Source organism: Furipterus horrens, unplaced genomic scaffold, assembly GCF_987537825.1.
Source record: "Furipterus horrens unplaced genomic scaffold, mFurHor1.1.pri manual_scaffold_1, whole genome shotgun sequence".
NCBI lineage: Eukaryota > Metazoa > Chordata > Mammalia > Chiroptera > Furipteridae > Furipterus > Furipterus horrens.
In genome coordinates this window covers 110,621,118-110,692,398 of record NW_028327171.1, presented here as the reverse complement: position 1 = coordinate 110,692,398, position 71,281 = coordinate 110,621,118, and the positions used below count along the sequence as shown (strand labels likewise).

Sequence of the window (71,281 nt, the reverse complement as noted above, 5' to 3'; positions counted from 1 at the left end):
CAAAGGAATGAATAGCAAAAACCTACAACCACGATTACGCTATCCAGTGAAGCTGTCATTTAGAATGGAAGGGCAGAAAAAGTGCTTCCAGGACAAAGTAAAACTGAAGGAGTTCATCAGATCTAAATCACTGTTATATGAAATGTTAAAGGGACTTGTTTAGGAGAAAGAGGATCAAAACTGAACATTAAAATGAAAACTATATCACAACAACCAACAACAGAAGCTTGGGAATCGAAACTAAGGCAAACTAAGTAGGCAATGAGAGTGGGAAAAGAATTATAGGTATAGGGAACATTTTGTGGGGAGGTCAGCAGGGAGGGGGAAGGGAAGAAAGGGAGGGAGATGGTACAGGAATTAAGAAACATAGTAGGATGGAGTGGAGTAGACAGGAAGATGTTGAGAAGAACTATATATATGCACAACCAATGGGCATGGACTAAGATGGGAGCGGAGACAGCTGTAGGGAAGGGGGTTACTGGGTGTAGGGGAACATAGGGAAAAGAAATTGGGACAACTGTAATAGTATAATCAATAAGGCATATTAAAAAAAAAAAAACAATGTCAGTAGTTAAGAAATACAATTTGGACTGTGTCTCCTTCCTAAAATCAGAGAAAGACTATTTGACAACACCTATGTCTGTAAATGTTGGGATACTTGATGGTATTCTATGTATGGATCTTTGTAACATCTTTAATGCCAAAACAATAAATGAGAACCATGACCTATATCTTAATCTAATTTTGATGAATATTATTATTATTAATCTATGAGATTTTATTATAATTTTTAGAACCTATCTTTGTAAAAATAAAATACCTTACGGATATTTAAACAGGGTTATAACTTAGTATCATCTATGGATCTAAAAAATATATTATGTCCTTCCATGACTGGTGTAGCTCAGTTGGTTATGCATCATTGTGCAAAGCAAAAGGTTGCTGATTCGATTCCAAGTTAGGACATAGGCTCTAGTGGTGGGCCTAGTCCTGGTCAGGGCAAGTGTTAGAGGCAACTGTTTGATGATATTTCTCTCACACATTGATGTTTCTTTCCATGTCTTTCTCCCTGCCCTCCTTTCTCTCTAAGAGTAAGTAAATAAAATCTTTTTTAAAAAGTATATTATGTCCTGAAATAAATAGAAAGATTATCAGAACAAACAGAAAGAAAAAATGTTTCTCTGGACCAGAAAATACAAGTAACAATAATTTTGTGTTGATGAGGAATTTTCGCTTTTAGTTTTTAATCAAATTAATTTCCTCAAAATGTTCCAGTTCATTTAGTCGAATTCAAAAGTAGGAATCTTGAAATTATAAATTTTATCCATGTTTAAGAGTAATGTAATCTATTGAAATTAAAGTGACATGCAAAATGGCCGTTACACTTCAACATGCAGGTGCCCTGACAACATGTGGAGCTGCTGCATTGCAGCAGACTCTGTGAGAGACATTCTGAGACACCTGGGTCACAGGCCTGTGTTCTAACTGTGAGGGAGGCTTTGAATGTGAGTGTCTGGCATTTTTAGCTCCAAATGGGACAGGGAAATGGTCTTTGCCTTTAATCAGGGCTTACACTGTGGGGAATCCTCCCAACACACAAGGATTCAGATGCTCAATGGCTAAAACAAATGACAAATGGCCATAGCAGGTCATGGAAAACCCAGTTATTTTCTTACATAACAAGCAGCTCAAAGGTAGGCAATTCAAGGCTGGGGCAGCAGTTCAACAATGTCATCAAGATCATTCTGTCTGTGTAGCATGTTGACTTATGGCCTCATGGGTGGCACCCCCATCCAGCATGTCTAGGTTCAACACAGGAAGGGAGGAACAGAGCTGTGCCAACCATGTCTTTTCCCGTGTTTGTCAGGAAGGCAAAAACTTTTCTAGAAACCCTCAACAGACATTCACTTACGTCTCATTGGCCAGAATTGTGTCATGAAGCCAACCATGGAAATGAGGAAAGCTGGAAAATTATTTAGCTGCCCCTCCCCAAAGTGAAAATTTGTAATAACAAAATGGAAATAGAGTGAGCACTAAGCACTGCTTCAATTAGCACTGGCCCTTAAAAGGTGACTAAAATCACTCACCTTCTCCCCATATGTTTCTTTAACCTCATGGAGTCTTGAAGCTGACCTCCCTGGGGGAGCAGGACCTTTCAGTCCCCAGCACAAGTAGGAGTGGGGTGGGTTTGATATTGCAAGTGACAGTCACAGGCCGCAGACAGTTCTGCTGAAGAGCCCCCTGCCCCCATTCTCCTCAGCCTTTGTGATGTCATATTGGGACTTCTTTCCGTCCAACCAGATCTGTGGCTTGGGGGAGGGGGGTGCTGTGGCCATGGGGCTCCTGGAGCCAACAGGGGAGAGGGAGCCTGGTGGCTCTGATCTCTGCTGGGGGCACGAGAGGCCCAGCCGTGTGGCTCCTGAAGGAGCCCCACCCCCCACCTCAGGCCGCATCTCCCTGGGTCCTCCCCAGATTGTTTGCTGCCTTCAATGTTGTGCTGCTGCTGGTTTTCAGTGCCCTCTTCTTTGCATTCCTGTGAGTCTACCACACAAGCTGGCAGGTTTCTTACAGAGAGAGAAAGGAAAACAGATACTGATAGTACAAATGCAGGGGAAGTTCAGAAGAAGGGCTCAGAGAAGGGAGGATATTCTAGGCAGAGGGAATCCAATGTGCAAAGGCACAGATGTACAGTATCCTTGGTGCATTTGGGAGCTGCAGGTGGCTGGTAACCCTGGGGGACATCTGGTGAAGCCTCTATGGTTCTGTCACTAGCCTGGGTATTTAGAGCAGGCTTTCAGGTCTGTGGGTCCTGAGAAGTGAACTGGGTCCTGGTGGGAGCTCCAGGCCCACCCCAGATCAGGGCTGAGTCCTGCTCTGGTCTCAGTTGCAGGTGGCTGGCCCAGAACAGGGAGTGGGTCTTTCCCATTGTCACTGGTCCCCTCTTTGTCCTCTCCTTCTTCAGTCTTGTTTCACTCAACTTCTCAGACCCTGGCATCTTGCATCGAGGTGAGACCTGGGCCCCCTGGGAGAAGGAGGCAGCACCCTAAGGGCTCTTGCCTATAGGAATGATTCCTAAAGTGCCCCTCCCATTTCTTCTGCTATGGCCTCAGGACCTGTCCACCCCAAGTCCTCATTTGCTTGGGCCCTATTTCTGGCACTTCATTTCTCAGGGCCTGAGATGTGGAAAAACAGAATTCTGGAGGTTTTCCAATAGCCTTGGGTGGGGTGGGCCAGGTTGGGGAGAGAAGCCAGCTCTTTGCACTCAGTTCTCTCTTCCTCCTTCCTACTGCACAAAATCCTTAAAGCATTAGTCATGATTCCAAAGCCTGAGTTCTCACATGAGGCCTCTGGAGGAAACCAGGCTTCCCTTTGACAGCCAGCCTCTCTAAGTTTGGTCAGCTTGGTCTGTAGCAACTAGGAATTCTCCTGCCCACCTCCTCCCTACCCTTCCTGGGGCCAAGTAATACTGCAGGGCTCCCCCCACCAGCAAGAGACAAACAGAAGAGCCTCCTGATACTGCCCAATCCTCTTCCCATGCCAGGCTCCAACGAACAGGGTCCCATGACGGTGCTCGTGGTATGGGTGAACCACAGAGCCTTCCGTCTGCAGTGGTGCCAGAAGTGCTGCTTCCATCGCCCACCCCGGACCTACCACTGCCCCTTGTGCAATGTCTGTGTGGAGGTGCGGGCCCCTCTCACTTGCCCACTGTGCCCCACCTCCCAGCCCATTACCTGGTAGCGACCAGGAAGCTCACTCATGTAGGGGCCAGTGGTGGCTATGAAATCACTTCAGGGACCGCTAAAGGCCAAGGGTGGCAGTAACTCCCAGCCACTCTTGGTCACTCATGCAGTCACGGCCTCTGTGCCCTCGCCTGCACCTTTCCTGGGAAGTTGGCCCTTACCTGCACAGGTGCTGACATACAAGGGGCATCCACATCTCTGCTGGCCTGGTCAGGCCAGGAGAAGGAAAAGTACCCCTGCCCTACCTCACCCCTCCACACCGCACCCCCCACCCCCACCCCCAGCTTGCTGGCAGCAGATACCCAGGACCCTCGGACTTAGACTGGCTCAAACCCTGACTTGAGTGCTTGTCTTTCTCACTTGCATTGTAGGGGCACCCAATATTCCCTGTAAAAAGTTTCAATATGTAAGTATGTAAGGGCTTTAAATGTTCTTTGTAAGAAGTAGCAAGGACTTGCTAAAAGGCCTTGGAAAAAGGAATGTAAGAAGGAGTGTTATAGCAATTAGTGATTTACAAGCTAAAAGGACTTCAGCCTCTATCACCTCCCATTTGCTTGCTTGTTGTGTCTGGTTTATAGCATTTGTGAAGGTTGTGCTTTGCAGAATGTCTAGCCCTTTGAAAATAAATTGCCTCACAGGGAGTTCGTCCCTGGCTGAAGAGCTGTGTTGCTGTCGAAGATAACCTTTAGCCTTGCGAATTTCTGTTCCTGTTACTGCCAAGACATTCCTGCAGTCCAGCCCAGCCCCCTCTTCCTAAGGCTGTTTCCCGCCAAAGAAGAAACAAAGAGACTGCACCAGTATAAAAACCCAGCGTTTAGACTCCATTGTAGGTTGGAGCATGTTAGAGACCTGCTCAGGGTCTGCCCAACTCCTGGCCAATATTAAAAATCCTTTGCTTAACTTTATACACCGCTTCAGAGTGTTCAATCTCGCCTATGTAGCCGTAACAGCATAGCCCACAGAGGTTTACAAATGTGCTATCTTGTGTAGTCCTTCCAACCCTAAAAGGCCGGTTGGGCAAGGTGTTCTTGTTCTCCTCATCCCATGGATGAGAAAACAGATGCCCAGAGATCCACTATATCCTGCCTAAAGCTAACAGTATGTCTTCTACAGAAGACCAGGCAGGCTTTGTCTCTAAAGGCCCCCACGGGCCACCCTGTGATCCACAGAGCCCTAATAGCGCTCTAACCACTGAAATGCCACCGTTAGGGACTTTGTGGCTCAGTTGGGGCTAGAGGGTAGGGGCCATGGGCAGGTGGCTCCATGTGAGAAGGTAAGGCCTCAGATTTAGGGGTAAAGGAGGCTGGGCCAGAGGTCGGATCCTACAGGCCTGTCCTGTCTCCCTCTGGCCCAGGATTTTGACCATCACTGCAAGTGGGTCAATAACTGCATCAGTCACCGCAACTTCCGAATCTTTCTGCTGCTCGTCCTGTCCCTATGCCTCTACTCGGGCGCCACGCTGGTCACCTGCTTGATCTTGCTGCGCACGACTCAACAGCTCCTTTACATCGACAAGGTTGTCGCGTATCCGCTTGGCCGCTGGGCCGACGCAGGGATCAGCAGGGAGCTCAGGAACAGCGGAGGGCCAGGATTCCGGGAGCAGAGTTAGCGATGGGAGGGGTTAGAGAGACAAGCAGGGACTAGGTGAAGGCGGGTGGGGCCAGGGAGGGGCGGGCCTAGGAGCAACTGCAAAGAGGTGAGAATCCAGCAGGGTTAAGAATAGGGGTAGCCAAAGGTGGCGCGCGCTCGGATAGCAGGGTCGGGTGAGGTTTACGCGGGGTTGGAGTGCGGGGAGCAGATAGACAGGGTGGTTGTGGACCGGGCTGCTTGGTCAGAGTCGGGGATGAGGGGTGAGGCCCGGGAGGACCGTCGGGAGGCGCCGATCCTTAGCTGGTGCGCAGCATCCGCGTGGCTGTAGCTGTCTCGGGCTTCCTGGTGCCGCTCTTCCTGCTGCTGCTGATCAAGGCCTTGTCCGTGAGCGCGGCCCAGCGCTCCTGCAAGGGCAAGGTATGCGGGGCCCAGCAGGCGCCACTATATCGGCTGTGGGTGGTCGCCTTGCCCCTCCGGCCCCTCAGCACTTTCCGCTCTTTCTCCACTGCCCTGGTTCTTGATGGCCTGATTTTCCTCGAAGGTGCTTCATTAGCCCTTACAGACCCAGACTGAGCTCAACTCTCGCCTCCTCCGCCGCTCAGTGGTAACTCCCCCTCCTGCATACACTGAGCCACATGTGCATTGTTTTGGTGTGTGTGCGGGGTTGTGTACAGATAAGTCCCCATCTTGTGCTTGCGTTGATAAAGAACCTGAAATCAGAATAACACCTGCCAGACACCTGTGAACACTCTGAGGGGCCTGTCCTACATTGTGTAGCACAGATTCAGAGGGAACTGACAGTTCAGGCACAACCACAGCGGAGGGTAGGACTACCACTTAGTAATTTTGGATGGGCAGAAGACAGGGGAGAGCACTGCCGGTGAGGGGCCAGCTTGCAAAAAGGCAGGTCGCTGGGATGAGGATAGGGTGGAGAAGAAATAGTCTTAAGTGGAGCAGAAGATGGCATAGAAGTCAAGTGGACTGCGTGGAGTTGGCCAGATTTACAAGGCCCAGAAAGTGAGGTGGAGAATTTGATCTTGGTGCAGTGGAATCCTAGGAGCCATGATAGGGTTCTTTTCTTAACATACCCTAAAATTCACGCTCTTTAAGTTTACAATTATATGAGTTTTGACTAACCATACAGTCCTCTAACCACCACCATAACCAAAATTTAGAACATTTCCATCACCCCCCAACATTCCATCATGGCCTTTTGCAGTCAGTTTCTTTCCCTGCCAACCTGGCAACCACTGATATGTTTTCTAGCCCTATAGTTTTTTCTTTTCCAGAGTCCCATATAAATGGAATCAAAACCTTTTGAGTCTGGCTTTTTTTACTTAGCATAACGCATTTGATATCCATCTATGTTATTGTCTGTATCAGTAGTTTCTTTGATTTTGTTGTTGTGTAGTATTTTATCATATAGGTGTACCACAGCTTGTGTATCCATTCAGCAAGTGCCAGAACGCCTTCCAAATGACTGTTCCATTTTGCATTCCCAAAGCAATGAATGAGAATTTCAGTTGTTCTGCATCCTCACTAACATTTGGCATTGTCAGTTGCTTTTTGTATTTTAATCTTTGCTAGACTAATAAATGTGTAGAAGTATTTCATTGTAGTTTTAGTTTTCATTTTTATGATGACTAATTATGTTGAGCATCTTTTCATATTCTTCTTTGTCATATAAATGGGTTTGATTAAAAGTCTGTTCCAATCTTTTGCACATTAAGAAAGTTAGATTGTTTTTGTACTATTGAGTTTTAAAAGTTCTTTATATATTCTGGATTCAGATATTTTCTCCCAGCCTGGAGCTTGTCATCTCATTTTTTAAACAGTGTTTTAAGTTTTTATGAAGAACATGACCAGGTTTTCTTTTATGGATAGTGCTTCTGGTGTTGTAATTAAAAAATCTTTGCCTAACTCAAAGTAAAAAAGACTTAAAAATGTGTTTTCATCTAGATTTTATAGCTAGGCCTGTAATTTATTTTGGGTTAATTTTTGAGACTCTGGAAAAGGAAAAACTATAGGGCTAGAAAACACATCAGTGGTTGCCAGGTTGGCAGGGAGAAAAACTGACTGCAGTTAATTAATTTCTATAAATGATGCAAGGATGGGTTAAGATTTTTTTTTTTTTGCATATGGGTTTTTCCGGCATCATTTGTTGAAAAGATTATCTTTCTACTTTTGCACATTGGCCAAAAATCAACTGACTATATAGGTGTGGGTGTACTTGGGGCTCTGTATTCTTTCACCAAAAGCATACTATTTTAATTAGTAGTTTTATATTAAGTTTTGGAATCATGCAATGTGAGTTCTTCAAATTTGTTCTTTTCCAAAGTTCTTTTGGCCATCCTAGTTCCTTTCATTTTCCACATAAATTTTAGAATCTGTTTGTCAATTTCTAGAACAAAGTTTACTGAGATTTTCATTTGGATTGTGTTGAACCTATATATGAATTTGGAAAATTGTTATGAACATGTTATACTTCTCCATTTATTTAGTGTTTTGCAGTTTTCCACATATAAATCTTGCATATATTATGCTACATTTTTTTCTGAGTGTTTCATTTTTTTGTGCAATTATAATTTTTTAAATTTCATTTCCATTTGTTTATTATTAGAGTCATGCATCACTTAACTGTGGGGATACATAATGAGAAGTGCATCATTAGGTAATTTTGTTGTTCTATAAACATCACAGAGTGCGCTCACACAAATCTAGGTGGTATAGCCCACTACACACCTAGGCTGTATGGTATTGCTTATTACTCCTGGGCTTCAAGCCTGTACAGTATGTTATTGTACTGAATAGTGTAGGTAGTTGTAATGTGTTGCATTATGATGTTAGAATGGCTACAACATCACTAGATGATAGAAAATTTTCAACTCTATTATAACCTAATTGGGACCACCATTATATATGCAGTCTGCTGTTATGTGTTGCATGACCATAAAAGAAAATACAGTGGATTTTTATATATACATCTTGAATCTTGTAATTTTGCTGTACTCATGTATTCTAATAACTTTTTTTTTTTGATTCTACATAGAAAACTGTGTCATCTGTGAATAAGAACAGTTTTATTTCTTCCTTTCCAACATTATGGCTTTATTTCTTTTTCTTTTCCTACTGCAATGTCTTGAACTTCCAGTATAGTGTTAAGGAGTGGTTAAAGTAGACATTCTTGCCATGAGATTTCCTCAGTAAGACAATGACTTCAAAAGGCTGTTTTAGGAAGATTGTAGTGTGCCACTTTGATGAGGGAGTGGCTGGAGTCACTGAGACACCTGAAAGAACAGAGGAGTCCTCTTTGCCCACCATCTCCCACCCTCTTGTCACCAATCATGCCACTCCACCTGTATTTGGTTCTCAGCCCACCTGTGACTCCTTTGCACAGCCCTTACTCATTAGCCCCACGTGGTCTACCTCTCTTTTCTCTCAGTCCATTGTTTCAGCTTCTCTTGAGCAGCATTTTCCGTTCCCACATCCTCTGGTTCTTCCAACCCCAGGCAGGTCATAGGCCTGCCCTCCCTCCACTGCTCAGAATGGGGCCCTCCCAACCCAGGATCTTTAGCCTAAGAAACCTAAATGTGGTCTGCACTCCATGATTCACCAGGCAAGGCTCTTTCCCATTACCTGCAGTCCCCATTTTAGGTCCCCTCATCCTATCTCCATCCCCTGACAGTAACTTACTTGGTGGTTGATAACAAGGGCTCTGGATCCAGACCACATAAACTCAAATCACAGCTCCACAACACATCAGCAGGGAGATCTTGAGTATGTTACTTAGCTACCTGGTGCCTCCTTTTTCCCATCTGTAAAGGAGGTGCAGTATGGATTAATATAGATAAGACACAGAACTGTGGCTGGCACAAGTAAGTGCTGTATATGCTGTTATTATTGTTGCCACTCCATCCCATCATCATTTATACATGTTCATGCCTCTCTTATCTTGAAAGTGAAGCAGCTCTGGCTGGTGTGGCTCAGTGGATTGAGTACTAGCCTGAGAACCGAAAGTTTACTGGTTCGATTCCCAGTCAGGGCAAATACCTGGGTTGTGGGCCAGGTCCCCAGTTAGGGGTGTGCAAGAGGCAACCACACATCCATGTTTTCTCTCCTTTCCCCCCTCTCTCTAAAAATAAATAAATGACGTCTTAAAAAAAAAAAAAAGGCAAAGCAAAACCCTCCCTTAATGCCACAAGTGTATACTCCACCTGCTGTACTCTCCCCTCCAGCTCAGCCATATTTCCTTTAAGAGTTGGCTGAGCTCACTAGTGCCATTCTTTGCCTTCCTCAGCCCATGTCAGTCCAGACTCTTTCCTCAATGTCATACTGATGCTGCACTCTCCAGGGGGCCGAAGTTGGCAGGCATCCCTCAGACTCATCTTTCCCTACTGCACACAGCAGCATCTAAAACTGAATGCAGCTGTATCTGAAACTGGACACATCTGCAGTGGTCCTTCCCCAGCCTCTTCGGGCCCAGTTGCTGCTCTGCCTGTACCTTGCCATCCTGGCCTGTGCCCACTTTTCCACTAGGACAGTGCCCGGAACATTGTTGAGGTTCCCAAATACTTATGAGTAAATGAGCAAACCTACAAAGGAGTCAATAATGCTTTGGAAGAGAAGGAAAGGGAGGGAACGAGAAAGAAACCTGATGTCCAGATCCGACGGGGAAGGGTAGAGCAGCCAGGCAGCAGGGAGTTGGGCAAGAGAGAGGGTGAGAAGATGCCCACTTTGGTTTCGGTCTGTGGACTGTAAGGACATCTGAAACAGTGGATTGGGCCAGGAGATCCAGGTCTGGAGCCATTAAGAGGGACAGTTTGGAAACTTCAGAGCTGTTAGATTCCATTCATGTCTCAGAGGGACCCATGTGGGAAGAGAGAGGAAGGCAGTCTGCTTCATTAGTCAGTTTTATGAATTTATTAAATAATTATCAATCCTTTAAACATTGATCCATTAACATTTTCCTGTACTTCATATACATCTAATCAACATTTCTCTAAAATTCTAATTGTAAATTTAATCAAGCTTTTCAAACAATTTAATTAAAATTGTGAATAGAATGTAACTTTCTCTTAAATGCTTTGAACACCTTTAAGTAGGCACAACTCGAAATGTCTCAATGGTTAGTGTTGCTTTTTGGAGCCATCTGGACTTTCCTTCCCCCGGATGTCAGCTGCCCTGTATACAATCCTGGTTCCTTTTGGTGGAGAATACTGTTGAGGATCAAAGTCTTAGTAACAGGGGCAGGGAGTACAGGAATGCTGGTGGCGGGAGAAGGTCCTACTGCACCATTTTTGGTTATGACAAACCAAAAGGTCACTGGTTCAATTTCCAGTCAGGGCACATGCCTGGTTGCAGGCCAGGTCTCTGGTTGGGGGTGTGCGAGAGGGGACTGATCAATGTTTCTCTAGCACATCCACATTGATGTTTCTCTCCCTCTCTTTCTCCCTCCCTTCCCCTCTCTCTAAAAATAAATAAATAAAATCTTTTAAAAAGAGAGTACCCAGGGGCTTGACCTTACTGCATTGGGTGCCCAGCACCTTCAGTCCAGATTTTCCAGGGCCATGTGATTTTGGTTGGGGAAATAGGATAGGGCTCCATACAACTGCTCTTCCAGATAGTGAGGTTTATGAAGGCACAAGTTTAGGAAGAAAGTAGAAGAGTAGGATGTGTGTATGTGGAATTGTCTTTGGAGCAGTTTGTCAGCAAAAGGAAGATCTGACTGTTTACCTGGAATGACATAGCAGGAGGATGTGCGTGGCCAAAGGATGTGTGTGAGATGGGGAAGATGCTGCAGAAGGCCGTACGGAGAGATAGGGAGGATTCCTGAGAAAGCAGGAGAGGCGGGTGCAGTGCCAGGGTTGCCTGGAGAGAGAAAATTAGAAGTGGGTTGCGGGAGGCCTCAGCTCACTCTTGGGTCTCCCTGCTCTCCAAGTTTGCTGCAGCCTTGGGCTAGGCTGGGCTGACTGGCTCAGGAAGGGAGGGCCAGTGGGGGTGGTCTGTCCAATTGTCCTGGCTCTGAGCTCCTCTACCCCCCCGCCACCCCCCCCACTAGGGCCAATACCTGCAGGGACACAATCCCTTTGACCCTGGCTGTGCCAGCAACTGGTATTTAACAATTTGTGCACCACCGGGACCCAAGTGAGTTGGCAAACCGGAGGTCTGAACCATGGTCACTGGGGCTGGTGGGGTCGAGTGAAGCTGGGTCATCTCTCCTGGACTCTTCGCATAGCTCCCAGGCCTTCACACCCACCGCTCCCATTCCTCTGAGGTTTCCTTGCCTCCGTGCATTCTTGCCCCAATAAATGGAGTAGAGGGTCACTGCAGCCTGGATGAGACTGGCCCCAGCTCCCTGCAGAGCAAGTCCTGGGCTGTGTGCTCCCCAAGTTGAGGTGGCATGGGAACTAGGCTGGGGGGTGGGCACTACCCCTTCCATCTGGTTTATTGCTCACCAGGTACATGGCCAAAGCTGTCTGGCTGCAGAGAGTGGTGGAGCCAGACTGGGTGCCCATGCAGACCCTGCACTTCCCAGTGTGCTCCTCTGTGCTCAGTCGCCCAGTCCACCCTGGGCCTGCGTCTGGCCACCAGCCCCAGCCTCTAGCTCTCCACAAACCAGGAAAAGCTTCCCCAGGGAGTGGAGCAGCTGAAGCTGTCCAGGAGGTGAGTAGTGTGTGTGTGTGTGTGTGTGTGCGCGCGCGCACGTGTGCGTGTGTGTGTGTGTGTGTGTTGGGAGAGGGACACCTGTGGATTGTACAGGTGTTGGGAGAGTTTTCCCCAACCATGTTGGGCTGGTTCTGAAACTAGAGCACTCAGAGCTCAAGGACGGGGGGATTACAGACCTGAGGAGTGTTAGGAGTGGAGTCACAGCCCTCCAGAATACACCAGGGTTGCTGGAGACACAAAGATGACACCGCTCACTTGCTGGCTAGTCTTGGGCCAGTCACCTACCCTTTCTGGGCTTCAGTTTCCTCAGCCATAATGACAAATTGGCCCAGTGATTTATAATTTTGGGGGTGGGCCTGATTCCTTTATTTAAAGGCAATTTTTACTCTAAAGTCCAATAATGAAACATATGGAGGTGAAGCATTAGGAATGAATTGGAGGTGCAGTGACATTCTGTGGTGCCAGCCCACTCCCTGTGCTCTGCCTGGGGATGGTGTGTCAGCTTGGATAGTTTCTTGTTCCCCAGCAGGTGGGCCCTGAGTTGTGAAGCAGGGGCTTGGAAAGAGCCCCCACACTCCCACCGCATGTTTAGTTCCACGCAGGCCCAGTGCTGCCTCTGCCTCGGGAGGCCCGCAGATGAGGATTGCCTCTTCACACCCGGTGATGCCAGGAACCCCTGCACTGGAACTTAACCTTCTGAGCCCTCCTCTTGGCCACCCCGCTCGTGGGGAGTGTCAACCCTCTACTCCCCCCGACCCCCCTCTCCCCGCCAAAAAGTCCATTAAAGACCCTTTACGTGCCCCCTACGATTGTCCTGCTGTGTGTGTCTGTCTTGAGTGTGAGGGAGTTTGGGGATGGAGGGTGATCTAAGGGGCTGGGACAGACTCTGGGGAGGGCCCAACACTAGCTGGCTCGGCGACCTTGGGCAAGGCACTCAGAATTTCTCTCATCCTTAAAGTGGGGCAACCGTAAAAACCATAATGGCTGTCCTGGCCACCTCCCTGCAGGGGCTGGAGACCTTGGGAGAGAAAACCCATCAGCCTCAGGAAAGATCCTGCCCTCGCCTGCCGCACCCCAGTCTGGCTGCAGGGGGCGCCTGTGGCCCGGGAATCCATCAAGTCTGACCCGGTCCTGCCCGAGGCACCTGAGCCTCCTGGGGGCTGGTGCTAGCCCTCCTCAGTCTGGGAGGGGGCTTTCCCGCTGCCTCATCCTGGGAGGTGGAGGGTGGGGGTCTCCATCATAGTCCAGCCCTGCTTCTTTCCTGCTAGCGGGTCTCACCTTGGTCGCTCCCTCCCATTGGGAAGTCAGGTCCTGTCCCTGTGGTGGGTCCCAGGCCCTGGGAGTCTGCAGGAAAGGGGCCAGCGGCACTGGGGACTGGGCACATGAAAATGTGGCTCCCTTAGGGGCCAGTGTGTGGCTGTGGGAATGGAAATAATGGCACCTTCCCGGAAGGTCGTCAGAGGATGAAGTGAGTGAAGTGGTTCATGCAAAACACCTGGTATACACAGTCGGCACACATTGAATACAGCAGCATGATTATAACTATTTTCTCCACTCCACAGCTAACAGAGCACCCAGTGTTTCTCCAAAGACCACCTTCTCAGAATTACCTGGGCCCCTAGAACACCAACTCAGAATTACATACAGGGTGGAATTTGAATCAGAATTTTTATGATGTGCCTCCTGTGATCCAGCCACCCTGAAGTTTCAGAACTGCCGCCTTAGGAGATGAGGTTGGGTACCAAGCACACTGCTTCCCTCATATCCATGTGAAACCTGGGTGTGGTGAAGGCAAGGAGGTCAAATGAACACCCTAGGGGCCTATGGAGGTGTGTGTGCCTGTGTGGGCACTCAGGTGCTTGTGTGTTGGGGGCAGGAACTCATTCTCCAGAGTTGCCAGCCCAGCCCAGCCCTGGGAGATAGGTGACCCACAGCACAGGATGTGGCTCAAGTTCTATGCTGAGCCCCAAAAGGCTGCATCCCGCCCCATCCCCCACCCCTTCCTCGCACCACCACGTGCTGTGGTAGCCTCAGGCCCTTCCGTGTCCAGCCCAGCCTCATGGGCTGCACTGGCTCTGGCTCTCTGAGCTCCTGGCCAGCCTTGCTCAGCCCCAGGGACTCCAGCTCTTTCTCATCCCCTTTGCCGTGGTCCCAGTGTCTGCCGAAGTCCCAATCCCCTTTGGGGTTCATGCCTTTTCTCAGCTCTCATTCCTGCTTAACTGAGCATTGCCTATGGGTCCACAGGAGGGGTGCAGAGCATACAAAAAGGCACCTAGGTTTGAGCCTTGCTGTAAGTGGCTCACGTGGCCACATTTAAAATTCTTAGGGCCCACATTTACAGGTAAAGCTGGAGCAGCCTCGTGTAGCCTGGGAAGCCCGCTGTATATGGTCACATGGCAAAGGAAGGAAGATATGAAGCCTTTTCAGCCTTTGAGCCTAGGTGTGCATGTGGAACATGAATCTGTGTGAGTCTCTTGTCTGTGTTCAAAGGGTACAGCTCAGCCCAGGCTGGTGAAAGAAGGCACCACAGGGCTCTCAGGCCCTCTCCCAGATGGGAGTCCTTGGGGCAGCCAGGGCCTGGGCCAGAGTGGAAGAGATCCAGGGGCCTGGGCCCAGGCCTGGGTGGGGAAATAGTCATGGGCCTGGCTGGCAGGAGTGGTGGCTGCCCGGACTCCCAGCCTACAGGGAGCTGGGAGGCCTAGTCCCGTCCTGCCCTGCCCAGCTGTCCATCCCTCCTGCCCTGACTGGTACAGAGCCAGGTGGCTGGTTGTTAGGACTGCACTTACTGGTGTTAAAAACAAAATTCAGCTGAGTACATTTGGAGATGTGATTCACTTTATTAAATGATGCGTGAATTGGGCTGCATCCCCTCTAGCAACTAGAAGGGTACTCCGAGGAGTAGCACAAAACAGAAGGTTTTTATAGGAAGAAGGGTGGGGCTATTAGCAAAAAAAAAAAATGGAAAAGGATTATTTGGGGTCCATATGTCTTTTGGGGGGAAGAGTTTTGTCATTCAAATTGCCTGTTTTCTTTATGGGAGATGGAGAGGGTCTGCATGACAGATTACATTATTGGTGCTTGGCCAGAAAATTTCAGACTGGTTAAGATTACATTTCTAGGAGAGGTTGAAACTGCAGGTAGATCAAGTATGAAACCTAGGTTTGGTGTCACGAGCTTTTAGCACGAGTGACTCCATTTTGAGTCTGTGGTTTTCTCTTTAATACCAGGTCCTTGCCTCCAGCTACATAGGGGATTCACCCAGTCCCAGGCAAGTTCTTCCAAGCCCTGAGCAATTGCGAGCATCTCCTCTGACAGCCTGGGCACAGACATAACTTTCCTCAGATTCTGCTCTGAGATGTGTAGGTCTCTCTAGTGCCTACCAGCCTGAATTTTCTAGGATTTCTGCTCTTCTAGGGGTAAGTGGGACCTAGCCCACCTCTTCTTTTGACTCTCTCCCCTATCCTCTCCCTCTTAAGTACTGACCACCCCCCACCCCCGAGATCCTTTCCTGCCAGGCTGGAGGCCTCAGTTGAGCTGTGCCCACCTTCCTTTCTACCCCCTCCCCATCTGCTGAACTTGCCCTTGATTCTCTGACACACCTCAAAGTCCTTGGCCCGCTGACAAAAGGAGGGGCGTTGTCAGGACCCAGTGACAGAACCTACTCTCCACACATCAGGAGGCCATGTTATCCCTGACTTCCCTTGGGCTGCAGCTGAAGAGTGACCCCTAGCCCACAGGGCCACAGGAGCCCACATGTCTGGAGCCCTTCTGAGAGGTTCCCAGCCCACTCCTGGAACCTGCTGGAGGTGGTGGGACCCTGGGATGGGGAGCCTGCAAGCAGCCACCCCTCATCACCTCTAGTCCTTTCCTCATGGGCATTCTAGAAGGAAGGCTGGGGCATGTGGCGTGAGCAGAGCCCTGAGCTGTGAGTCAGGTATCACTCAGCTCTGCTCTCAGCCAGAGCTGTGGGGGCAAGTGTCTGTCCTCTGCTTGGGCTCAGGTTCGCCATCTATAAACAAGGTGATCACGGCACCTCACAGGTGGTCATGCAATCCTAACTCTTTAGAGCTGGCAGGGACTTGGGGGCCACATCATCCAACTGCCCGTCCACCCCCAATTTGACAGATGAGAACTAGAGGGCAAAGGATGACACAGTCTCCAAGGCAGGTGGTACTCTCCCTGTTTCCCAGGCTGCCTCTCTCATTCCTGCTCAAGGGACCGTTCCAGAGTGGGGAGGATTCGGGCAGTGACTACAGGGCCCTGCCTTCCAGCCCCCATGCCTCAGAGCCAGGGCCTGCATTTCAGCACAAGGCTTGGGAAGCTGATAAGAAGGCCGAGCTTAACTCTGTCTCCAGCCCTGTACTGGGAGCGATAATGATGCCCTGCCCTGAGCTGCCTCCTGCTCCACCCTGCCCTGTCCTGCTCTGCCCTGCCTGCCTCACCCAAGGGGCCCTGCAGGTGGCTGAGGGTGGAGCAGGGCAGGGGCTGATGGGGTGGGGGTGAGGTGGCGGGGTTTGTAGCAGTGTCCTGAGATCAGGGGCCAGAATCCTAATACCTCACAGGGCACAAGCCCCTTGTTGGCTGACTCCTGGGCACCTGGGCCTGGTGCCTGGCACCAGGTGATGCTCCATCAGCCCCGTGTCCTCCTCTTTAGCTCCCACATGCAGAGTGTGGCTGGAGGGGGTGTGGCCCTGCACTGGAGGTTTGCCAGGGCCCCACACTGGGGAACAAAACTTTTATTGAGCACTGCCAGGGCCTGTGCTAAGTGGTTCATAAAACCTGCTTTAATCCTCATAACCACCCTCTGAAGCTGTTATTCTCATTTTAGAGATGAGAAAACTAGCCCTGAGCAAACAAGCCACTTCTTCAAGGTCACACTACTTCTACATGGCAGAGCCAAAGGCAGTTCTATTTTATCTCAATTTAGAGCCCTGGTTAAGACATGGGCTCTGAAGCCAGACTGCCCGGTATTCCTGCCATAGACGAATAATTGTGTCTCATAGCGCCATTATGTGAAGAGCTTGGCACCTGCACTGACCCATGTCAGGTGCTTGATTGATGGTACACTGTGACCCAGGGGGCCTAGGATGCCAGGCACACGGCAGCAGCAGCCCGCTCCTGCCCAGTTTGGTGTGGCTTTCCTTGTAGCTAGGCAGCAAAGGTGAAGGATGCTGCTTCATCGGGTTTTGTGGTGGTGTTTTACAGAGAAGCAACCAACATTGCTGTGTCCAGGCCAAAGGGGAATAAGGGTGTGGGCTGAGAGTCTTCGAGGGAACAGCAAGATGACCATCCAAGGGCTCTGCCCTCCCACATGGGTGAGGGGATTCCTGTCATGAAAGCCCCCGCTGCTTCAGTTTGGTGGTGGGGCAGAGTGTCAGGGCTGAAGGAAGTCATAGGCTATAGTGTTCTGAGCCTTGGTCTAGGCCACACTGAGAGCCACTGCCCACAGCTCCTGCCCAGTCTGCCCTCTCCCCATTGTCTCTGTGCACGCTCCACTGCCTCTTTTGTGCCTGGCTGCCTCACCTCTTCTCACCTTCCCACTCTGCCCCCTTTCTCTCCCTTGCTCCTCCTCCTCCTCTTTTCTCTGCCTTTCATGCTCTTCCTACTCTCTCACTGCCTCTCTCCCCTCACCCTCCCCAGACTGCAGCTTCCAGGAACACAAAGTAAACTGACAACTTTCAAGTATAACTTTTAACTGTGGTTCCTGGAAGCCCCTGGGCCTGGTTATGGAAATCCACAGAAGTGCTGGCCAGGCCTGCACAGGGTGCCTTTGTCTCTGATCGGGGCTTCCTCACCTGAGCTTTCCCAGCAGCTTCCTGGTTGGGCCATTTTGCTGCTGACATTGAGGATTCCCAAACTGGCAGGGGGCCATACAGCTTATTTCTCAGTGAGAAGAAAACCGGGGTTCTGGGGTAGGGGTTCCAGGCTTCCCACAAATCACTCATCTAGGGAGACACCTGGCAGGGCTGTGTCCCCAATCTTTTGCTTCTCAGCCTCACCATCACCCCATGGTAAGAAGCCAGATGGGTCAGAGGCCTGGACTGACTCCTTCCTCTCTTGGGTAAAATCGCAACAGCGGGGACAAGAATAACAATGTCAGTTTGAATGCTAACTGTGGGCTAAGTGCTTTGCTTGCATTATCTCGTGTAATCCTCAAAACAACTTGTGAGGAAGGTGCTGCTGTTACTTTTGTGGACAGTCTTCAGCCTCCATCTCCTTCTCTGCAAGCGCAGAGTTTTCTGGAAAATCCTCGGGGCGCCTCCTGCCCTGACTACCTGGGAGTGCATGATGCTGTGACCAGAGAGGAAGAAGGTTCCTGTTCTGGGGACAAGCCCTGAGGTGGACAAGGCCCTGGGCAGGGCTTTTCCCATGGCCCATTGGGAGCCTTTACCTGAATCTCGTCTGTCTGCTATTAGTGGAGGTGGGGTGCATTAGGTCACCAAGCAAGCCCCCTGCCCATTAGTTGCCAGATACGTGCTCTTCAGGCACTACAGAAATGTTCCTGCCGGCCTTTTTCCTGGCCAGGGCAGAGGAATGCTGTGCAGGGAGCAGACTGGGCGTCAGAAGACCTGGGTTGAAAAAGCAGGCTCTGCGGTTTCCTGGCAGCTGTAGCTCTGGAAAAGCCCCTAGCCTCTCAGAGCCGCTGTTACCACATCTGCGAAGGAACATGGAAGCCCAGGTCTGCCTACTTCCCAGATCTGCAGGCTCACACGGTGCTCAGTGGGAAGACACTCTGTGGACTCCAACTTCCCGGTGCAGGCCGGCACTGGGTGGGCGTGGGGCTGCCGTAAAGGGAGCAGTCAGTCAGGGACCGGGCTCGGGCTCGGGAGCCTGGCAGGAGTAACTGCCTTTCCCTTTGGCCTCCATCTCCCCTCCTTGGGGCTCTGTTTGCAGACTCAGGATTTGAATCATTTGAAAGTGGCCATGGCCGAGGATGGGCCATCTTATTTTAAATCCCAGAGAGACTAAGCCTGGGTCACCTTCCTTGGGTGACTTCTCAGCTCCCTCTCTTCCCTACCAAGTATGTGTCCCAAGGGAGGAATTGGCTGGACTTGGGTTTGGGGCAGGGATGTGGCCTTTTCTGCTTCCAGCTGGCACCACCATCTGTTAGTCACCCGAGCCGCCTGGCCTCAGGGTGCAGGGGGTGGAAGCCTCTGAAAGGCCTCAGGGTCTGATCGTGCCTGACTCACTCCGAATCCTCAGCAGGGACTTGGGCTGCACCCATCTTGGCCAAGAGTCTCTATCTGCCTTGGACTCAGCCCAGACCGAAGAGTAAAAGAGGTTTGTTCTTGAAGCTGAGGCCAGAAGTAGGTGCACAGAAGGCTCTTTGCTTTGGAGTTGAAGCTTAAAAGGATTTGTTTTCTTTAAATATCCTGCTGCAGGAAAGAGAAGCCAAAAATCAAACATTCCTGAAATGTGAATTTCAGGGGGCTTTAAAGGAACAATTTGTTTGGTTTCCGTCCCACCCTGTTTCTGCTCTGTGGGGTCTTGGGCACTTGTCCCTGGGGTTTGGTGGAGGGTCCACACCCATCCAACCTCACTGGGAGGTTTCCTTAGCACCAGCCTGAGGGTCAATGGTCACAGCCGGGCCTGAGTTCCAGGAGAGGGTCTGTGAGCATCTGCCGCAGGAAGTGGAGGCCTCTTTTCTTTCATCCTTAGTGGCATTGCCACCATTGATCACACCGTCTTTCTTGAAAACCCTTTACTCTGACCTCAGAGATCAGATACTCACCTTACTCTCCTCCTGACCTTTAGATGCTCCTTCTCACCTCCTACCAGGAAATCTTTCAGGTCCTACCCTCAGGGCATCCCCCCCCCCCCCCAAGAACTCTCTCATCCCCTTGCCCTCAGCAGTGCTGAGCCTAGCCAAGCCTCATCTTCAGGCCCTCAGGCCCTGCTCTGGCCTTAATTTTTTTTTTTTCAGCTTTACTGAGATATAAGTGACAAATTTTTAAGGCATTTAAAGTATGCAATGGGATGATTTGATATACGTATACACCATGAAAGGATTCCCTTCATCAGGTTGGCCTTAATTTTCCATGACTGAATTATTCACCTGGAGCCCCCCCAGACGCTTGGGGTCTTTCCAAGTCCCTGCACTGAGAGGAAAAGAGAGGGAAAGCAGTGGCAAAAGCAGCGGCTGAGTAAGAGGAACACCTATTAGTGTGGGGAAGCAGCTGAGCAGGACGCTAGGGCCTGGATCCAAGGAGAGGGCATCTGGGTATCTCACACATATCCCAGGCTCAGTTCAAAGGGTGTCCCAGAGCTAACCTTGACCAAGAAAGGAGCAGGATTAGAGGACTCTTCTGAGCAGCCTTGCTTGCCTTTCTTGCTCCCTGGGTCCCTGCTGTGGGGGCCGTGGTAGAACTGGGTGGGGTTGGGAGGAAGGGCACTGGGTAAAGGGGCATCTAGAGTGGGGAACCAGACAAGGGCTTATTGTTGTCATCCATGGGAGAGCTGATAAAAAACCTGAGGCTTGAAGTGGGATAGTGGGAATGAGAATTCATTCATTCATTCATTCACTCATTCAACAAAGACTAAATTACCACAATGTATCCAGGAGGTACTAAAATCAACTTTTAAAAAGAATATGTTTATGTATAACATAATTGTTAGTTTAAAACTACATATATGTATTTTTAAAAGACTGAAAGCAATGTCATCAAATGCTCATGGTCATGAGCAAGTATTCCTAATTAGGGGGATTCTGGCCACCTGTTTGCAGGTTAAGACACTTGCTTTCTAGGCCCAGCTCTTCCTGTGCCTGCCTATATGACTACAAAGCCCTTCCCCTCTCCGGGCCCTTCCCTCCCCTGTGGAATGAGAGCCTCTTTCCAACTCCGATGTGACCTGAGAACATTCAGGATAGTTATGGCAGTTTCAGTGGCCTGGCTGGGGCTGCTCTGCTTTGCTTTGGGAGATGTGCCCACCCCCCTGGAGGGCTCTACAGATGGGAGGGAGAGGCCACCTTCGGCCTGGCCAGCAGTCCAGGCTCTGATCTCAAATTAGAATCATGCCTCTCATCTCTTTACACTTGTTTAGTCAAAATATTGCAGCCTGGTGACCGCGAACGGAGGGGGCTATGGCCAGAGCTGCTGCATCAGTCCCCGTTGGGAAGTGAGAGAGCTGGTGAGGCGGGGAGGCAACATGTATTGGTTACATGTCCCCCCTGTTACCATACATGTGAGGGGGCAATGAGGCTCAGAGAGGGGAAGAACCACACCCAGTCACGCAGCTAGGCAGTGGGGCTCCAGGACTGGAATCAGCTGTCTGGTCATGAGTCAAAAGATCCAGAACCCTCGACTGCTCTTCCGAGGACTGAGGGGAGTTTCCAGCAGCTATAGACCCCACTCTTGCCCCCTCTGCCAGAATTTTGGATGTGGTGATGGGAGTTTGTTTGTTTGTTTGTTTATTTAATTTCTCACCCAAGAATATGTTTATTGATTTTTAGAAGAGAGGAAGGGATGGGGGTGGGGCAGAGAGAAAGAGAGAGAGGGGAGAAACATCTATGTGAGGGAGAAATGTATTGGTTGCCTCCTGTATGCAACCCAACCCGGGTTTGAATGTGCAGCCTAGGTATATGCCCTGACTGGAATTGAACCCACAACCTTTTGGTGCACAGGACGACATTCCAAGCAACTGAGCCACCTGACCAAGGAAGTGGTTGGCAGGAGTTTAAACCCATATCTGGTTCTATCCATTGGAAACACATTTCTCTTCCCTAGAAAATACCCCCAGCAGAATTGCTCCTCCCCTTCTTGTTCTCGTGTCTCTAAGTCACCCTGACTTACTAGTACATTCTGTCATCTCTTTGTGGAGGCTGGTGCTGTCCTCCTCATGGGGAAGCAGCCTCTGGAACAGGAGGAAATGTAGGGTCCTTCATACTGAGCTGGCTCCAGGCACCTGCTTCTTCCTTTTACAACTTCCCAGTTGGTTGACTGTCTTCTTCCTAGCCTGCTGTCTACTGGGTGCCCTCTCCGACTCCACCTCCCATCCTTAAACACACACACACCCCACCTTTTTCCCCCCTCTTCTTTAAATTTTAAATTAGGAGGGCAGGGGAAACTATGCTCCTTCTCCTACCTGTCTCAGAGTTTCAAGCAGGCATTCAAGACAAAAAGTAATTTTCTTGTCAAATGCTATTGCTTTTCTGTTTTGAGTACTGGATTATAATATTTTTCTAATGTTTATAGTGCATAAAACAAACAAAAAAAACATTTTAGAAAAGTATTGTGGGTTAATTGACCCTCTTTGTACTAGCCTGAAAACCCAAATACCATAGTAACATTTCAGTGGGAAAATGCCTTTGACCACATCTTGGAATACAACCTGGTGGGAAGTTGAGAGTTGCCTGCAATTCTTAGTACATTCAAGTCTGCTACATCTTGGGTAGGATTGTTAACCTTGCTTATTTGGCTAATAGTTCATACTTTACAGGACTTTCCCAAGAACCAAATGAGGTAAGGCATGGGAATGTGCCAACACATAATAGGTGTTCAGTAAATATCCACACTGCCTCCCACTCCATACTGTCCTGGGGGTTTGTGTCTTACTCTCTGGACACCTATTTTCTCACCTGTGAACTGGGGTTATAGTCCTGGAGGTGCTCTGCCTACGGTTGGCCCTTTTTTATCTGTGGGTTTCACATCAGTGGATTCAACTAACCTTGGATTGAAAATATTTGGGAAAAAAAGTTACACTGCTGTTGTGTACTATGTAGTTTGGTCTAAGATGGTTGCATCTATACTGAACATGTACAGAATTTTTTTCTTGTCATTATTCCCTAAATAATATAGTATAACAACTATTTACATACCAATCACGTTGCATTAGGTATTTTAAGTAATCTAGAGATGGCTTAAAGTATATGGGAGAGTGGCATAGGTTATATGCAAATACTATACCATTTTATGTAAGGGACTTGAGCATTCGAGGATTTAGGTATTTGCAGGGGTCCTGAAATCCCCCACCCCCCACCCAGTAGATGCCGAGGCACAGACATACTTCATAGGGTGGCTGCGAGGTACCAAATAGAGAGTGTGAAAGTGCCTTCCTTCTGTGCTGAAGATTCAGAGCACAGTTAAGGACTGTTATGTGCAGGCCCCATTGCACTGCTTGACTGACTTGTTTTTGAAGAGATAAAGTTCCATTTCTGGCCAGGTGGCTCAGTTGGTTAGAGCATTGTCCTGATATGTCAGGGTTGTGGGTTTCGTCCCTGGTTGGGGCATGTACAGGAGTCAACCAATGGGAACATGGGTGGGTGGAGCAACACATTAATCTTCTTCTCTCTCTCTCCCTAAAGTTCATAAAAAATTTTAAAAATCAGAAAAAAAAAAAAAAGAGATAAAGTTCCAGTCCCAAACACTTAAATCTTCATTAGGACAGGCCACCCTGAGGTCCTGGAGTCGGGCCCTGCCTGGCCACACGGCTCCTGAGGCTGGAGCCGTGCTGAAGAGCCATCCTGCCCTCACTCCTTCCCTGGGTCTCAGCCTCCCCATTGCTTGGTTCTCAAGTACCACCTCGCAGGAGGCCTGAAGGGGACTCCCAGGATGAGCTGACATCTCGCTTCACAGCTGACCTAGGGCTCTTTGTCCCCAGTGTCCCTCTGTCTCCTTGAGGGGGTGAGGGTGGGATGGGAAGTTATGGAGGGCCCTCATCCTGGCTCTCCAGATAGCCAGTGGCTCCCCGAGGCAGAGGTTTCCCCACAGCCCACAGTCACTGCCCTCCTGCCTTGCGTGGGTGTGGGCCCAGGCCAACTGCTTATTCCTGCAGGGTCTTCCAAAGCATGCTGCAACAGCCTACAGGACTTTGTATTTAAAAAATCAATCATTTATTGTGATGAGTATTAGAAAAGAACATAGCTAGCTCAAAGAGGCTTGACCTGACCGAGAATTGAAGGATTTGGAGACAGGAGAGGCTGTATGATCTATTTATTGTATGGGCTCTGTGTTCTTTAGCAAAGTTTTGTTTTTTCTTTCCAAATAAAGTGAGATGATTAAAAGTTGATTTAGAGACAAAATCCAAATAAAAAGGAGTGCAGGTGATAGGCAGACATGGTAAAAATTGTGATGGAAAATAGAACGACTGAAGTTTGGGAAATGATGTATTCTCGTTTAATGCTCACAACCAATCCTGAGAGTGGGTGTTATTATCTTCTTTTCTGGAGGCAGAAACAGGCACAGAGAGAAGAGGCCAGTTGCCCAAGTCATCAGTGAGCGAGTGAAGGAGCCAATCAATGGCCACTTGATCTTCAGTGGGGTGGTGGGCCCTGGACAGAGGGCTCCTCCCAGGACCACTGAGCAGGGGCTGACTATTCAGATCTTAGTTCTCCATTGATAAGCTGTTGCAGGCAGGGGCTTGTCTTTGGACCAGAAACAGTTGAATCAGATGGGCTGACCAGTGGCACGTTTGATAGCAACACTGATTGGGGATTGGGGACAGGGGATGGTGAGATGGAGAACCTGGCAGACCAAAGACAGGCAGCGGCCTGCCAGGCTGGCTACCTCTGGGGTCCAGAACCTGTGGGAGGAACTAAATAACTCTCCACCCCACTCCCAGATTCTTTTAACCATTTGGTCTAGCCTAAAGCTGCCCTTAGCAGGCCTCTAATGCCCAATCTGAGAGTAAGTGAAAAGGATTTGAGTCCAAGGAAAATTATAAATTCCGCAAATGCATCCACATACACCCACCAGACACACAGATGGTGTCAATAGTCACAGTTCCCCTGCCCCTTATACACCTTGGGGACAGGGCACCTTCCTGCATAAGTGGCCATTTCAGATCTTTTGCCCTGGTGTCTCTTTAAAACACCCTAGGGTGTACTTTCAGCTTTGGAATGTTGTTGCTGACCTGTCCCTCTGCCTTTGTTCTATTGTCACCATAAAACTTAATGTTGAATAGATTCGGCTCATCACTGCAGTTGCCAAGACAGAAATGCTAGTTGAAATAAAACAAACAAGTAATGGGTGCACAAGATGATCTAGCTAGCCCCTTGAAAGGTGTGGATTTGTTAGGTCCAAAGGAAAGGGGCAGGGGGGCAAAGATGGATGTGGTGGCCTTGGCCTCAAGGAACTTGGAGCCCCCTTAGGGGTAGGAGAGGGAGCTTGGTTGAGGAAGCTTAAATGGCCAATCAGTAGAAGAGTTCAGTAAGACCTGAAGACCGACCATAGAATGGTGGTCACAATGACGTGTGTGACTGTTCCCAGAGGCTGCGACCCACCTTTGGATGGAGGGCAGGTCTCAGGGAAGGTTTCCTCTTCCCAGGGCTCTGGTGCCAACTGAAGGAAATTTGGTCTCACCTGTGTGGTGTGAGGTGTAATGCACAAGTTATAAAACCCATTCTCCTGTGAGCCAGGTGGGGCAGGAGAAATGAGCCCAGTAGAAGCATGAGAACAATGAAGCTCAGGGAAGTGACCAGTGACTCAGGTCAGTGCACTAAGGCATTTAAGGATAGCAACCAGACCCTCGGCTGTTGGGGGAGCAGGCAGGGCATGGGTGGTGACTCCCAGATCTGCAGGAAAAGAACAAGTAGGGAAGTAGAAGGTATGGTCTCTGCCCCTAGAAGCAGCTGCAGGAGAAGAGAGCTGGGGTAATTCACGCCAGAGGGTCAGGGAAGGGGGTTGAGATGTGCAGGAGAGAGAAAGAAGGCGCAGTTGTTGGTGGAATGGGGTGGGGGCTGGCTGGAGGCGGGGGTGGTGGGGGTGGTGGTGTGCAAATGGTGGTTACAGTTGGTCAAAGATAAAGCTTTCTGGTATTGGATAAGAGAAACCTCAGAAACCTTCAATTCCAGAACTGGCTTTCTGTTTCAGAGATTACTCAACTCTATTTTTTTATCTTAAAAAATTTTTCTTTTGAAAAGTCAATTCTATTCTTTTTGCTACCTTGAAGCTAAGCTAGGGAGGCAATAGCAGCTTCTACTTACCCAGTCTGGGCTGTGCTGTGGGAATGCTGCTGAGAACCAACCATATGGGCTCACTGAATCCCTCAGTCACTTTAGAGGTTTCTGCAGTCATCTCCATGTTACCGTTGGGGAAACTGAGACACCACATGGTCAGGCACCTAGCTCAAGGCCACTCAGCAAACAAATAGCAGAGCTGAGCATTTACCCAGACAGCCGGTTGCTTCAGTTACCGCGGACCCCACCACACAGCCGGGCCTCTTCTGCTCACCAGCCCTCTGTCGTGCAGACCTGTCTCCTCGGATTTGAATCTTCCAGCTCCCAGAAGTTAGCCCTGGTTCCTTCTCTGGTCCTGTGGCATCGTCCAAGAAGGTTGCTGGGGTACCTCCGTCACAGAGGTCACAGGTGTGTCTTTAGCTACTGTTGCCTCTCCAGGTGGAGCAGAAGCTGGGGTGGAGTGGGCAGGCTGTGAGGGGGGTGCAGGCTTCCTGTGTGGCTACCACACTTGCTTTTTGGGCTTTTGACAGATATCTTTCTGAATCTCATTACTCACATACTTTGCTGAGCAGGATTTGGTGAGTGTAAGTTCATCTTTTCTCTATGACTCAGGGTCATGTTTGCAGCCTCGTTTGCTAATGTAAGGTGGAGATGGAGTGGGCAGTGTGGGTAGAGGGGAGACCAGCTGTAGCAGTTTTACTGGAACTTTCTTTCTTGCAAAGGCCACACTTGTCCTCCAACTTCAGGAGGGGACTGATGGCTGTGTTTCTGTCTGGCCTATTGTCAGTCTAACATGCTAGCAGTTTATTAGCAAATCAAGGGCCAGAGGAGCCTTCTATCCAGTGGCTTTCTCATCTGCCTTCAAATCAACACCATAGGCCCCCGTACTTGTAATTGTTTTACAGTTGTCAGAGGGCTTGCACACACATTTTTCTCTTCTGATATTCACAATGACCCTGTGGGAAAAGCTTGGGAGTTACTCCTTCCTATTCTAGGGCCTTGCTACACGGCAGTCTCAAAAATCAATTCCAAGTCCATTAATGATGTGACAGGCAGAATATGAACCTTTAAGAAGGGAGTACAGGAGTTTATCACTGTGACCTTGGGGTACAAAGAACTTCTTGAAAGCACTGACTGAAGAAAACAATGGCTAAATCCTACTGCACTAAAATGAAAAGCTGGTAATGTGTCAATGTAGGTAAAGCAATTGTAGCATGTGTGCCTCTCTGGTGGAGGCTGCTGGTGGTGGAGGCTGTGCATGCATGGGGCGCTCCCCGTACTTTCTGCTAAGTTTGCTGTGAACCTGAAACTGCCCTCAGAAACAAAGTCTACTTAAAAGGAAAAAAGTAATGAAACCCTTCTATTTCTCAAAGGAAGCTATAGATAAAGCAAAAAGATACAAAATAGGAGATGATGTAACACATAACTACTGCAGGATTAGAGTTCAGAATACTAAGAACTTCTAGAAATAAATAAGAAAAAAGAGAAGGAAAAATGCAACTCTTTTGAAAAAGAGAAAACATACATTGTCAGTAAAAATGAAAAGATGCTTAACTACCTTAGGAATCAGGAAAATACCAACTGAAGACACTAGGAAATACCATTTTCACCCACCAGATTGGCAAAGGGGATAGCAGTTAGGGTTATCTGACCCAGGCAAGACTTGCATTTACCCTGTAGATCCCAGTAGTAGTTCCTCATAGGGTACACTGTGCAGGAGGTTCAAGACAGTGCCCTCTGCAATGTCAGAAAGACGTGTAAGCAGGTCATCTAGCTTTTCATAGTGAAATGGAGAAATGGTGGAGAATCATATAATGGAACATGGAAGAAAGTGTTAAACCTCAGCTTCATTCTTTAACAAGAGAATTAAAGACTGGGGTATGGAATGATGTATCCGGTTCCTGGGGCTGTCAAAACAAAGTACCTCAGGCAGCGGGGCTTAAACAACGGCAATATATTCTCTCACCGCTCTGGAGACTGGGCATCCAAAATCAAGGTGTCGGTGAGGCCATGCTCCCTCGGAAGGCTCTGGAGAAGGATCTGTTGCAGGCCTCTTAGCTTCTTGTAGTTTCTTGGCAGCATTACAACAGTGTTCACATGGCATTCTCTCTGAGTGCATCTCTCTGTGCCCAAGTTCCCCCCCTTTTATGAGGACACCAGTCATGCTGGTTTAGGGACCCCCTAATGGCCTCATCTTAACTTGATTAGCTCTGTGAAGACCCTATTCCCCAAAAGGGTCACATCCTGAAGTACTGGGGGTTAGGACTCACAGCACAATTTTTTTTGAGGGGGTACAATTCAATCCCTAATGAGATTTAAAAGTGGCAGAATACATTTAATGAGATACAATTTCTATAAAATTTAGGGATACAACTTAATAGTTTCATGAAAACGAAGGGAGTGATAAATGCTAAAATGGGAGAGTACTTACTCTTGAGAGGAGGGAAAAGAGAGGCGATGGGGACTTCACCTTAAGCCAACAGGCAGTTGCATAGGCTTGTTTAATATTCTTTATAACAGGATATATGTTATTTTTATTTAAGATATAATTCATAATAAATGTAATTAAAAAAAAAAAGAATCAGAAAACCGGACTTGGAGGCAAGTACAGACAACACATGAAGGAGTTTTCTCATCAAGGGAAGGAGTGAAACAGGTGGTGGCTGGAGGAGGCTGAGGCTCAGCCAGGAGTGGCACCAGGTCCCCGCCCCCAGCACAAGCTCCTTTCCTCTGCACAGATGCTTTCTCTTGCTTATGGTCATTGTCAGGGTCATTGGCTACTGGCCCTCAGGTTAGTCCTTGTACTCCAACCACAATTCCACCATTCATGGAGCCTTGGCACTAGAAGGGACTGCTCTGTAAACACTTGACATGCTTGACTGAACTCACTTGCCTCTTATTGTGATGTGAAACCCATTTCCAGAGGTGTGCATGACCGTCTATTTCTTCTTTATTATGTATGCTGAAGCATGTTCAGGGTCCTTGTGGGTAATGAGTGGCATGTGTAAGAACATTGCAGCCATTGGGTGGTGAACCTGAGCTGGAATCCTGACTGTATTTGCTCTCAGTTTGACCTTTGGTCAAGTTTTTTAGCTTTCCTGAGCCTCATCTGCAAAAAAGAGCTAATGCCTACCTCACAGGTGGTATTAAGGATTCAGGGCAATAAGGTGGATGCCCAGCACAGGGCCTCACACTCAGCAGGTGCTCAGTAAAGGTAGGATCCCTTCCCTGCCCCTCCCCAACTGCGTTTCTTGCACAGGGCAAGTCTGGGTCTTCTCCGCCTCGCTCTGGTCAAGTGCCAACCACCCACCTCCATGCCTGCCCATGGAGGGTCTCCTGCTCTACAATTCTAAGACCTGGTTTTCTGATTTACTGTAGGGGAAGGGTCTGAGCCGCTGTCCTGTAGAGTTTCACTAGCACCTCCTGGGCCAGGATGTGGCCATGAGGCACTTGTCACTCAGCCTGTCAAAAGATGGCCCCAGTTGACCCTGCAGCTGTTCTGGAATCTGGTGCTTGGTCCAGTGAGCTGGAGAATTTACTCTCTGCTGTGACCCTTTCCTAGGGTGATGGATCAAGCTCAGTTTTAGCTCAGTCCAGCCATCAAGAAAAAGGAATATTATTCCTCCTGCATGCCTCATTTTATTTTCCTGCTTTGTAAAATGACAGGGTTGAATGAGGCCATCGCTCAGTCCTGTCCAGCAACAGAAATTCTGGACTTCTTGTAAGTGTCATTTGAACCTGCAAAGTTACCCCATAGAAACACAAGGCCTCTGTTTTACTTTGCTTAAATTCCAGAGCATTTGGTTCCCCAGCACCTGCAGGAGCTGATCTAATAGATGTGAAAGGAGAGAAAGTCTGCAGCCTTATGAGCACTGGAAGGGACAGAGAGCAGAGCACTGGGTGAACCACGGCCCTGTGAACAAAACAGGGTTGTCAGAGGAGGCCCAAATCAGCGTGTGCCACTGGCCTCTAAATACTCAGTCTTTGACTCGGTAACTTCACGTCTGGGAAATTATTCTAAGAAAATGATCAGAAATATGGATAATAGTGTATACATAAGGATGGTTATCATATTATTGCTTAAAATATTGAGAAACTTTTGGAAATACTCAATAAAGTCAAGTGAAAAAGTATATATAATTGTGTTTATTATATGATATAAATTATAAGTGAGTAGCTAGATGTATACACATATATGTTCAAAATAGAGAGAAAGTATATCATGTTATTAATAGCGCTTCTCTGGGTAGTAGAATTATGGGTAATTTTGATTTCTTTATGAGTTTTTACATATACGATGTATATTACATCTTTAATTCTTTAGGCTTTTCTGTAAGTTCAAGAATTTTGACATGTATTTCTGTTATCAGTAGGAAAACAATAAAAATGACATTAACGGGCTTCCAGCCAAGATGGAGGCCTAAACAGACATGCTGTGTCTCCCTCCACAACTAAGAAGGAATACAACTACCTCAAAACTAGAGACAACAAGAAGTTCCAGAAAACCAAACTTCATGGAAGTCCAACAAACAAAGAAATGAAGAAGAAATACTCATCCAGACAGGTAGGAGGGGTGAAGCCAGGGCAGAGAGGATGTGGTATGATGGTGGCAGCAGCAGCAGCAGCAGCAAGTTGGCAGAAAGCGCAGTCACATGTTTTAAAAAGTAGGGAGGGACACCTGGGGAGCACTCCCAGCACCAGACCAGACTGCGAAGCTCACGGTTCCAGCACGAGGGAAAATCAAGCCTCATTGTTTCTGACTGTATAAACCAGTGAGGGTTGGGGCGGAGGAAGAAACTGCCAGTCTCTCAGTATAGTCCGTTTGTTGAAAGAGCCCCCATGGTCCTAGAATGTCCACAGACCCACCCACTCTGGGTACGATGGTCAAGGCAACAGCTAGAGAGGTGCCAGCCCCATACAGAAGTGGAAGAAGTGCCTGGAAAAGGGGCGAGTGATGAGCAAGGGCTATTGTTCCCTCTCAGACCCCTCTCCCACATACAGCACCAGAACGTGGTGAAACAGATTGCCCTGTACTGATGAACACCTAAGGCTTCGCCCCTTACAACATAATAGGTGTGACAGCTCTACTTAAGACACAGAGGCAAACAAACGCAGGAACCTGTTAAGCTGAGGAGACAGAGAAGTATAGACCAAAAGAAGGCATGGATCAAGGTTCCAGTGGCAGAACTAAGTGACGAGGAGATAGCCAACCTAACATAGACTTCAAAACACTGGTGATAAAGATGCTCACAGACTTGACAGATATGCTTGAGAATGGCAAATGCATAAGAGAAGATGTGAAGGCTATGCTAAATGAAACGAAGGAAAATCCAATAATGAAGGGAAGGAAACTGGGGTTCAAATAAATTATTTGGAACATAAGGAGGAAAAAAACAGTCAACCAGTATAGAATGAGGAAACAGGAATTGAAAAAAATGAGAAGAGGCATAGGAGCCTCTGGGACAACTTTAAACGTGCCAACATCCAAATCATAAGGGTGCCAGAAGGAGAAGAGGAAGAGCAAGAAATTAAAAGCTTATGTGAAAAAATAATGAAGGAAACTTCCCTAATTCGGCAAAGGAAATAGACATACAAGTCCAGGAAGCACAGAGAATCCAAAACAAGCTAGACCCAAAGAGGACCACACCAAGATACATCATAATTAAAATGACTAACTTTTTATTTAAATTTTTCTTTTTTTCTTTTTTTCATTGCTTTTAGAGAGAGAGTGAGAGAGGGAAACATTGATGTAAGAGAGAAACATTGACTGGCTGCCTCCCGCATGCTCCTGGACCAGAGACTGCACGCTCCTGAACGGGGGGATCAAACCTGCAACCCAGGCATGTGCCGAACTGGGAATTGAACCAGCAACCCCTCAGCTACAGGATGTGGCTCTAACCAACTGAGCTATACTGGTCAGAGCAACAGTGGTAAAATGTTTAATAGTGATGAAATAAATACACATGACAAAAGTTACCATCTTAACCATTTTTAAGTATGCAGTTCAGTACTGTTGCATATATTCACATTGTTGTGTAACCAATCTCCAGAACTCTTCTCATCTTGCAAAAATGAAACTCTGTACCCATTGTACAACTCTCCATTTCCACCCAGATGACCACCATTCTACACTTTCCCTCTATGAATGTGACTACTCCAGGTACCTCACATAAGTGGATGCATACAATATTTATATTTTTGTGCCTGATTTCTTTTACCTAGCATAATGTTCCCAAGATTCATCTATGTTGTAGTGTGGGTCATAATTGTTTTCCTTTTTAAGGCTGAATAATATTCTATTATATGAATATACCACATCTTGTTTATTCATCAATAGATAGACACTTGGGTTGATAACCTTTTGGCTATTGTGAACAATACTGGTATGAGCATAGGCATACAAACACTCTTCCAGACCTTACTTTCAATTCTGTTGGGTATGTACCCAGAAGTGAAATTGTTAGATCATATGGTGATTCTATTTTTAATTTTTTGAGGAACCACTATACTGTTTTTCATAGTGGCTACACCATTTTACATTCCAGTAACAGTGCACAAATGTTCCAATTTCTCTACATCCTGGCCAATTTTTTTTTATGGTAGTAAACAAATATCGTTTTTTAAAAAGGGCAGAGCAAGCAGAAATTTTGCCCATACCCTCTGAGTGCCAGATGCTGATTCTTGGGCTCAGTGCAACAAGGCTATACTGAGCCTCATTACAAAAGCCCCAGCCTCCCTGGTGTTTATGGTCCATCACTCAGGACCTCACTGGAAGGAACTGGCCACACATCCTAAGCTCGTTTCAAAGGAGGGCCTTTGGGAAGGCCTCATACCAGAGCTTGAGCTGCGGAGGGATTTTAAACCACTCTGTGCCCATGGGCTCTAAAGGGGTGCATTCAGGCCTGGCCTGGCAAGTGCAGCAGGGTTAACCACAGCACACTAATTAATGGCTCCTTTGCTTCTGGCATCACTGCCAGGAGAATCCTGCACCTGGACTTCATCATACTTGTCTGGTCTCTAGGCTAAAGCTGGGTTGATCCCATTGAGAGCTGCTCCCAAAAGCTGTGCATAGAAGTGGAGGTCCCTGTTCAAACTGAGGTGCTGACAGTGATCTGTTCTTGGGCTTGGGGGAAGGTCAAATAAGTTGTAAGTGGGCAGCAGAGCTGTAGGTGGAAAGCAGCAATGTCAACCCTGTGCATCCCAGACAGACCTGTGAGATGGCCTCCTTCATGGTTGATGCCCGGGTGTGCTCCATGTTCCAGAACTTTCTGCATTTGTCTTGAAATAGCTGGAGGCAGAGCGATGGCCTAGTTGACCTCTGGAGGGCCCAAGCAGCCCAAGAGTGTCACTTAATATCTCACTTTCATGCTGGTGCCTATCACATATATCTATGTGTCGTCGGCAGCCGTCCGTCTCTAGAGACGATGGTGTAGCTTCTTAAGAGTCTATCTGCACCGCCGAGAATGGCTGTGCAGTCCAACTCGGGAGTGACACGGTATCTGTCTCCTCCCGTGTTGAATCGACATCTTGCGATGACGCTGGAGTGTCCTCTCCAGTGAAACTGAAGCTACAGAGCCTGGGCAGGGTGATATGGAGGGTCTGCTGTTGCCCATGCAGCAGACCCCCCCTCTCTTCGCAGCTGAAGGGTCCAAGGGAAAGACGGAGTCAATACAGCTTGGCTTCAGGTGCGCCGCAGGAGTTGCCGGTGTTGACTACAACGTCAAACCGCCTTAGGGACTCCGGCTCCGGATTTTCTGTCGGGGTTTACTCCCTTAGCCTTTCCCCTGAAGAGGTATGCCGCAAGGCAGCGGAGGTTTTTTGGAGTCAGAGTTTTCCTTCTCTGATGTGCCCTGACTGGAAGATCGAACCAGCGACACTTAGCTCACAGGCCGACGCTCAATCCACTGAGCCAAACCAGCCTATGTGTACAATACAATTTATTATACATCCTATTTTGCTTTCTGTCTGTGGCATCTGCCTCAGAGATCAGTGGGTCCCTAAAACTTCTCTTTTGGGTTTAGTAACATCAGTAGCTCCCATCTCTTTTTCCTGACTTTTGACCCTTCTGCTTGTGGTTAGTGGTGCAGCAGAAGACACAGTGAAAGACAGGTCATTGTCAACTGCCTGAGACTATCACGGGGTGACTCTTTCTCATGCTGGGAAATTACCTCCCATTCTGGCTTGTGGGATCCCAGTCACCGCTGGTGACTCATCAGACAGAAAGGACTTTCCTCAAGCAGAAGTGAGGAGCCTTGACGCATGGTCACTAGCTTGAAGGAGGCCTTCCAGCCCATCGCCCACGGGGTCTGCCCTGTGCTGGAGTCTTCCAGAGGTAGCAGCTGCCTCTCTGCAGGACCTGAGAGGGTAACAGAAGGTTCATGGGATGGCAGCACTCAGGGACAACTGCATGGGCATGAAACATGCGCAGTCACCTCAGAAAAGCCCCAGACTTGCGTTAAGGCTCTGTTGTCACTGAAATTATTATTATTTTTTAATCTTCACCCAAGGATATGTTTATTGATGAGAAAGAGAGGGAAAAGGAGAGAGAGAGAGAGGAACATTGGTGTGAGAGAGAAACATTGATCAGTTGCCTCCTATAAGCGCCTGGACCAGGGATCATAGGCACCTGGACCTTGCCAACCAGGGATCAAACAAACCTGCAACCTAGATAATGTTCCCTGACATGGACCAAACCTGCACCCTTTTGGTGCATGGGACAATGCTCCAATCAACTGAGCCACCCGGCCAGGGCTCTATCACTAAAATTCTTACTGTTTTAACAGGGGATCCCACAAATTATGTAACTGGTCCTGTTACAGAATGGGGTCTCCAAAAATCCCCAGAGCCTGCAGGTTGGGGACGGGGAAAGGAAACAGCTTTTAAGATGCCTTCACATGCCTGTGGCCAGTGGCTAGTGTCTTTGTTACACAAATGGCTTTGATACTTCCAAGGCCCCAAGAAGATGGGAGGGGTTTTTGAGACCATGGGATGGTACAGAAAGAGCACACAGAGCCTGTGCAAGGTTCTGTGAATGGTCAGGACTGGTTACCATGCCCATTGCGTCAAAGGACGCAATCAGGGATTTAAAAACAGGCGGCAGACATTTTAGCGAGGTTCTCCATGTGGTTTTAAGAAGGGGTTCTCCATGCGATTTTGAGAAGGGAGAACATCATGCGGCTATGAAAGAGCAAATGGAGAACCATGCGTGATCCAGTGCAACACGGCACATGTTTTCCTGGACTGTTATGTGGAGGCTGATGACATCATACCCCAGATCCTGAAGGAGACAGCTGACAGATAAGGGATGGGGAACTTCTGGCATGTTTTTGGCTTCTAGCTTTTTAGGGAGCAAGGGAAGTGCTGGGTCCTGTGGTAGAACAAGGCTCTGAGCTGAATGCTCACTCACTGTCCTCACCAGGTTGGAATATTGTAAATAAAGACCTGTTTTCCTCAATACTCATCGTCGTCGGCAGCTGTCCGTCTCGAGAGACGATGGTGTAGCTTCTTAAGAGTCTATCTGCACCGCCGAGAATGGTTGTGCAGTCTGACTCGGGAGTGACATGGTATCTGTCTCCTCCCGTGTTGAATCGACATCTTGCGATGACGCTGGAGTGTCCTCTCCAGTGAAGCTGAAGCTACAGAGCCTGGGCAGGGTGATATGGAGGGTCTGCTGTTGCCCATGCAGCAGACCCCCCCTCTCTTCGCAGCTGAAGGGTCCAAGGGAAAGATGGAGTCAATACAGCTTGGCTTCAGGTGCGCCGCAGGAGTTGCCAGTGTTGACTACAACGTCAAACCGCCTTAGGGACTCCGGCTCCGGATTTTCTGTCGAGGGTTTACTCCCTTAGCCTTTCCCCTAAAGAGGTATGCCGCAAGGCAGTGGAGGTTTTTTGGAGTCAGAGTTTTCCTTCTCTGTCCTCAATACTAGTTGTTGGGTTTTACACCAGGGCACCACGTGAAAGAACCACCTTTCACTCTGTACCAGTTTTGGCGATCCCAGATGGGACTAATGGAACCTGTAGCCAGGTTTGCTCTGTAACAGTCCTGATGGTGCCTCTCCTATGGCAGCCCCAGGGCACTGCTCACTAGATAAGGAATGACAGGACCATGCCACACCTGGGTAGCTCTGCCATCTTTGAAGTAACAATACTTTGAATTATGACTCTACATCTCCCACTGCCCCCATCTGGTTTGTGAGTTATTTGCCTATGTGTGCCATTCTATCAGTATGACTAGATTGCAAACTCCTAGAGGGCAAGGACTAGGACTCTAAGAAGCAGAGTGCCTGGCACTTAGTAGGTGCTCAATAAATGTTAATTGAAGTAACCACTGGGGACTTCAAACCACATCAGATTTTTAGTGGCAAAGAAAAACAAAACAGATAACTCTTGAATATAAAGAGTTAGATTTTATCAAAAAAGTGCTTGGGAAATAACGCGATGTTGGTTTATGCAAAACCAGAGCTGGTCCGTGGCCGAATTTCCACATTGCTTCATCTCTAGAAAGGCACGGATGTTATTAAACAGCTTCTATTCATAGGCACTGTGCTATGTGCTCTAATCCATCATCTCCTATTAATTCTACAACCTCTGGAGGAAGTACTTGTTTAGGAGGCCCAAAGAGCCAAGTATCTTGCCCAAGGCCACACACCGACAAGTAAAAGAATAGGGATTTGAATGCAGGGCCTGATTTCAAAGGCCTCCTTCCTGCTGTTCCGATTTTAGGGAAGAGCCAGAGATCTGCAACTGAAGGAGGGTGGGACAGCTTTCCCTAGGAGCAGTCAGAGTTTAGGACCAAAAAGCTGATAGGTATGTGGATTAGAGCCTGTAAATTCTTAACTCAGTTGTATTTCTGCAGTGTGATGTGCAAGGGGGGAAACTCTTCTTTCTTGTCTGCAGTGTGGGGAAAAACAATAGCACGTGCCACATGGGGTTGCTATGAAGATTTATTGAGACAATTAGTGACGATTGAGACTTGGAACAAGGGGCTAGACTTCAGGGGTTTGGATTGCTATTCCCAACGTGGGGCCTCACTGTTTTCTGGAGACTCTTTCAGCTCAACTTTGGAATATTAATTTAGTCTTTACCAAAATGTTTGGCACTCTGTCTTGAACCTCTGGGGCTTGGTTGCCTTCCCAATATCCATTTCCCCTTCTTATTTACTAACAGAACCCTGTGCTCTGCTTTCCCAGCCTTCCTTGCCACTAGGGGAGACCATGTGACCAGTGAAAGGAGTGCTCCTAGAACAGGCTCTAGGGTACGGTTCCTTTCTCTTTCTTCCTACTTTGAAAAGGTTCCTGATATTTGACACTGCAGCAACTGTATTTCCATGGGGAAGGCCAAGAGTACCTAAGAAATGCCAGCCCTAACACTGCTGAACACCAGCCCCAGCCCACGTTCAGATTTTCTGTTACATGAGACAAAGAAACCACTATTTGTTCAGGCGCGTGCAAGTCAGGTTTTCTGCTGATTGCAGCCAGTTACACTTACCTCTGTTCACTCTTGGGTGCCCTGTCTCCCTTGGGAGGGATGCCCCAGGGCCCTGAAGGAAACTCTTGAGGGGCAGGGCTTCTCTCCTCTCCTGATGCAAACTTCTGTCAGACTTTTTGGAGCTCTTGGATCCTTATCCTTCTCTGACCACCATCAGTGTGCCCAATTTTTCAATTTCCTTCTCCATCTGACCTCAATTTCCCATTTCCTTTGGTTAATCTCCTCCCCCTCAAAACCACTTCCTTGTCACACACACTGAGTCAGGTCCCCTCCTCACATCACGTGGCACATAAATGGCGCGCGTGCTCACACACACACACACACACGCACATGTATGCACCCACACCATATAACATATCTCTCTCCCGACCTCTTTGTGTTTTATTTTTGTGTTCTTGATAAATGGAGAGCCACAGCTCTGAAATCTAGTGTCCTGATTATGCTTCTGCCCTGATTCCACCTGCTCTTGCCAGATGGAGTATCCTTAATCCACATATAATTTTAAAGAGGGGAAGTTGCCACAGGGACCAGACACCCTCACCAGAGCACTGGGAGCCTGCCCTTTTTTCCTCCCCAGCTTTGCCCCGCTGGCCTGCCTAAGGGCACCTGCCAAAGAGGGTGTGAGAACAGAGCCTCTTCAGGATTCTTAGCAGTGATGTCTGATCTTGGAGGCCAGGACTTCCAGGATACCCCGAGGGCTATTTGGGGATACCTCCTTAGCCCCACCCACACTGAGCAGGCCCAGAGCTGGCCAGAATAGCTGATACTTGAGGGAATCAACTATCTCCTTCTGCCTAGGCTTATTCCTACTGAGGCAATGCTGCACTGAGACAGGTGCGGGAAGGTGGGGATGTAGCTTTGCCACTGAAAGGGGTGAGCTGTAAGGAGCCCCTGGAGGTGTGGCTCACTGCACAGGGTTGGGGGATAGTGCCCTTTCTTTGTGGGAACATTTTCTTTACGGGGGATGGGGGTGGGGTGTTACAGAGTGAAAGAAGGCCAGCCCCAAAATTTGGGGAATGTGTCTCAGTGGTGCACAGCCATTTTTCCTAAGAGATGACTGCATATCTATGGCAGGTAGCTAATGTCTTAGTTATGCAAATAGCCATGGTGCTTCCAAGGCACCAAGGAGATGGGAGGGGTTTTGGCCATAGAATGGTGATGAAAAAGCTTATGGGGTCAGCGCAAGGTTCTGCTAATGGCCGCAATTGGTTGCCCTGCCCACTATGACACAGGCCACAGCCAGGGATTTAAAAATAAGGCGGCAGCCATTGACAGGGAGAAAACCATGCAGTTTTGAAAAGAAAGAAAACCACGCAGTTTGCAAAGAGGTAGAGAGAAACCATGCAGTTTGCGAGGAGGTAGAGAAAAACCACGTGGTTTTGAAAGGAAGCAGAGCCATGCAGGTTGAAAGAATGAAAGGGAGGCCATGTGGTCTGGACTAGTAAGAAAGCTGGCATGTTGCTGCCTTAATTGTGCCTAATTCAGCAGACTCCAAAGATACCAAGAACTTCTGCCTTGCAGACCTAGACTTTTGGACTTTTGAAACTTGAGACATGCAGAGAGGACTCTCCTGGGACTTGTGCCTTTACTGGACTTCACCATAATTCAGTGCAACATGGCACATGCTTTCCTGGACTATTATAAGGAGTCTGATGACATCGTACCCCAGATCCTGAAGGAGACAGCTGACAGATAAGAAATGGGGAACTAATGAGCATGGTTTTGGTTTATAGCCTTTTGGGGAGTGAGGGAAGTGCTGGGTCCTGTGCAAGAACAGGACTCTGAGCAGGAGTGCTCACTGCCCTGCCCAGGTTGGAATATTGTAAATAAAGGCCCATTCTTCTCAAAACCAATTGTTGAGTTTTACAGCAAGGCACCACATGAAAGAACCCTCTTTTGCTCAATAACAGGGCTTCCCCACTGCCTGGCTGACTTCCTGGGTTATATAACCCCTGGCTACAGGGAACAGCCCCCAGTGTGTCGGCCTGCCCTGGGTGTCAGCAGCTCTGACTCCTAAACTGCAGGCCTGAAAGCTTTCCTGGCTTCCCCTGCTCTTGCCCCCAAGGCACTGCTTCTGTCCTGTGCAGTCTTGCTTGAAGGTGGTAATTTAGTCTTTCTTCTGGGTGTCAGGAGGCTATAGGCTCATTGGCTGCCCCTGTGGGCACTCATGGCTCAAGTGAGATCAACCTGTGGTCTTGCCATGTTGGCAGCTACAGGTCATGGCTGAGGGTCAAGAAAGGAGGGGATGGGAGGGGTATCTGAACTTTAAAGGTTCCAGACCTGAGCTGGGCCTTTAGATGTCACTAGGTGGGCTCCAGTGTGTTTTGGAAAGAGACCTGGTTCTGGTGTCAGAAGTCCTGACTTGAGACCTGCCATGTGACCTTGAGCAAGTTGCTTTCACTTTAGGAATCTCGGGTTCTTTCCCTGCAACAATGCTCAGTGGATTCTGTGCATCCTGCAGAGGATTTCTATAGTCACCGTTGCTTCTCCTGCCTACCTTTGGCCAATCCAGACTCCCCTCCTCTTCTACGCCCTCTGTAGATCCTCAAAATAGTTCTTGTGGAAGACTCCTACACATCATATCAGACATAGTACAACCTGCTGACAGCCCACATTAAATATTTTTCCACTGTAGACTTTTTGAAAGGGTTTTAAGAAAGTTGCATTATAAATTACTTGGCTGTTAATAACTTACTAACTTTTGGTTGGCTTTTATTATCAGTGATCATGGTGGATATTGGAAATTCTTGGAAAGTGAGAAAAGCCACAGAGTTTCTAAATGTTGTTTCTAAATGTCTTGAATACTAAATGAATTAATTTGCAAGCCATTCACAGCTCAAAATAAAAAAGTCCGGTAGGAATATTTATAACATGAAAATCAGCAAACACTATAAATCAGTGTGTTGTAATTCATAGATCCTCACTTCCTAAACTGATATATCCTCAACCACTGGGGAATTGTTTATTTTAAATCTTCCCATGTGACTCAAATGTGTAGCCACCGATCTAGAAGAAATTCTTGAAGGAACCCAGATTCAACTCCATCAGGAAGGATGAATCCCTACAGGAAAGAGGGAGTACTCCCCTATGAAAGTGCTCCCCACCTCCAGCCTCAGGCCTTGTTCTTGGTGAGTCTTAATTTAGATCAAGACCTGTTCAGAGGCAGGCCAGCCCAGCAGGGAGAAATTGAAGTCCAAGCAAGCTCTGCTGGGCCTTCCTGCTGCTGCAGCAGGTGGCCTTGGAGAAGTCTTTGATCTTGAACCCAGGCATTTAGGGTCTGTGAGTAGCCCTACTTTCAAAGATAGGTCCCCATAATTCTGGCTTCTTCAGCTGAGGAAGTCTGTGAGCACAGAAGAATTTCCTGGAGGCTGCTCAGGTCCTGCTCAATAAAGCCTCCAGCTTTCCGAAGCAGTAGGTTATGAGGCAGAAGCAGGACCAGTCAAGGATGGCATGGGTGATGGGATACAGGGGACAAAAGGAATAAACCAGATTTATGTATCTCAACAGGGAGAACTCTCTAAATGTGCTTGAAGTAAAGAATGCAAGTAGTCAAATCATGTGTGGTTCATGGTGCCATCCATGTGAAAATATTCACACAAACACAATACAGTATATTTTGCTTAAGTAGATATATATATATAAATAAAGAAATGGCAATGTCTATATATTTTTAAGTTCTGGAGCATACAAATCAAATCCATGAATATTAGTTACCCTTTTGAAGAGGTAGAGGTGGGACAGGGATTGAAAGTGATGGACAAAGAAACTTTAGAGTGATCAGTAATGTCCTAATATTGTAAAGAAAATTTATTTATATATGTAATTAAATGTTTAAGAAATATAATTTTTTGTGTAAAGGTAAAGCACAGTGCTTGGAGTTTGAGGGTGCGGATTGAAGCTGTGCTTCACTGCTCACTTCTATCTGCTCATAGGGCTGCTATTAACTGCCTGCCTTCAGTTACTGCCCAGGAGAAATGGAATAAAATAGTGATATAATGGAATATTTCTTGGCCATAAAAATGAAGGAAATCTTACCATTTGGGACAACATGGATGGACCTAGAGGGTATTATGTTATATGAAATGTCAGACAGAGAAAGACAAATGCCATATGATTTCACTTACATATGGAATCTAAAGAACAAAATAAATAAACAAAACAAAAGTAGACTCATAGATACAAAGAGCAAACTGAGGGTTGCCAAATGGGAGGAGGGTTGGGACAGTGCAAAAGGTGAAGAGATTGAGAAGTGAAACCAGAAGAGTTGGTGTTTGTGCTGCCTGTCACTACCAGAGCCAATAAATAGAGACAAGGATTGAATCTTTATGGGCACTTTATTCAGATGGCCAGCAATCTGAGAAAATGGTAGGTTATGTACCCTAAAAACCATTTTAACATCTCATCTCAATGGAAAAGTAAAGGGTAGATAAGAGGTTTGGAATTCAGGGGAAAAGGACAGAGAAAAGAGCATGATCATGAAGGAGTCACCTTGAGTTCCTGGAAAGTAGGTCATGTCAGAAACTATCGTTACTTTCTTGTTCACAGGGGAAGGGAAGGATAAGAAACAAGCAGTTATGATTCTTTTACGGTGTGCTAAGTGTATGCTGAGCTCACAACACCCTAAGAATTAGGTTTCTCATTTTACAGATGTGGAAACCTGGAACACATTCAGTGGTGTTAAGAAACTTACCTCAGAAGAACACTGAAGATCTGGGTTTCAGACCTTGCTTCCTCCAAATCAAAAGCAGCTCACAGCAGGAGCAGCAGCAGTAACAGCCACTAATACCCTGGGATGTCATTTAATCCTCATAAGGATGATAGTTTTAGTACTTACGTTTTACCAGTGAAGAAAATGGGAAGATAGAGAGATTGAGTAAACTAGCCCAAAGTCACAGGTCTGTCTTATTCCAAAGTCCAAACTCTTAACCATGCCACTTAATAGCCTCCTTTCTCCACATACCCACTCCTCAACCCCCAGAGTTTGGCCTCCTCCCCAGGGGGAGATTCCATCAGGATCTTGGAAAAGTGGGAAGGGAGAGAGCAGCCATATACAACTCCTAGTGGCAACCATCGATCCAGACTGGGTTAGTAGATTGGGTTGACTGGCTTATGGGGTGGGGTGTATGGACTCCCAGGCCATCTCAGTTTCAGCAAGGCTTTCAATAGAAATGCTCTTCAGAACCTGGATCAAGAAGGAGACATGGGAGATGAAAACTGATACTGCTTATATATAGTTGGTTGAATTGTGCCTCTGAAGTCTCACCCCTGGTACCTGTAAATATAAACTTATTTGGAAATAAGGTCTTTGCATATTTAATCTAGTTAGGATGAACTCATACTTGATTGGGGTAAGCCCTAAATCTAATGACTGGTGCCCTTATAAGAAGGAAATTGGACACAGAGACACAAAGAAGACACACACAGAGGGAAGAATGTCATGTGAAGATGAAGGCAGAGATTGATTCATGCAGCTACAAGCCAGGAATGTCAAGGATTGCCAGCAACTGACAAATATTATGAAGTAGCAAGGAAGGACTCTCTGTAGAGTCTTTGGAGAAATCATGGCCCTGCTGACACCTTGTTAGGACCTCTAGCCTCCAGAACTGTGAGAGAATGAATTTCTGTTGTTTTAATCCATTCAGTTTGTGGTAATGTGTTCTGGTAGTCCTAGGAAACTAAACAATCTGGTTGCTTCATAGCTGGTTGGGCAATCACAGCATATCATGTGGACTTGGATAGTGGGGCAGAGGGCTTTATCCTTGACCCTAATTTATTTTGTTATTCTCTTGGATGAAAATAAAGAGAATGTCTGCCAATCAAATAGGTGGATTATGTAAAACGTGGAGATATGGTTAGTACTAAAGACAGGACCTATAATCAGAAACATCTCAGTGAACTGCAACAGTGGACCAAGTTTTATAAGTTGAAATTTAACAAGGACAGAGCCCTTTATTTAGATTCAAAGAACCAATTGCATGAATGCAGGATGAGGAACCCCTGGCTTAATGACAGCTCATATAATAAAAGGCTTTGACGGCAGCTGAGTATGAGCCAAGAATGCACTACAGTCATTAAAAAAGCTAGTACACCTGTAAGGTGCTTCACTGGCAAAGAGGAATGAAAGGAGCATCCCATGGATCTTAGGCTGGTCAAGCCACACATCTGGAGCTTTGTTCAGCTCTGGGAACCACATTGTAGTATTTTGACATTACTCAGCATCCAGGGAAAGAGAGCCAGGAAAGTGCAGGGTCCAAAAACTGTTATGCAAGGAAAGTTAGGGGATCTAAGCTTGTTTCCTCAGAGATGAGAAGATGTGGGAACATGGAACATGATTTTAAATACCAAATGGCTCTCATGAAGCAGAAGGAATGAGCCAACTGTGTAGTGTTTGGAAGGTTCCTACCTAGTAGCCCCTGCACTGATGAGGGTAAGTAGCAGTCTCAGTCTTCAGACGAGGGCACTATTATTGGTTTTGCAGCATTTATCCTCACTTTTTTTAATGAGAGCACCTACATATCCTCTGTGAGACCACTCAACTCCCCTTTGGTCCATGGTTCCAGGGGTGGGCATACGACTTAAGCTTAGCCAACCAGAGTACTCTATCCCTTTGGCCATAGCAATCTGTCCAGGGGTACGCATGTGACCCAAGCCAAATCAATGAGTGTCTATCCCAGGCATTTTGTTGCAGTTACCAGGCAAAGACCCTTTCCTTTCATTAGGATTGTGAAGCTGGTAGGATAAAAACCTGCAGGTGCTAGGGGCCAACTCGCCAAGGTGTGACAGGAGCCTGCTTTCGAATGAAGTCAAAACAGGAAGTAGAGCCAATAAGTGGAGAGAGGGAGAGAGATCTCTGCTAGTGCCACGTGAACACCTGGATCCAGCCATGACTGAAGCTTGTATGTGACATGACACATTTCAGTCCCCTTTTATATGCTTTCACTGCTTTTGAGTTGAGGCTTTGTCCTTTGCAATCAAGTATCCTAATATATATATCCACCTGCAAGTATAGCAAGCTGTCTGATGAAGATATCATATGGAAGGAATTATAATGGTTAACATTTATTGAGTACCTTCTATATATAGAAATTATGGTATATTTTTAAGTTTGATTTTTAATAGAGTTGCAAATAACTTAATAGGTTAAATAGTTCTATAAGACTTGCTATGAAAAACAACAGTCTTGCAACACGGACCCTATTTCCAGTTCCCCAGAAGCAACATTTTCAACTTTTTTAGCTGGTTCTTTATCTATTTACTTTTCACTATGGATGATTAAGATCTAGCTCATTTTTTGCTCTCCCTGTCCCCACTACATATGTTTAGCCAATCAAGCTTCCCATCTCCCCTTCCTCCCAATTTAGTTACATGTAATTTTGTTTAGGTAAATATCCACTGTTTCTGTTTTGACTTTGAAAACTCTTTTCACAGCTCTTGTACTATATTACAATTATTTTTTTCCTGCACAACATTTTGTTTTTGCTAGAGTTAAGAATTGTCTTACTTTTTTCATTTGCTCAGTATTCTGTATATTTGTTACTACCCAACCTCAAACTCTCCCTCATTTGTGTGTAAATCTCTAGTCAATATGCTCAAAAAAAAATAGGTGTTCTTTCATTGTTCTGATTGGCTCCAATCTGGACCAGTCCCCTTCAAGTTTCCACCACAGCTGTTGTCTTGGGATGTCCCCTCGCCATCAGCTAGAGAGTCCCTTTGCTCCTCACTCTATTGGTTCTTTGTTCCTGGATCTCATTTCTTCTTTCTTGATTTACATTCTTATTTGGACAGAGCACATCCTCAAGTAATTTCCTGAGAAAAATGGGTGCACTGGAGGTAAATTTTTGAGATTGTCACTAAAAACGTTCACACTCACACTTAATTGCTATAGATTGGATATCATTTCCCCTCAGAATTTTAAAGGTCTTGTTCCATTGTGTTCTAGCTTCCAGTGTTGATGTTGAGAAGGCTGATGTCATTCTAATTCTGGATCCATTGTATGAAATCTTTTTTTGGATTGTGTTTTATTTTTTCTTCTTCAAAATTTGTAAGATATTTTCACTTCCCTATTGAGCTGCCCCAGCAGATCTCAAGATGAATGAGTCAGTTTCCAAGGAGCTCTAAGACCAAGGGTTATCTATTGTTGTGTAAAAATTTACCCCCAAAAAGGATTAAACAACAAATGTTTGTTATCTCACAGTTTCTATGAGTCAGGAATCTAGACTCAGCGTAGTCAGGTGCCTCTCTCACTCAGGGAGTCTCCCACAACAAAATCAGTAAAGGACAACTGGGCTGCAGTCACCTCAGAGGTTTGACTGGGGAAGGATCTCATTCCAGCTCACTCATGTAGCAGCTGACCCACCTCAAGTCCTTACTGACTGTTGGCTAGAGACATCTGTTCCTGGGCCCCTCCACAGGACTACTCCAAAACAGCAGTTTGCTTCTACCAGAGTGAGGACTCTGATTGAGAGAGAGGGAGGAGAGGGAAAAAGACCCAAATGAGAAGTCACAGTCTTTTTGTAAACAATCTCAGAAGTGACATCCCTTAACTTCTCTTGTAGTCTTGTCATTAGAAGGGAGTAAATTAGCGCATTCCACCCTCAAGGGAGGACACCGAACAGGAGAAAACCAAGAAGCAGAGATCATTGTGAGCCATCCTATTGGAGGTTGCCAACCACAACAGGCAAATGGCTAGAGCACACAGGGCAAGTGCTGAGCGAGGCAAGTGCAGGCTTTCACAAGAGCTGGGAAAATAAATGCCAGTCTCTGCCTGAAGAGGTCATGGAGGGCTTCCCAGAAGAAGCAGTTTTGGGTTGAGACTTGGATGAGTAGGTGATATCCCTGGTGGACCAGAGGGTATAAGAGCACTATATACACGCAAAAGCCAGAGGTGTGAAAAGACTTCGTGGGTTGCAGGAGCAACACAGCAGAGTCTGGAGCAGAGGGTAATATTTGAGTCCGGGATGGGCAAGGCCAGCTTCTGAAAGACCAGCCTTCTCTCCCAGAGATTTGGTACTTTATCATGGAGGCTCCGGAGAGCCATGAACAGCTTTTAGGGTTTGTGTTTTTATACACTGTAGTTGCTGACTAAGTGGAGGAGGGTTGGAGGAGCAGAGGAGGTGGAGGCAGGGGACCAGTGTCCAGGTGAATCTTGGGTGAGGCCACTGTGGACAATGGGGCTTCTCCAGTGTCAGTAAAAAGGGGTTCATCCTGTCTGTGAGCCAGGTGAATGGAGGGAAGGGAAGGAGAAGGAAATGTGTGTGAGTGGAGGAAGATGCCACATAGGCCGGAGCAATTGGCCTCCATGGATGAGTGGCTAGGCAAAGGGTGAGCAGGCAGGGTCTTTGCTCCTGAATTATGGGAAAGTTGGTACAGTTGGGTGGTAACCTTGGGAGCTTAAGAAGAAAGGTTGGGATAGAGATGTCAGCTGCTACTTTGGATGCCTGGTTTGACCCCAGGAGGTCCATTTTTAAGTCCCATTAATTGTTCTTCCTCCATACCTCTTAGATGTCTTCCCATCTGTAGCTTGCAGCCAACGCTCAGCTCCAGGCCCAGGGCTTAGAACTCTACAGGGGCTTCTCAAACCCTCCCTCACATCCACCCACCAGCCTCCAGAGCTAGGCCTCCCTTTGCCCATCTGAAGTTCACCAAAGACTTTAGGGCTTGAACTAACTGCCTGATGCTAATCTACCAGATTCGTCATGCTCTCCTTTTTTACGTGACTGTGGGCAAATGCGTCACTTCTCAGTCTATGTCTACAAAATGAGGAGGTTGGACCAGCTGCTCTCCATAGTCCCTGCCAGTGCTGGCTTGCTGGGATTCCATCTTCCACCCACCTTGCTCAGTTTTGCGGGCTTCAGGCTGTTTCTGCAACATGCATTCCAGCCACCCTGATGGTTGTCTGCATTCCCTCCTTCCCTCTGCTCAGGCTTGCCCCAGACTGCGGTAGAGGCTGCAGTGAGCTCACCTTCTTATCTTAATTCTACAAACCTTTTTTGAGGTTTGGTCTTATTCCTAGAAAAGCATTTAGGTCTACGTTGTATGAAAGGGGAGAAGGTGAATACTCCCCTTGACAGGATGGAAGAGTCCCTCAGGCCTAACAACAGGCATATGGTTAAGGCATTGACATCTACTTCTTGGCATGTAACCTTTTTTTTTTTTTTTGCAGACTGGTGCAGTCACTGTGGCAAACAGTATGGAATTTCTTCAAAAAACTAAAAATGGAACTGGCTTTTGATCTAGTGATCCCACTGCTGGGATTTTATCCTAAGCATCCTGAAACACCAATTCAAAAGAACCTATGCACCCCTATGTTCATAGCAGCACTATTTGCAATAGCCAAGTGCTGGAAATAGCTTAAATGCTCATCAGTAAATGAGTGGATCAAAAAACTAGTACATTTACACAATGGAATACTATGCAACAGAAAGAAAGAAGGAGCTCCTACTTTTCACAACGGCAAGGATGGAAATAAAAAGTATTACGCTAAGTGAAGTAAGACAGGCGGTGAAACACAAACACCATATGACCTCACCTATAGGTGAAACCTAATGAACAAAACAAACAATGAACAAAATAGAACCAGAGGCCTGGAAAAAAGGAACAGACTGACAGTGACCAGAGGGGAAGGGAGAGGGGGATAATGGAGGAAAGAAGGGGAAGGATCTAGTTAAGAACAAGTATAAAGGACCAATGGACATGGACAACAGGAAGGGGATTGACTGTGGGAGTGGGGGTGGGGGGAGCATGGGCAGGGCAGGAGGGAGCAATGGGGGGAGAATTGGGACAACTGTAATTGAACAACAATAATATAAAAAAGGAAAGAAAAGCACTTAGGTCCTAGGCACAGGTGTCTTAACCTGGGATCTACCCAATATACCAAGATAGAGTCTTCTGAATGTCATATAGTCCATCCCTCTGCTCTAGGCCGGACTTTATTCACCAGAGGTAAGGTTTATACAGATACAAAAGAAAACTTGACATCTTTATGTAACATGTTCATATTTTGCAGTTCCTCAACAGTAAGGTTCTTTCTTAGATCTAGCCTAAATCCTCTAGTAAGACTTGAAACAGAGCAGGGCTACATTTCTAAAGACACCTGGATAGAAGACTCAGACTGGGTCTTGCCTCACTCCCCTTTCCTTCTCCGGAGTAGGAGCCAAGCCTTCAGGTGGGAAGGAGACCCCTTCCTTTCACCCCCTACCCTCTCTGACTGAGCTCAACCCGCACCTGCCTGGGCTGCAGTTGACCTTAGCACCCGGAAAGTCTAAAGTTGTTATGTAACTGGTCTTGACCAGACATTCTGGTTCCGCAAGTACAAACTGCAGGTTAAAAATTGTTCTAAAACCACAGAGCTGTTGCCTAAACACACAGTCCTAGGGGAGGAGGCCTGGGGACAGAGGCCACAGTCAGCAGAAGGATGTGTTTTTCACAGGAACTTTGGGCCAGTGCTCTGACCCCAAGAGAAACATTCAACGCAGGGGTCAGTGGCACATGACTGCTCCCCAGAAACAGGTGTGATGACCTAACACTCTCTGAGCTGTTTTCTCTAGAACCTACCCTGTCTCCCTCTGCCCCTTGTGATGAAACTGCTCTGGCCCCTCTTCCATAACTCTGTCCAGTGCCCTCTTGTGTGTGCATCAGTCTTGCTTTTTGTTTTTTTGATGTCTTGTTTCATTTCCATACTTTTAGGCACCTCTAACGTTCCCCTACTTCTTTTCTGGTCCCTTCTCTACCTTCTTTTCCTGTTTTTACCCCCATGCCTCCACTCCCCTCTGCCCACTAAGTAAAGAGAATAGGGACTTATTCTCACTCCTCCTTAAACTCTGCCCCTCATCCAAAGCTCTGGGACTTGGTCTGGTGAAAGGAGGTGGCTTTTTGTCCCCCCACTGAGATCTTGAGGAAGGGGAACAATAATATCTACTGTATTCTCTGCCTCATGAAATGGTTGTGAAAATCAAAAGAGGTGACACTGACTTTTGTATACATATATAAGAGCTTTAAAATTTTTTTCATTCAGTTCATTTGTTAACATATTTATTAAGTCCCTGTAATTTTCCAGGCATTGTGGTAGGTTCTGGAGTATGTAAAGGAGAAAGAAAGACACTTACGGCCCTGGCTGGTGCGGCTCAGTGGATTGAGCACGGGCCTGTGAATTGAAAGGTCACTGGTTCAATTCTCCATCAGGGCACATGGCTGGGTTGCGGGCCAGGTCTCTGCTCTCGGGCGTGCGAGAGGCAACTGATTGATCTTTCTTTATCACATTGATGCTTCTGTCCCTCTCTCCCTCCCTTCCTCTGTCTCCAAAAATAAATAAATAGCCCTGGCTGATGTGCCTCAGTGGATTCAGTGCAGGCCTGTGAATCAAAAGGTTACTGGTTCAATTCCCAGTCAGGGCACATGCCTGGGTTTTGGGCCAGGTCCCCAGTTGGAGACTTGCAAGAAGCAACTGATCACATATTGATGTTTCTCTCCCTCTCTTTCTCCTTCCCTTCTTCTCTCTCTGAAAATAAATAAATAAGACCTTTTAAAAAATAATAAATAAATAAATAAATAAATAAACAAAATCTTAAAAAAAGAAAACACTTATGGAGTGGTCCCTAAACCTGTTCATCAGAACTACATGGAGGACTTAACAAAAGAAAAACTCCCACCTCTACCAGATCTACAGGGTTAGGATCTGCGTAGATGGGGCACAAGGAGGCAGAAGTATCATCTGTTTTCTTATCTTCTCAGGTGAGCCCGACCCCCAGGGTTGGAAACCAGTGTGTTGTTGGTGACGGAAGGAGCAGAGGGTGGGCTGGGAGGAGGGAGAAAAAGCCAAGTACCCACTTTGGGAACATTTAGATGGGCCAAGCTGAGGAAAGCAGGGGAAGAAGGGAAGCAAGAGGGGAAGCAAGAGGACATCTTCTTCTTGCTCCTTGACTAGGTTTGCCCAGGTACATGTTTCCACACTGGCCAGTGATTGATGGTAGTGGTGAATTCTCTTAAAAAGTAATAAAAAAAACTCCAGTTTGTCTGGCTCAGTGGATTGAGTGCCGGCCTGTGAACCAAAGGGTTGCCAGTTCGATTCCCAGTCAGGGCATATGCCTGGGTTGTGGGCCAGGTTTCTCAGTTGGGGACAGGTGAGAGGCAACCACACATTCATGTTTCTCTACCTTTCTTTCTCTCTTACTTCCCCTCTCTCTAAATATAAATAAATAAAATCTTTTAAAAAACTAGTAATAAAAAGAACCCCAACGGAAATACAGTAGCTCTAATAATTTCTTCATGATAGAAGAGTTTCTTCCTTTGACTACAGTATTTTATAGGATATTTTGCTCACTGATCAGCCTTTCCCTATTTCTTTTGCCTTAGGGAATTGTTATAGAGGTAAGCCTATGTTTTCTGCTTTGTTCTTGATGTATGTGTAAGTAAAAAAAAAAGGTTGATTTTTTTCTTTAAATATTAGTGATGTTGATTCTGATGTTTATAAATCAGTTACTCAGTTTTATTGCCTGGAAATAAAATTCATGCCCATTAAGAAATGAGCAATAAGAAAAGAAAAAAAAAGGACAAAAATTGAGTTATTTCTAATTCTTCCAACCTTGATGATACATTTTTCTAAAAACTTTAGAATGGTCTTTTAGAAACCATAATCTGACGTTCAACAAGCCCCTTATTCTACTACAGTATCTTTTTTTCTTCTATTAAATTTAAAATCAGAATGAATACCTGCAATTTTTAAAAATTTAATCTTTATTGTATTTTTTCCCATTTAGTCCTCTTATATTCCCCTCCCCAAATATCTGTAATTTTAAAATGTTAACGATGACTTTGTTTTTCATTCAACAATGACTTGAGTAGTTAGGCGCTGCTGATGGTAAGACCAGTGGATTAAATAGGCGAAAATCCTGATGGGCTTGCATTCCAGTTAAAGAGGGATAATAAGCTAAATTAATCAAATGAAATTAAAACATGATATGTATGGTAAATAACAATAAAATGCTAAGGAGATAAAACAAAAATCAGTGATGAGAAATACAGAATCAGAGTTAAGGAGTCGGGGTTGGAATCTTAGGTAGGAGAGCCTAGAAGAGCTCCTGCAAAGATAATGCTTTAAACTTTCCATCATGGAAGATTTTTTTTTTTCCCATGGAAGATTTTTAAAGGTATGCAAAGTTATAGAGAATAATAAAATAAAAAAATATATATACACATATGTTACTCTGTTTCAAGAAATATTAATATTTTGCCAATTTAGTTTTATATATTTTCCCCCAACCTTTTGTTTCTTTTTTGTCCTAGGGTTTTTAAAAGCAAATCTGAGAACTTCCCTCAACGGTTTTAACTGCTAAGCTTATTTTTTAAAGATTTTATTTATTTATTTTATTTTAGAGAGGGGAAGGGAAGGAGAAAGAGTGGGAGAGAAACATCAATCCATTGCCTCTCATGCACCCCCAAGAAGGGATCTGGATGGCAACCCAGGCATGTGCCCTGACTGGGAATTGAAATGGTGATCCCATCACCTTTTGGTTTGCAGGCCAGCACTCAATCCACACCAAGCCAGAGCTTATGTTTTTAAATACATATTTATTCCGCTATTATGCACTCCCAAAATTGACAATAATCCTTTAATATCATCTAATAACCAGTGCATATTCTCATTTCCCAGTAGAGTCAAAAATATATTTTTATACTTGGTTTTGAAATAGGATCATAAAGGTTAAGTCTAAACAGTGACATATATTTTACTACTTTATTTTACAATTTTTTCTACCATGAACATGTATTGCTTTTATAATTTTATTTTAAGTATATTTAATTGATTATACTATTACAGTTGTCCCAATTTTTCCCCTTTGCACCCTTCCACCTGGTACCCCCTTCCCTCCAGCAATCCCCACCCTTGGTTCATGTCCATGGGTGGTGCATATAAGTTCTTTGGTTTCTCCATTTCTTTTATTATTCTTTTTTTAAAAAAAGATATTATTTATTTATTTATTTTTGGAGAGAGGGGAAGGGAGGGAGAAAGAGAATGAAAGAAACATCAATGTGTGGTTGCCTCTTGCATACCCTCAACTGGGGACCTCGTCTGCAACCCAGGCATGTGCCCTGACTGGGAAGTGAACCAGCGACGCTTTGGTTTGGGCCACACCAGCCAGGTCTCCTCTATTATTCTTAACATCCTCCTGTCTATTTTTTACCTACCAGTTATGCTTCTTAATCCCTGTTACTTTTCTCCCATTCTCCCATTCTCCCCCTTCTCTCTCCCAGCTGATAATCCTTCACATAGTCTCCTTATCTATGATGCTGCTCCTGTTCTAGTTGTTTGTTTAGTTTGTTTTTGTTTTTTAGATTCTGTTGTAGATAGTTATGAGTTTGTTATAATTTTAATATTCATAGTTTTGATCTTCTCTTTCTTAAATAAGTCCCTTTAACATTTCATATAATAAGGGCTTGGTGATGATGAGCTCCTTTAGCTGGACCTTGTCTGGAAAACACTTTATCTGCCTTTCCATTCTAAATGATAGCTTTGCTGGGTAGAGTAATCTTGGTGATAAGTCCTTGCTTTTCATCACTTTCAATACTTCTTGCCAGTTCCTTTTTGCCCACAAAGTTTCTTTTGAGAAATCAGCTCATAGTCTTATAGGAACTCCTCTGTAGGTAAATCTCTGCCTTTCTCTTGCTGCTTTTAAGATTCTCTCTTTGTCTTGAACCTTTGGCATTTTAATTATGATATGTCTTGGTGTGGTCCTCTTTGGGTCCAACTTGTTTGGGTCTCTCTGTGCTTCCTGGACTTGTATGTCTATTTCCTTAGCCAGATCAAGGAAGTTTTCTTTCATTATTTTTTCAAATAAGTTTTCAATTTCTTGCTCTTCCTCTTCTCATTCTGGTATCGCTATGATTCAGATGTTGGTATGTTCAAAGTTGTCCCAGAGGTTCCTAAGGCTCTCCTCATTTTTTTCAATTCTTGTTTCTTCTTTTTATTATGGGTGAATGTTTATTTTTTCTTTTTGTTCCAAATCATTGATTTGAATCCTGACTTCATTGCCATTGCTGTTGGTTCCCTGTGTATTTTCCTTTATTTCACTTTGTATAACCTTCACTTCTTTCTTTATTTTGTGGCCCTACTCAATCATTTCTCTGAACACCTTTATCACCAGTGTTTTTGAACTCTGCATCTGTCAGGTTGGCTATCTCCTTTTCACTTAATTCTTTTTCTGGAGTTTTGATCTGTTCTTTCAGTTGGGCCATACTTCTTTGTCTCCTCAATTTGATGTCCTCCTTATGTTTGCTTCTGTGTATTAGTAGAGCTGCCGCACCTGTTATTGTAAGGGGCATAGCCTTAGGTATTCGTCAGTGTGGGGAAACCCACTTCACTGCCTTGTGGCACTGTATGTGGGGGATGGGTCAGAGAAGGAACAATGCTGCTTGCTTGGCCCTTGTCCCATTTCAAGTCACTTCATACCCTCCTCATATTAGACTGCTTCCCCTCTAAATGTTGCCCTGGTGATGGCTCCCAGAGTGGGTGGGCCTGCATACATTCTAGAATTATGGAGGCCCTGTAAATAGACTCTCCAAAGAGATGAGCAGTTTTTTCTGCTGCCTCAACCCCCACTGGTTTTCGCAGCCAGAAGCTATGAGGCTTTATTTTCGCAGCGCTGAAACTGTGAGCTGCAAGGGCTAGCCTGGGGCTGGGAGTGCTCCCCAGGTGTCCCTCCCAGCTTTAACTGCCACATGAGTGTGGGACTGCTGGTTCTGCTGGTTGCAGTCATCGCCTTCGCACCACCGCCTCACTTCCACCACACCATGTCCTTTCCGCCCTGGTTCCCCATCTCTGCCCCTCCTACCCATTTAGATGAATATTTTTTCTTTAAATCTTTGGTTGTCATATTTTCTCACAGTTTGATTTTCTGGCAGTTCTGGTTGTTCTTGATTTTGAGGTAGATGTAATCCTCCTTATGGTTGTGCAAGGAGGTGAAGCATGTCTACCTACACCTCCATCTTGGCTAGAAGCCTTGTTTTTATAATTTTTTTTTAAAGGAAAAATGGCAGACTGAAGAAAAATCGTGCAGCAAATAAGACAAAAGATTAGTTTTATAAATAGCTAATCAAGAGTGATAATGAACAAAGAACAAAAACTATATTTTATTCACCAAGAATTCACATAGCAAACACCACGATGTACCAGATTAAGTTAAAGAGATTCACATTAACAACACTAAAGCTCTCTGCAGAGTTTGTGAAAGTGTGCTCATGTATTTTTATAATGTGTAAATTGTTATACTGATAGAAAATAGCCATAAAGAAGGGGAAGGGTCTAGTGAAGAAACTAGTAATAACGACCTATGGACATGAACAACAGAATGGGGATGGAATGTGGAAGGGGGTGGAAGGGGCAGGAGGGATCAATGGGGGGAAAAATGGGACAGCTGTAATAGAAAAACAATAAAAAATAAATAATTTTTAAAAAGAATTTAAAAACTATAAACAAATATATGTTTATCTTTAACAGCAAAAGAAGCTAACTAAATATTCAGCAATTTAAAAAAATGATGTTTCATGAAGTTGAAAGCTGTCATTAAAAATTCTTTTTCTGTGCCCTAGCTGGTGTGGCTCAGTGTATTGAGTGCTGGCCTATGAGCCAAAAGGTCACCAGTTCAATTCCCAGTCAGGGTACATGCCTGGGTTTTGGGCTAGATTCCCAGTTGAAGGTGTTCAAGAGGCAACTGGTGGGCATATCTCTTATACATCAATGTTTCTCTATCTTCCCTCTCTTTCTCCCTCCCTGTCCCCCTTTCTAAAAATAAATAAATAAATAAGGTCTTAAAAAAAAAAATTCTATATCTTCCCTGACCAGTGTGGCTCAGTTGGTTGGGCATTGTCCCACTAAGTAAAAGTTTTCCAGTTTGATTTCCAGTCAGGGCACATGCCTGAGTTGAGGGTTCAGTTCTTGGTGGGGGCATGTACGAGAAGAAAAATTCTATGTCTGAAGACTATAGGATTATAAAGGAACATTTATGATAAAAAATGCTAAATGACATGCAAAATATAAATAGATCACTGTAACTGCAGTGATATGAAATATGTATATATTTTCATAAACAGGAAAAACTAAACAGAAAAAAATTAACATTGCTCTGACCAGTGTGGCTCAGTTGATTGGGCGGCTTTCCTCAAACTTCAAGGTCGCTGGTTCAATTCCAGTGAGGGCACATGCCTGGGTTGCAGTTCTGTCCCAGATCAGGGCATGTGGGTAAGGCAACCAATTGATGTTTTTTTCCCTCTCTTGTTCCCTTCCCCTCTCTAAAAATAAATAAATAAAATCTTTAAAGAAAAAAGATATGCCTTGGATGGTGTGGCTCAGTTGATTGCCTGCAGGCCTGTGAACCAAAAGGTCACCTATTCGATTCCCAGTCAGGGCACATCCCTGTGTTGTAGGCCAGGTCCCTTCCCCTCTCTCTAAATAAATAAATAAAGTCCTAAAAAATATATTATTGGGCTAGAATGCTGAAAACATAGATGATTTTTTTCCCTTTAAAGTTGCCTTTAATATCTTTATGTTGTTTTTATAATAATTCTTTTTATAGAGAAGTCAAGATGTGTGAAAACATTTAGGATGATGTGGAAAAATACCCACATGCTGTCTCTTCTCTTGAAGTCTCGCCCAGGCCTTCAGCCTACTGCCAGCCCTGGCTGCCTGGCCCTGGCTGCCCACACCCTGGGAACCAGATATGTAAATCCTATTTCACTCAGCCACTGGCAGGCCCTGGCACCTCGGGCACAGCAAGGCTGGTGTCTCCCCTTTGCTGATTCCACCACCCTGCCAAACTCTTAAATACTTTATCTCCATTTAATCCTCAAAATTCAGTGAGGTAGTTGCAATTATCTTTATTTTCTAGATTTAATACTGACTCACAGAAAGTTGGTTAACTTGCCCAAGGTTGCAGAGTGGATAAACAACAGAGACAAATTCAAGTCTTTGCTCTTCACCTCTGTTCTGCACTGCTGTGCTGCATTCTCAGGGCAGCTCTGCCACAGGCTTGCTGTGCAGTGGACCGAGCTCCCCAACATCTCAGTCTCCTATTCATTCTTAGGTAACAAAGTGAGGCATCTGAGGGAGGAGCCCACCTCCCTGGATCTGGGCTCAGAGCAGTGCAGAGGGACCATCGCTTTCATTGACATTCTCATTCATTCATTCACTCATTCATTTGTTCCATACACATCTACTGAGCTCTCTCTATGTGCCAGGTACTGTGCTACCTGACACGATCCCCATCTAGCAAAGGGAGGAAGACACATCAACAGAAAAATATAATGACATACTCTGCCCATTCAAATGTCATCTCCTCAGAGAAAATGTGCCAGACCATGTTATCTAAAGCACCTCTCCATGTTCATTCACTCTCCCATTAGTCTGTTGGTGTGGGTGCATGCCCTGGCTCGGTGGAAACTCTGTCCAGCAGACGTTTCAGGATCACGAATGAGGAGAAATGAGTTGACCGTGACATTGATTTCTGTCTGGGAGGAAGAGAGGTGGCAGTTCTCTCTAGAGAAGAAAAAGCTCTGAACTCTCTTTTCTTGTGCCTTTTATTGAGAAAGATATGTATGGGAGCATACATTCAGGATACGTAAATCACCAATCAGCTTCAAATGCTTGGATTACTATCAACAACTACTGATTATAGATAACAATTCAAGGAACACAGTGAACATTCTAGATCAGGGTTCAGTGAATATTCCGGTGTCATCTGACTACCAGATGCAGCATTTCATGTTTTCCAGGCTTTGATCTCGGACATTCTATTTATGTCAAGCAACTGATAAGAAAAGCGGAGCAAGCTTCAAAGCATAGTACACATTCTTTAAGTCCACTTCCCATGGGAACCCTCGGAGCAGTTATCGGGTCATGCCTGCCTTCTAGCCTTCCCGGTTTTCCAGTTAAGACTTACAGGCCACTTTCAAGGCCTGGCTTGTGGCAAGGCTACAGTTCCCAATACTACATAAAGTGGTTCCCACATGTTGGTTCTTCATATAAGTTGTTACTGTCTGAAATTCTGTTAATATTTATAAGTTCCATGAAGACAAGGACTTTACTTGTTTGCCCCTGTGTTTTCCAGGGCATAGCACAGAGTAAATGCTTCGTGCACGTTTACTGTTTAATGAATTGTCTGAATGAGTGACTATGTTGCGGGTTCCACTGTAGGGCTGAGCTGAGCTGAGCATGGAGAGAGAGTAATAACTTCAGGGAGAGGAGAAGAAGCAGAGAAATTGCACATGGGAAATTTGGGAAAGGGAGGAGCATACTTAAGACCCTTCAAACCCAGAAGAGAAGTGGGTGGGAGGAGACAGTGAGTAGTCCGTGGCCTTATGTTTCACCTGTTTTAAAGACATGCTTTGAAAGATTGCATTCTCTTCAAACTAGCAGTTTATCTCCTATAATTTGGCCTGAGCAAATAATGACAAGATGAGGGCAAAGATGAGTACAAGGACATTCATCACAGCGTCATTGATAATAACAAAAAGTTGTAAAAGCCTGTTCAACCATAGGAAATGGTTAAATGATGATTGAGTCATGTGATGGAATAGTATGTACTTATTAGAATGCATATGTAGACCTACACATTTATAGACTTGAAGATGAAGATTCATGAAAAACACATTCCCAAGAAGTATGTTTGATATTCTTTTATTTTGACAATTATCTATGTATAAAACAAAAATATATTGGTCATCTCTGGATGGTGGGCCTACAGGTGATTTTTGTCCTTTTTTGCTTTTTTTCTTCTTAAAATGTCTGCAATAAATATAAATAACTTGGATAATAGAAATGAAAAGAAAATGAGGTGTAAGCTATTGTCTGGAGATGCGAGTTAGGCAGTATGACCTGACGGATGTGAGCTGTGTAAAGAAAAAAGCGGCTGTGATTCCAGTGTTCTCAGGGAAGAAAACTCAGCCTCCATCGATCCTCAAAGGAAATGAAATCCTCCCAAACACGAAGGTATTGAAACCCAATCAACTAACTCTAATCAGCTTAGTGTTCATTCAATATACTTAAGGTTTAGCTTGCCAGGTGCAGGGATAATGGAATTAGAATGCAAAATTGATTTTAGGACCACAGGGTCTGTTCCAGGCATGGCAGGGAGGGCTAGAGTTCAAATTCCCACTGTATCCTCAACCCAGGCCTCCAAGCAAGTGCCAGCCCTTCTAGGCACTGGGGTGTCTGACCCTCACAGAGACAGGTGTGGCAGAGCTTCCTCCCTGGGAAACCTTTTCCTGTTCACCTTCATTCATGGAGTTCTTCCTTACACCAAATTAAGTTTTCTGCTACCGTAATTATAAACATAATGTTTTCATTGTTTTCCTCTGATTATAGAATACTTCAAATATATAAAAGTGTTTGTACTTGGACTACATAAATTATAAGAAAGAAAAATATCCTTGATAAATCCATGCCCTAGAAATATAACCACTCACTTTTTAGTAGATTTTTTTCTGCACTTGAATTCATACAGACAGGCTTAATTGGCATGACCCTGTGTCTCCTGTGGGGTCCTGATCTCTCTATTTACCATCAGTCCCTAAAGAAAGGCTTTGCAGCCTCATCCTTTCGGCCTAGCTCCCCCGGCAGGGCTTGACCCACACTGATAGACTGCTGACTGAATACCCAGCAGTAGAGACATAGGACCTCTTCCCCTCAGTGCGCTGTCTTACAAATCATCAAGGAAGACTTCCTCCATGGCTGTGGCCTAAACTCTCATGGGGAAGAGCACTTGGAGGGGAAGGGCATCAATTTGGGATTAAGACTATGAAAGCCCCTATAATCATGTGTTTCTGTTTATTAAGACAGCTTCCTGCACAAAGGGAACACCAGTAACACCCCCACATTCTTCATCTCACATTGTGGGAAATGTTCACAATAAGACACCGAGGCACAGGACTTCAGCAGCAAAGCAAGGCATTTACGTATTCTCATTTCTGCAGAAAAGGGTGCGCTGCCAGAGGCAGGCACATCGTAATCAAGACCGACAGGAGTATTTAAGCCCTAATGCAGGGTGCCCTCCCCTGTCTCCCCATTGGCTGGGCATTCCAGAGTTACATTCTAAGCACAAGGGGTTTAAAACTGGTCGGTTCCACTGAGTCACCGTGCTGGTCAGCTCCAGAGTCCAGGATGTAAGTGAAATAACAATGCCCTCTGGTTAGGGGTGTTTGCTGTGGGAACAGAAAGTCCAGAAGATTTATGACCCTTGCTCCTGGGAAATGCTCGAGGGGGAAGAAATGAGGCCTCAGCAGAGTGCCGGCAGCTATACCTCAGTTGCCTCTGCCAATGGGGAACTTCGTGATCAGGTACATGGCCAATGGGGGACAATCTGTTTTAGGACAGGTGTTGGCTCAGGTCCTGTGAGACTGCAGGCCATGTTTTGTTTCATGGCTGCCTAATTCCAGTTCCGCCTGGGGCATGTAACTCTTGGGGCAGGTTACAGCTAGCTCTGGAGGGGTGCTTAGGAATTTTCTTCTTTAAGTTTGAGAGACGCTTTGTTCTTTTTCTGCTTAGCACAACATGACAGGCACTGCACCACTTCCATTGTCCAGCTCTGTCTCTGCACAGACTTCCCGGGGTCTCCCTCACTTACAGTTCCAACACAATAGTGATTTTGCTTGATTTTGCTGCTGCTAATTAACATAAGAAAAGCTTGAGGTTCTGCCTGGTTTCTCTAACAAAGTTTGACCTGTTGCTGATTCTCTGATATGGGAGTCATAGGGGAACTCCAGAGTTAAAGATGTTAGCCTTAGTTGATAGGCTTAAATGATTAATGCATGTGGAAAGCCCTTATTCCAGGAACTGGGATGTCTGACCTCCAGGAGGTAGAAAAGCAATTCAGCCTTTGTGCCCCAGGGAGTCTGCAAGTGATGAAGATAAGTATTTGAGTTGTTGATCAACAGATAAAGAAATACTAGGAAAATAGCCTCTGGACTGCAACTATATACAATTAACCTTTTTTCCAAACCCCTTACCTACCCTTTCTTATAAAAAGGTAGGCTTGAAATGAGATGTTAAGACTTTTATTTTTCTTAAAGATGTTATTTATTTATTTATTTTTAGAGAGAGGGGAAGGGAGGGAGAATGAGAGGGAGAGAAACATTGATGTGCAAGAGAGACATTGATCAGTTGCCTCTCGCACACCCCTAACTGCGGACCTGGCCTGCAACCCAGGAATGTGTTCTGACTAGAAATCGAACCAGTGACCTTTTGGTTCACAGGCTGGCACTCAATCCACTGAGCCACACCAGCCAGGGCAAGATGGTTTTTGAAGGTACCTAACCCACCATTTTCTCAGATCGCAGGCATCTGAGTAAAGTACCCATAAAGGTCCAATTCTTATCTCTACTTATTGGTTCTGGTATTGACAGGCAGCAAGAATGCAGGCTTTCCCAGTTTCAGGAGGTGGCTTAGCTTGTGAGACCCCAGAGAGTCTCCATCTGTGTTCTCCCCATCCACTCTGCTTGAGATAACCCAGCGCTGCTGTGGCCCACAGCCCAACACAAGTGCAACCTAGACTACACAGGCCCAGCCACCCACCGTGCCCTCTGATCTGGCCCAAGACCAGGGTCGGCCTTCCTTAGCTTCCCACATTGCTCCCAAGGCAACATTATGCAAAGCATATAAACTTCTTCTCTAGCCCAGGCATTTGCCTCTGGTTTTCCATCACAGTCCCCAAACTTTAACTCTCTAACTGTGCCCAGGACTCATCAGCATTCCATGGAAATTCTTTTTACAAATTGTTCCTTTGATCAATTTCACAGTGGTTCCTTATTTCACTGAAAGTTAAACTCACATCCTTATAATAGCCATCTTCTCTGACTGCATTTGGCTCCTGATTTTCCTCCAATATGCCAGGCATGCTTCTGCCTCAGGGCCTTTGCACAACTATCTCCTCTACCTGGAACACTCTGACCTCAGGTATCTATTTGGCTATTTCTCTCACCTCCTTCAAGTCTCTGTTCAAATCTCACCTTCTCAGAGAGGCCCACTTTGTTGCTATATTTAATACTGCAGTCTCATTTCCACTGAGATAGGCCAGTGAGCCAGGACAAGTGGAACAGGGAAACTGAGACAGACAGCTGAACAAAATGGCCAAACAATTTACAACCAAATACATAAGGTCACTTCCCTAGAGATAACACCTAGGCCTCAGTCATATTTCAGCTCCAGACCCAGAAAAACAGCAAAACCTACAGAAACAGGGGTGTCCAAAAAACTCCAGAGCTTACGGCTGGGGGATGGGGAGAAGGAAGCAGCTTTCAGGATGCCTTCACATGCCTGAGGCTAGGGGCTGGTGTCTTTGTTATGCAAAATGTCTTTAATGCATCCAAGGCCTCAGGTAGATGGGAGGAGTCTTGGATGAGGATGGTATGGAAAAGGCACACAGAGCCTGCCTGAGGTTCTGTGAATGGTCAGAACTGGTTACCACACCCACTGCATCAGAGGACGTAATCAGGGATTTAAAAATAAGTGGCAGACATTTTGACAAGGCTGACCATGTGAATTTAACTGGGGACAGGCTGATCATGCGGTTTTGGGGAACTGACAATGCAGTTTTAAGGAAGGGACGTACCTTGCTGCTTTGAAAAGGAAGGCTCTCCATGTGGATTATGAAGGACTAACCATGCAGTTTACAATGATGCTGAGAATCCACGCGGTTCTGGATTAAAAGCTGGCGGGCACCATAACACAGACGAGGCCTCCCCAATCAGAATTGAATGATTGGCAGCTATTGGTAAAGCTGAATTGTGTTTAGAAACTAGGGAAACAGTATCTCTAACTTTTCTAAAATTAGCCTGGTTTGGTAGGGGGGAGGCAAGGATATGTCTTGGATACTCCTGCTCTGTGCTCAAAGCTAGATAGGAGCCAGGCCATCCTGTTTACTCTTAGTCAGAGGGGCTTATCACAGAGGTAACTGTATTCACCAAAGATTGAATAAAAACAGTCACACTTCCAGGTATTCATTCACTTATTTATTATTTATAGCACACCTACTTCTAAAACATATTTGAGGTGACTCCCAATAAAAGCCACACGTACAATAGAACTGTTCAAAAGTGGTTAAATGTCCAGACAGTCAAAAGTGTTTCAAGATATTTAGACTGTGGGAGTAATTTTGTTTTTTAAGGACAAACGAGGTCTTTGACTGCAGGTACTTGAGAGGGTCAGGTCTTGAATGTGGACAGTTAAAGGTGCCTGGTCAGGCTAAGTAGTTAAAACTGGAGCATCTGGTAGAGTATGGTGACCAGGGGTAGGAAGGGCAGTCCAAGAGCAAGTGTATAGGTAAAGAGCCCATTTTCTTCTATCCCCTTTCTTCATTCTTGGGGGCTAGGGTGTGATGATGTGATGCTGGGAGCTATAGCCATTATCTTGTGGCCATGAGGCAAGACATACCCAACATGCTAAGGATGGCAGAAGGGAAGGGGCCCAGGTTCTTGATGACAGAGTTGAGCTGCTGAGCCAACCCTGAAGAGTCCACCATCAGTTGTGTGAGAGAGAATGAAATGTTTCTATTGTTTAAGCCACTATTAGACAGGTGTTCTGTTACTTGCTGCTGAATGTATCCAAATTGATAAAAATGAAAGCTCATTCTGATCAGCGTGAGATACAGTGGAGCACAAAGGATGGATGATTTGTTTTACCCAGGTGAATTCTAAAAGGTTTCTCAGAAAACACCCCTGAGGAGGGTCTTGAAGGATGAGTAGGAGTTTGCTTGGCTAGTCAGGCGTAGGAAGGGCATGCCAGGCTATAGGACAGCACATGAAGAGGCATGGAGGGGAGAAGGCACATGCGGGTTAAGGGGCCACTCCCAGGCTGCTGAGAGGTGAGAAGCTGTCTGGAGCTACACTAGGGAGCTGGAGCTAGGATGAGAAGTGTGGCCTTGATTGAGTGGGCAGTTGTGAGCTGCGGAGGGAATTTAAGCCAGGGCTAGAAGTAGGAGCTCGTGGAAGTCAAGCAGGTCCCAAAATATCCAGGCAATTGGACTGCAGTGAGGAAGTGTGTATTGGGAATAAGTCAAAGGGGCTCAGGTCACTAAGGGGAAGCCAGAATCAGTATCAAGACTTTTCCACCAAAGAATTTCTCACCTTTGTTTTAGGCCTTCTCTAGGGATTCCTTTTTTTGCAGGAACCCATCACACTGATGGGAACCGTCAATTGTACAGAAAATCAGCAGCTACTGGGAAAATCCTGACAAAGATCAGGAACCCTCAAAGAGAACAGGCTGCATGCTAGCACTGCAGAGAATCTGGCCAGGCCATTCACAGCACAAACAAGGAAACTTAACCCTGAGAAGGTATGTGAGCTGACCAGGCCACACAGATGCCTGGAGGCAGAGCAGGACCAGATCCCAGTTAGCCTGGCCCTTGGACTAGCGCTCAGCACCGCTGCCCCTTACCCCGGCTCCTCTCCTAACTACACATGGCCATGGATCAAACAGAGAACAAATGAGAAAACCCTGGGCCCAACAGGATGACAAAGCCCTACTTCCCACCAAACAAAGAGAAGATGGATCAACAATGTTTGAAGCATATTTATAGACCCTGTCCCCCATAGAGAGGAAGTTAAAGATAAAATTCTTTAAGCTTGTACTGATTGCTTTTAATAACCTTTCAGAATTCCTAAGAGACTAAACTTTTATTTAAACACACACACACACACACACACACAAACACACACAAACAATGTTTGAAGTTGTTTGAAGATAAAAGATACTTTACGGGGCCATGGCAGGAGAAGGAAAGGCTTACAGGTACTTTGAAACAAACTTTGGAGAGCTCATCACAATTTGAAAGGATTCTGCTAAGACTCCACAGACATATTCATGATCTTTTAGCTCACACACACACACACACGAGCCTCAACGTCTTTCGAGACTGCTCACTGGACATGCAGAACTACCCAGATGGCCTAGGTTCAATTCCAGTTTCACCACTTCCCATCACCTAACCTCTCTGTGCTTTGATTTCCTCATCTGTAAAAAGGCAAAATAATAACAGTCACCAACCCATAGGGTTATTGTGAAGATTAAATGAGTTAGCGTAAGGACTTACAGTGGTGCTTATATGTTGTTAGCGTTAGCTGCCACTATTAGTTCCATAACTCTCAGTGAGGAGAAATATTCTAACTGTATACAGCCTGGCTGGGCCACTTACCTGCCGGTGGGTGGGATAGGCCCTTGCTACGAGGTGTGGTCCCACCTGGGAGATGGTTAGGAAAACCCCACCCCAAACTTACTGAGAAGAATCTTCATTTCAACAAGATCCCCAGGGGACGCCAGGTAAGCATTAAAGTCTGAGGAGCTTTGGAACAGGCCACTGAAAAGGGGAGGTTGGCCCATTTGCAGCCAGGACCCCACTGGCCCTCCTGGTCCTGAGACCAGAGCACCTGGAGGTGCTGTTTTGTCTCCCTTCTGCCTGCTGGAGATGCCTGGCCCTGGAGCCCCTCCACCCCGATTCCTGCTTTCTGCACATCTAGACGTCACTTCCATTGCCCTTTCCCTGGTTGGGCCCAACAGGTGGGAGCACATAGGAGACCCTGGCCTTGTCTTGAGTTTACCTGGAAGAGAGTTGGTGGTGCATCTTCTACGGAGCCCCCAGCTTTGCCCAAGGATGACCTTCTATAAATCCCTGCAGCATGTAGAACTCACGTCAACTTTCCCAATAATTACCCAAGGTCAGCCTGCCATGCCAATGAGGCAGTCATGGGGCTAGCTGTGGAAATGATTAACTCTGAGAAGTTGGGGTCAACTAAAAACCATTAGCAGAGCAGAGAAGAAACCATCTACTATCAGTTCTCACCAGTATTATTATTATTTTTTATAGGGGACTGTACTTCATTTAATTGGCTCAAACAGTCCCACCTGTTCTAGAAGTCAGGAAAGCCTTAGTGTGGTCATTAAATATGTGTGTGACCTCAAGTGAGTCTCCATGCCTGGGCTCACATGGGGTAAGATGTAAAATGAAGGATGTTCTCTAAGATCCCTTTTCTGTGTTCTGGGTAAGGGTAAAAATATGCTTGAATTGGTAAATGTAGGTCAAGTTAAGAAGGACCTGGAAGATCAAGCTGTGAAATTTAGACTTGACGCTGTAAACCTGTTCTGTGGCAGTGACCAATTAAGATCTGGCTACTCTGAACCTAGAGAAACTGCAAGTGTAAAATACATACCAGATACATAACAAAAAGAATATAAAATATATATATAAAATATCTTATATATATAAAAAATATATAAAATATTTTGTTACTATTATGTTGATTACATGTTGATACTATAATATTTTGGATTTGTTGGGTGAAATAACACTTTTTAAAATTAATTTCACCTGTTTCTTCTCTTTTTCTTTTTTAAAATTTTCAGTGTGGCTACTAAATTTAAAGTTACATATGCAAATTGCATTATATTTCTATTGAACAACACTGCTCCAGAGTTACTGAACTTCTCAGAAAGAGAGGGATAGAACTAAAGATGAGTTTATCCTTGAAGAGAGTCCTGTGGGAATGACTTGCAAATTTAACCATCAAGGAAAGAATCCACTGGGAACAATATGAGGGATAATTTTATATTCTAATGAAAGTTTCAGATTTTGCCTGTAATTCTTCCAAATGTCAGAGTTTGAACTTATTGTTCTGTCTTTGGGGTACAATTTAGTGCCTGATGTAAGGCCAGTTCATTGAAAACCAGGGACAGGGCTCTAGAGTGCGAGGATAATTCTTCAGGTCCTACTTTAATGACCTGGCAGATAGATAAATAAAGATCTGAAATAAAGGGATGTGTTAATGCTTGAAATGGCATTGCAATAAATTCTCCTGATACAGAGAATCCTTTCCCTGACATAGAGACAATGCTTGTGGTTTAGATAAAGACTGGAAGAGTGGCAAAATGTTAGCAGAGACTCATAGGAGGAAGTTACCAACTCATGCCTCTGTGGATCAACTTCTCTCTTGAAATTCCCTGCAAAAGCCCCACAGACATAGTTCCAGGTAAATATGGAGAAATTGGAGCTTTCTCCTTTTGCCTTTCTGGCTAGCTCCCTAACAGTTGCCCCCCCGAGGAGACCTAGAGTAGATGTCCCTTCTCCCTTGCACATGTCTGACTCTAGCTCTGTCTGGGGGCCTGAGGGGCCAAGATGGTAGAGTGAGGATTGCAAGGGGACAAGAGAGAGAGAGCATTTGCTTGAGATCTCTCTGGGCCTCTCATGATCCATCTGAAGCCTCATGCCAAGCCACAACCCCCACTGTGAATTCTACTGATTCTAGCCACCTCTCTGAGCCCTTAAATGTGAGAGTGGGGCCATGTGGATGGGGATTGTGGGGCACTAGGACTGCATGGCCAGTGCCCTTGAAGCCAGAGCAGCTTGGGTAATTTACAATAAGCTCATTTTTCCCTCAGTGTTTTGGAGAAGAACAAAACTTTTTTGACCTAAGCTCTCATTACACAAACAAACCACTCCTTAAAAAGCCCTAGAATGATAGGGACATGGTGACTATAGTTTTGGAATAAAAAATTTGGACAAAGGATCAGATAAGAAGGGGCTTATTTATGGTGTGAATGGAGCTGTCTCTGCTCATTCCATGGAAGTCATGTGCTCCAACCCTCACAGGGCACCACTCTCCATCTGTCCCCAGCTCCTGAGCACTGAGCTTTTTATTAAAAGCTCCGGAAGGAGGGACTTCTGACTCCACAGTCCCAGCAGGAAGGCAGCTTTTTGTTTCTGGTTCTTCCAGGGAGAAGTGCCCCTGGAGCCTGGGGCTTTCTCCACTGGACTGGCCCTGGTTGTCTCAGGCATCAGGATTGAAACTGGTTCTCACCATTCTTTGTGTGTGTGTGTTGTTAGTCCCTTGGTTTTCAGTTTTGTATTTTTATCTTGACATTTCTAAGTGTGATAATGAACAAAATAGACAATTTCAAAATGAGCCAAGAATCTAGGGGACTTTCTCTCCGAAGCCAAACCTGTTCACAGTAAGAATTACTGGATTCAGTGCTGCTGAGTCAGAGCCTAGGAAGGTTTAGAAGCTGGTTTCTCCTTTTTAAAAATGTAAGGTGTGTATCTACTGCTAAGGAGTATTTTTTGCTGATGAGAGAGGCTCACAGTCTTGGGGACAAAAGTTCATTCCAGGAAGGTGTTTGTGTTGAGATGGTTTCTCTTTCCAGGTGTTCACCCCCAGAATTCAGTTTTCCCACCATGCCACCCGACCCAGGCCAGGCTGGTTGGAGGCTCTCTGCAGGGACTCAAAGTGAGAGGTGTTGTTTGAGTCCGAGCCAGCAAGTGGGAAGAACAGAGGCAATAACTTGGAGCTTACGTCATCAGCTATGTAAGAGGCAGCCTGATGGACAAGTTCCATCCGTGAGTACCACTTGCCCTTTTCCTCCACAGCCAAAGTCACTTAACTACAGCCACGTGTTCTGGAAAAAATTCTGTTTTACATCAGGAGGATTTAAGAAACTGAATTTGTTTCTGATCCTGCTCTGACATTATTATTTACATATAATAATTATAACACTGGGCAACACAATTTTCAATGAGTTAGAGCTGACATTTGTTTTTGACTAACTTTCGGCATCTGAATCCAAAACTGACCCTAGTTTTTCTCTATCACGTCAACTTCTTAAGGTACAGGATACCCTCCCTTTGTCCCCAAAATCATACAAAATGTACATACAAAGGAAAATAAAAAAAATTACCTGAATATACTGTTTATTTAGTTATTTTATTCATATAAAGGCTATATATTGTTACTGTAAGCCAAATTGTGTACAAGTAGTAAAGTTCTGCTACCAAACACACATATTAAGGTATTTTATCTTTTCAAATGACAGGCTAAGAAATGCCAAAAAGAGATACTTGGAACACTCTCCTTCAGTTGGCAAAGCTTTAACAAATTGCTTCAGGAGACCCAGCTTTATGTGCAGAGGTGGGAATATAATGTTCTTTCTGTCAACAAGTGGCTCATGTAGAATGTTTGGATCACCAGGTTTGAGGTCAGATCTTGGAGGCCAATTTGACTCCACCCAGTGCTTCTCATGAGCTCTGCTGTCCCACATACACAGAAAACAGGGATACTTGGTGTATTCGCGTTGCTGACCAAGAAAGAAGGGAGCAGACCATTTGAAGGTCAACACAGATGATCCAATTGTGCTCGTGATATTGCAACAGATCAATGACTCTCTTTATGTCTTCATATTCTTCATGAAAACAAACTGAATGGTCAATTGGGAGCGCACCAAATAAATTGCCATTGTGGAGGAGGACACACTTCAAGCTCTGCTTTGAGCTATTGATGAACAGTCACCATCCAGTTGTGTTCTAGATTGGAATTCCCAATTCCTCCATTAAACCATGTATGTTATGGTAATACACAAACCCACCATCACTTCGAAAGTACTGCAGAAATGCATTTTCTCTTGATCGAAAGTAGGATACCCTCGCTCTTTTTTCAAGCAAGATTTTCTCCCGTAGTCTTGATGCTAGGAGTTCTGAAGTCTTTTTGGATAGTCCCAAATCTCATGCCAAATTATTCAACTCATGCTGATTAAATCCCTTACAAACTGAGTCATCTTCAATTTCAAAATCTTCATCATTGCTGTCACTTAGTTCTTCACCACACTTCTGTTTTTCAAAAGAGGGTAGTTCAACGAAAACTGGCACTGGGATTTCAGCTGAATGAGGCACTGGGTGTATAGCTGATGGTAGATTAGGATCCTCTACTTCACATTTATTTTTCTTATTCTATCCTGATGTTTTCACTATATAAAAGGAACAGTCACTTGAATGATCTCTGGGCTCTCGACAAACTATAGGTATACCAAAAGGCAATTTATCACGTGTTCCCTTCATCCACATCCATAAACTCTCAACACACTGCTTGCACACCTTGTGAGGGGCTCAAGACTTATCTTGATCACCAAGTTTTACTTTAAAATATCCGTGCATTTGTCAGGCAAGCCTATTTTGCATGTTTGTCCTTTGACTGGAAATGGTGAAACTGCCACAGATATAACAAAATGAATCAGGGTTGTTTAGGCACTTACGACAAGAAAGAGCAGAGGCAGACATGATGTGAAGGAAAGGAAATAAGTATGTATGTAAATAAAAAACAAATTCTGCTAACTCCTCATATACAGACAAGAACCTGGACTGCACTTCGGAATACGATTCACTATACAGAGTTGCACACAACCTCTCACCACATTGTCTCATGTGTAACTGAATAGCCTAGACAAGTATGAACCTGTCGCTGGTCTCCAAGGCCATTCCCCTCCATTCCCCACTAGAGGGAGGTTTGCTCTCAGCCAATAGGAGAGCACTAATGCTTCCCTCGATCCAGGCAACCAGGCTCCATCGAGCCTAGAGTGGTCGCATGAAGGTAAGCTATAGAGAAAAAACTTGATGTAATAGAAGAAAACTAACTGCAATTTTGAAATCAGCATGCCTAGTTAAGTCTAAAACAGCTGAAAAATTGAACTCAACAGGAATTATGTTAAAAATTGTTCCCTGTGTAATCATTAACCATTTTTTGTACTCTGTTATGTGTCAGGTGTTTTCACACATGTGTTGTCATGTACAGCTCTGTGAGGTCTACAGAGAAGGAACTATTATAAAGGTCATGTGTAACAACATTATAAACTGAGGTTGGAGAGGTGCAGGTTCACTCCAGTTCCTAATTTGCATTTTGTCTTTCTTGATTTTTTTATTGTAAATATATATTTTCAAAGTAGTATACATAGCATATATAATTGGCTTATTGAATTATTATATATATTTTGTACAAATAATTTTTATTATGTATATTAAAAATGTTTGTAGATTGTTTTTTTCTTTATGGAATCTTTTAACAAAAACAAAATTTTAATTTTAATGAAATAAAATTTATCAACTTTTTTTTTAGATTTGTGCTTTTTGCAGCTTATTTAAAAAATCATTTTCAGCCCTGGCCAGGTAGCTCTCTTGGTTAGAGCATCATCCTGATGAACCAAGGTTGAATGTTCTATTGCCTATCAGAGCACATACAAGGATCAACCAGTGAATGTATGAATAAGTGGAACAACAACTCGATGTTTCTCTTCTTTTCTCTATAAAATCAATTTTTAAAAAATCATTTCTAATTCCAGAGTCATAAAGATGTTTCTCTGTATTGTTTTTTTATTTATTTTTAATATATACTATTTTATTTTATTGTTTATTACAGTTGTCCCAATTTTTCCCATTGCTCTCCCCTGCCATGCCCACTGTCCTAGCCCCCCTACCCTGTTCCCACAGTCAGTCCTCACCTTGTTGTCCGTGTCTATGGGTCCTTTATACTTGTTTCTTGACTAATTCTTCCCCTTCTTTCCCCTATTATCCCCCTTTCCCTTTCGCTCTGGTCACTGTCAGTTTGTTCTTATTCCCATGTGTCTGGTTCTATTTTGCTCATTTGTTTGTTTCATTCACTTATAGTGAGATCATATGGTATTTGTGTTTCCCTACCTGGTTTATTTCACTTAGCATAATATTCTCCATTTTCATCCATGCTATCGTGAAGGGTAGGAGTTCCTTCTTTCTTTCTGCTGCATAGTATTCCATTGTGTAAATGTACCACAGTTCTTGAATCCACTCATTTACTAATGGGCACTGAGGCTGTTTCCAGCACCTGGCTATTATAAATAATGCTGCTATGAACACAGAGGTGCAGAGGTTCTTTTGAATTGGTGTTTTAGGATTTTTAGGGTATAATCCCAGCAGTGGGAGCACTGGATCAAAAACAATATTTCTAAAATTTTGTATCAGCAACCACCCTTCTCTCTTCAAAGGGACTCTCTGGACCTGGATGTGTGCACCTGTACATTAGAGGAAGCAGCAAGATGGCCACTAAGGATCTCCCTTCTTAGTTCTGATGCTCAAGGGAAC

The 71,281-nt window shown here is 45.6% G+C and overlaps 1 protein-coding gene, 1 long non-coding RNA gene and 1 other non-coding gene across 3 annotated transcripts; all 3 read left to right on the top strand.

Annotated features, from left to right (window-relative positions):
- Positions 1-1,372: 1,372 nt before the first annotated feature.
- Positions 1,373-12,803, top strand: ZDHHC19 (zDHHC palmitoyltransferase 19). Its single transcript, XM_090287011.1, has 9 exons — positions 1,373-1,440; positions 2,302-2,535; positions 2,885-3,006; positions 3,542-3,681; positions 5,095-5,264; positions 5,642-5,747; positions 11,389-11,474; positions 11,789-11,993; positions 12,589-12,803. The coding sequence occupies exons 1-9, from the start codon at positions 1,373-1,375 to the stop codon at positions 12,634-12,636; spliced, it is 1,179 nt and encodes a 392-aa protein (XP_090143137.1). The 3' UTR covers positions 12,637-12,803.
- A 13,023-nt stretch (positions 12,804-25,826) lies between these two features.
- LOC150021711 (uncharacterized) lies at positions 25,827-31,862 on the top strand. Its single transcript, XR_016509038.1, has 3 exons — positions 25,827-26,298; positions 30,264-30,454; positions 31,612-31,862. It is a non-coding gene; the product is annotated as an uncharacterized LOC150021711 (long non-coding RNA).
- A 15,542-nt stretch (positions 31,863-47,404) lies between these two features.
- Positions 47,405-47,529, top strand: LOC150021710 (U6atac minor spliceosomal RNA). The gene has a single exon (XR_016513801.1). It is a non-coding gene; the product is annotated as a U6atac minor spliceosomal RNA (small nuclear RNA).
- The last annotated feature ends 23,752 nt before the right edge of the window (positions 47,530-71,281 follow it).

Bases quoted from the DNA above. Each gene is read 5' to 3' on its own strand.
- ZDHHC19 (XM_090287011.1), top strand. From the start codon at position 1,373: ATGGCCGTTACACTTCAACATGCAGGTGCCCTGACAACATGTGGAGCT. The intron at 3,007-3,541 runs GTGAGACCTGGG...TTCCCATGCCAG, and splicing joins CCCTGGCATCTTGCATCGAG to GCTCCAACGAACAGGGTCCC. The intron at 11,475-11,788 runs GTGAGTTGGCAA...ATTGCTCACCAG, and splicing joins TGTGCACCACCGGGACCCAA to GTACATGGCCAAAGCTGTCT.